The 52,091-nt window shown below is 42.5% G+C and overlaps 1 protein-coding gene and 1 long non-coding RNA gene across 8 annotated transcripts; one reads left to right on the top strand and one right to left on the bottom strand.

Annotated features, from left to right (window-relative positions):
* Nucleotides 1–2,202: 2,202 nt before the first annotated feature.
* ELOVL5 (ELOVL fatty acid elongase 5) lies at nt 2,203–41,679 on the bottom strand. Of its 7 annotated transcripts, none has more exons than XM_038132010.1 (8): nt 41,609–41,679; nt 18,850–18,918; nt 16,768–16,955; nt 9,914–9,991; nt 9,142–9,313; nt 7,488–7,612; nt 5,509–5,643; nt 2,203–4,102 (listed from the first exon to the last, which is right to left on the bottom strand). In XM_038132010.1, the coding sequence occupies exons 2-8, from the start codon at nt 18,905–18,907 to the stop codon at nt 3,971–3,973; spliced, it is 888 nt and encodes a 295-aa protein (XP_037987938.1). In that variant the 5' UTR covers nt 18,908–18,918; nt 41,609–41,679; the 3' UTR covers nt 2,203–3,970. The 7 variants fall into 7 exon arrangements, with proteins under 7 accessions (XP_037987938.1, XP_037987944.1, XP_037987943.1 ...); XM_038132016.1 differs by having other exon boundaries at nt 18,850–18,915; nt 41,609–41,629; XM_038132015.1 differs by lacking the exon at nt 41,609–41,679 and adding an exon at nt 40,395–40,413.
* A 26-nt stretch (nt 41,680–41,705) lies between these two features.
* Nucleotides 41,706–46,333, top strand: LOC119699040. The gene is made up of 5 exons (XR_005256335.1): nt 41,706–42,018; nt 42,284–42,460; nt 43,313–43,410; nt 44,323–44,467; nt 45,474–46,333. It is a non-coding gene; the product is annotated as an uncharacterized LOC119699040 (long non-coding RNA).
* Nucleotides 46,334–52,091: the final 5,758 nt, after the last annotated feature.

A 52,091-nucleotide genomic window follows, 5' to 3' on the forward strand; every position in this document is an offset into this window, starting at 1 on the left:
CAAATGCATCCTATGGAAAGTGAGAAACATATGGACCTTGTTTTGTATATCTATCTATTTAAAGTAAATGAATTAAAAATCGAAAATGGAATCAAAGTTTGCTTTATAAATCAGTTTGTGAGACATCCTGATGATCACAACTAATCACTTTTGCTGGTGCAGGAATTCTTGGCAAGAGGATGACAGTGACAATATAGGTTAATCCTCTGTACCAATACAGCTTGGAGGGGCATTTCTCTAACAGATCTCTACCTGTATTTCACCATTCCCTGCAGTGCCTCAAAGAGATTCCCTGCAGAACTCACACAGCTCAAGTAATTTGGCTTCTGATTTTATTTATACTTCTCTTTGGCATCCATCTTTTACATGTCTTTTTTTGAATAATGCATACGTTTTAACAACATACATTCCAGTCTCATACAAGGAACACACTATCAACTTAAACACAAGACAGCTACCAAATATCAAAGAGAGAGGCAACCTCCAGAATAGCTGAGGTTTGGGGCATTTGTTACCCCAGTTTTGGGGCTATAAGTCCTATAAGAAGCTCCAACACTTACTTAGTATCTCTCTTGCATCAAGTAAAATACACAGTCAACCACAAAGATTTCTGTAATTGTTCACTGCTTTTCTTCTTCCTGCCAACCTAAGAATCCCAGTTCCTGAGCGATCCCAATGCCACAGCTGGCTTGCACATCCAGGACGCAGCACTCAATGTCAACAGCAGGATCACCCTAAAAAAGCTGCTTTCTGACATTTGAGTTTACCTATCCCATTCACAGCTGAACAAAAGCTTAACATGTCATCACTGAGGCTGTAGAGCCTGAGTGCAGGGAGGGATTTGGTCAGCTCATGAACTGCACAAGATCTTAGCCTAATGCTTTGTAGCTTGGTCATTCTCTCTGCAAGTAACTGAACTGTGTCATTCTCCTCAGGCACCTTTACATGAAACCTCTCCCTCCTGTGGGCAGCAATTCATCTTTTTTCAACTCTCCTGCCCTCAGAAGAAGTCCTTTCTGAGGACTCTCTCATAGTCCCAGGCACCAATCCCAGCTATTAGGAAAACTACGTGTCATCAGGGAATTGAGGAAACCCAAAGGCTGTTACTTGGTCAGATGATGCCCTGGAAGCTGAGCCAGGTGGGCAGACGCAAGGGTCGTGCTTGGGTTCATCAGTTATGGCAAGATGATGTCTGATCTAACCCATCCAGCTCTCAGACACTATTCAGTTGCTGCTGAGACTGTAGAAGAGTATCCAGGAGCCACAGTTTTTGCCACACAGGTGTAGACATTGCTGATGTTCCCAAGGTCACATCTCCTGCCAGTTTTGGACAAAGTCACTGGGTTTTGTCACCATGTGCCATTAACTTTAAAGGAAAGGCTTGCAGTGCAGCAGCCCCATCTCTGCTGGCTCACACAGGGAGGCCAGGTTGGTGCTGTGGTTTCTGCCTTCCAGGTACTTCCTGGAGATTTGGCCTAACAGCCAAAGAACTGCATCTTATTGAGCAGTTAGAAACACACAATTCCATAGTTGAATTGGCATGTGAAAGAGAGGAAACTGTCTTAGCAACTACCTCAGGCATTCAAGAGAACCCTCCCAGAGGAGACCAAAAGAGCATGAAACCTCTGAGCCTTTCACACAAAGTGTAAACCCACTTCCCTGGTCTATGTTTTTTGTCTTTTCCCTTGCAGGCTCTTCAAACAGCCAGCCATGTAAGTAGCTCTCTGTTACGAAGTCCATCACCAGCCTGTCTGGGGTTGCTGCAATGTGTATAACACTCAGATCAGAGAGAGTTCTAAAACAATCACCTAGGGGCAAGGGGAGCTAAAAGGAAATTGCAAAAATGCTTCCATTCTGGAGAGAGGTATTATCCCCATTTTACAGGGAGGCAGGAAGTCCCTCTCAGTCACATTTGCTCCTGGCACTCATCATCCCAAGCTATTGGGGCTGCTCTGCATTCAGTGAGTCAGTAATCCCAGCGGGAGTTAAATCCATCACACGGACCAGATTTCTACAGCGAGGCAAGGGAATAGTGTTTAGTAACTGCCAAAGGTTTTTGTAAAGAATGTGTTGCCAAATCTCTGGTACACTAAATGTCCCTGAATATCTGCAGCTGTTCTTCCATCATGGTGGCTCCTCCTTGGCTTGACACAGGATGGGGCAATGCCTTAAATCTGTACAGACCCACAAAATTCAGGCAGAGGTCATCAAAAGTGTTTTAATGATTAAACCATGTCAAACATTAACAATGAAGGATATTCAGATGAGCCAAGAGTTTATTTCTAGCACATTTAGACAGCCTATTTTGAACATTACAGCTGCTGTACTGAGCTATGTAAAGACTCTGCAAACCAGTACCTAGAAATGAAGACACACGCACAAGCTTTGATAATGTAAACATAACAGACACTGTCTCCTTCGAAACGAGGAATGAAAACCCACAAGACTAGTAAGAGAACTTATTAATTCCTTAAGAGATGTGCAAAAAATTTAAAGAATATTTAAAAACAATTAAATGTGCTAAAACTGGCATTTATATAAGTATCAAAAAACCAAATAGTTAAACTTGAGCAATAACCAGCAGAATGTCTTGCACAATTCAGTTTTTCAGAGCTTAATGGACTCCACCATGGAAGATACCAGAATACCAACAACAGATACTGGCTCTGCAACTGACTCCTCGTATGTGCAAGACAGCATTTTACAAGAAGGAGTAACTTTAACCAGCACTCAAACCAAATCCTTAGATAACAAGCCAAAACATTACCAGTGATATACACAACTCACATTACAGAAACAGACACTTCCAGCAGATTTCAGTAACATTTAAAAAACATTAGCTATGACTTAAACTGTTTAAACTTGCTTATTTGGGAAAAAAAAGTCTTTGTGTTAGGCACATTTTGAAAGTGAATGTATGCTACATGAAGAACAGTTCAGATACCAACTTACATACAGACAATTCCATCAGAAAAGCATCTTTCTGGCTCCACTTTGAAATATACTTTTGGATATGTCACAGACTTAAACAGTAGCTCCTAAAATATGGATATGGCTATGGTAATAACACTTGAAACTGCCAGTTTCACATTAAAAACCACTCTTCATTTAGCATTTAAGAATTCTCAGAAATAAGAAAGAAAAAAAAAGAAAAAAAGTAAAAAGAATAGATGGGTCCACCCTGTATATGCTCTAAACTTTAGAGACAATATTTAAATCTTACTCGACTGTGTAAGCGCCAATTACTTTTATGTTAGTGATGTACTTCAAATAAAAAAATAAGATCTATTAAAAAGGCAAAATAACTTTTCCATCTGTTTTGTGACTGTTGAGTCAATTAAAGCCAAATATACAAAACTAAATGCGCCATTTCCAATTTCACTGTATCGAGTAAGAGATACGTAGCATCGTGTATCACATACAGAACAGTAAAATGATCAATGGGTTTCTCTAAGTGACTTTTTGATAAAAAGTCAATCAACTGAAAAGTTGAAACATACCCTAATTTTTAAACCAGTAATAAGCTTTGGGCCCTGCTTTTTAATTTAAGGCATGTGTGTTTATCTACTGAAACCAGCATCATACAAATTACCTCTACAATCACATGCATGATCTATAGTAAAAAAAATGGAGGTTTAGATTACAGTGTTTTCAAATTGTGAATCATAATTCAGCACCTATCGTATTGACTAGTAAGGCAACAGCAGTGTTGGATAATATGATAATACTCCCTTCCATAGTCTATAGCAGGGTCAGTGACAGCCCAGAATTATTTTTAAACTTTAACCTACTTTTATTTTCTGTATACAGTTTCTAGGGTGTTTGCACTGGTTAAGTCCTACATAAATCACACTATTCTAGGCAGGAATAGTTACAGTAGCCATTAGAGTATTAGTGCACAACTCTCATTGTGCTTACAATCAGATGATTTTGTTGTTGGGGTTATCAAAATGGTTTTTCAGTTTGGTCTTCAATCCTTCCTTTGTTTCCTTTGTTTCACATTGTTCTCAAGGAAAGAAAAGCTGTTTGTGTACCCGTTCGCAATGGCCATGGAGCCATTCTGATACTCTTTCCTCCTCGAGGATGCCTTCTTGTTGTAAGTCTAAAATACAAGGAAAGACACATGGTTTTGCTTAATTAGATATAAATAACCACTTCTTCACAGTAATTCTAGAAACACAAAAGTAAACTTGCATTCATCATTTTTAAAGACCTTGTGCCGGTGGTAAGAGTCTAACAAGCTCAACCACTTTTTGTCTATGAGACTACACTACGCCTTTCATTCATCACAGTGAGAGGAGTAGTTCACTGGAAAAGAAAAAGGCTTGGCAGTATGATGGCAGTGTTATACTAATAGTAAATCAGAAACAAGGGAAGCAATTTTATGAGCAGACTACGGGATAAGAATATACTCAAAATGACATGTGAGGAAGGAGGTTTGAGGCACTGCAGGTGACAGTACCTTGAACAAAGACAGAACAAGAGGTAGGTAAACAATACAAGTGAGGGAAGTTCAGAGATAGAAATGTGATGAGAATTTCCATTAGCTAACACAAGAATCAAAAACTAACAGGACTGGGGAGACTGTCAAAAAAATTACATATAGTAAAAAATACATAAATTTTTTTCAAAGGGGCTCAGGTGCCTGACAAAAGCACATTTCCCCAAATTTCTGTGTGAAAGGAATTTAAACAATTAAAAGTTAATATGTGAGCAAAATTGACAAAGAAAATCAAGTAATATCTGGAATATACTATAAAGTTTAATTAGCATGTTCAGATGCAGCAAGTGATAGAAATCATGGGACTGATTTTAAGAAGTACCAGAAAAACAGACAGGGAAGGCTGCTGTGTTTCCCCCCGTGAATCATTCTCACAGGAACCAAAATGCCCAAATCTCACAAATGACATTTGAAACATATAACAGAGTTTGCTTGTTTGGGGGCAGAAGGCTGTTGGTTTGATTTTCTGCAGACAGTAGTATATGATTTTCTGTAGACAGTAGTTGTACATCTTTGTACAGAGCCCAGTTATGAACTGCTCAGAATAACACATGCCAAGTCTGGATCTGTTCAAACATGAAATCAGATTTGTAGAAACACAACTAAATCCACTTATTTTCCATATGAAAATACAAAAAAGTGCCTGTAGAAGTGAACGAAAACTTTATTTCTGCATGTTGTGAAGGAAGTTCCCCTGGATAAAAACCAAGCATTTCCACTTGTAAAAGCAGAAATGAACAATTCCTTCGGGTGCTTCACAGGTTCACATGCTGCTGGTTTGTTTCAGACTGGAAAGCTTTGTCTTACATAAAGCTCCTCCTCTCCCTTACCTGCAGTTAAAATTGCAATAAGCCATTTTTTTAATAACTGGCTTATTGAAATTACTAAGCATTCTGAATGATGGGTACAAATCATCAGAAGATTTGAAAGTAGGTCTATCTGTCACAGCCTTCCAGTGAGATACAGCCAGCAGAATGCTAGAAAGAGTTGATGAATGTTACTTTTACCTGAATATAGAAATTTGTGAAGAGGATAATCAAAGAAATCATGTAAGAAATCTGAAAATACAGCCACCCCTGAGGAAATGCACATGGCCAAACAACACCACAGCTGGTCTGGAAGATTGTCAAGACAAACTGAATCTGGGGAGAGAAAACAAAAATAAGAGAAATGGAGCACATTAATGGAACAAGGAAAAAAAAACATGAGTGACCAAAACCTCAACAATAATTTCCAAAACAAGTAAAGAGTATGTAATACTGTGTGTTTGGCAAGTGTTTTCTCTGTAAACCTGAGTTAGCAGACATTCAGATTGTGGTATCCTGTTAAGTGTGTTTATTTGTATTTTTCCATTTTAGAACATTAGAGTAACTTACTTAGAACTGATATATATAAATGTCCCAAGGAATAAAGACCACCTTCTTCCTAGTGAGAGTTCAGTGGGATTTGACTTTACCATCCTAAGAGAGTAGATTTGCATCTCACTGCTTCAGCTGCAAAAGACCTGGGGTCACTTGGTCTACACACAGACCCCTGCAATCCCTTCCCACAGACAGGAACTGTCTGACATACGGCTCCAGTGGAAGAATTTTTGGGATAAAGGCTGCAGGGAAGCTGGGGTGCCAGGGTGGAGGATAAGGGTCCAATTATCTTTAATTATCTCTTTTGGAAAAACCGAATTTGGGTTTATGTGATGCAGAGGGCCTTAGGCAAAATTCATCCTCACACAGAGGCTACCAGATTAGGGAATGTTTATTTAAAAAGGGAAAGACTGTTTGTTCTGCTCTGCTATTTTGCTGCCCTAACAGCTATGCATGCAGAGCAGGCAAGGAAGTGAAAGCAGCTATGACAACAGCCAGGGGAGCAACTGAAGCACTGAGACACTGCACTCTGTAGCACTTGAACAGGATGAAGAATACAGCCTAAATCTGGAAAGAAAAACAGAAACAAACCTCAAACTAAAGCAACCCCTCCGTGCCTCCCATGAAAATAATGAGCCCTTAACTACAATACTTAGCCATCCTTCAGGAAGAACAGTGCTAAAAAAACCATGTTGAGAATCAACACTGTGAATTGCTGGCAGTAAATTTTATTAATCATCATCAGCAAACGTTATTAAAACTATTCACAGCTCTGAGAAGGGGTGGGGTGGGGTAGGGAAGAAGAATATAACAAAATAAATTATCTCTAGGTTTCAGTTCCCCCCCCTACAATATGGGGAAGAGAGAACACCCCTGCACATTTCCTTGTGGTGTTCTGACGTGTTGTACACACTGAAACCTGGTTCTCATGCAGTATCACTACAGCATGTGCTGTATTACTTAACTTCACTGCTCTTACCACCTCCAACACACAGTGGTCAGGCTTCATCACGGCACACACCAGAAACAATGCAAACTGATACAAGGAGTCCAACACAGAATTACATGAGAAAAATCTGCCCATTTAAAGTGCAGAAAGAGAGCAGAAATACGGAATAGTTTTTAATAAACCATTTGCAACTGCATGCAAAAGTAGGACAGAAAAGGCATTGTCCTGCAGGACTAGAATGGCCCTTGTTAGCTGTGGATGGCATTGCACTCGGTTTCTGGTCTGTCCCAGCCTGACCAACCATCACAGGGAAGAGCAGGCTAGCTCAAGAGGGCTTGTAAGAAAAGCCTCCTCCCTGGCTACTGAGTCCCAGAAATTCCAGTACTGCAACTCCCAAATGCATCTAGCCACACAACATGGTGTGGGGGAGAAAGATCCCACAGACCTCAGCATTGATTCGTGTACATCCCCAGTCCCCCATCGGCCTGAAAACAGAGCAAACAGACGTGCAGAAGCTGGATTTCTAAGGTGATGTAGGCACTACAAGATGTAGAAGGTACTAGCTCTCATTCTCTCTTCTTCTATCCCCTGCCAAAACTTCCTGACTTGGTAAAGACAAGAGGACCTCCTCACGAATACAAGAGCCTGCTGAAGCACTGAAGAGCAAGTCACTCACCAGCTGCCCCTGAGTGATGTACTTCTTCCACCACAGATAAGGACGCATTGCTGGAACAGCAGACAACCCGTAGTAGGAGTACATGAGGACATGGATAAAGCTGTTCAGTGTGGCACCAAAGTAAGCTAAAAAAAGGGGCAAGGGAAAAAGAAAGTACACTGCATTACCAGGAAGGAACATGCTGTTTCATGGAACCTTAAAAATAACAAGTTCAAAATGTTACTATTTAAAATATGATTTCTCTTAGAAGAAAAGCAAGAGGGTTCTTTTTTTACCCTATTTTTTATTCTGCCTGCCCAGTGGAGTAGCTGAGCTGCTTTGCAGCTTTGTGCTTTACACCAGCCTTCTGGTTTTGTTTCCTCAAGTTACTCTTTTTTACATCTACATTATGGTTTCTCAAGGGAACTGAGGAAACTGATAAAAAGGAGGAATGCTCATATACCAAACAATCAATAGCTCCACCCATCTACTTTTAGGCTGATTTCACTTCCTTCCAGGCAGGAGCCAATTTTGTCATTTGTAACCAAAAGCTTCAGATACCTTCAGAAACTGTAAGTTAGCTATTTTATTCGTCCTTTACAGCACCTTTAGTCATTAAAGAAACTTCTAGCTTAACACTGAACTGCATCGAGCTGTGATTACATAAAAGAACATAAAGCTTGGAAGAAGAAAAACACATGACTAGAAACAGTACAAAAGTGTTTTCAAGACCACATGAGCACAAGATAGATTCTACATACACGCAGTTTTGATTGCTGTATGAACAAGGACTGACTTCCTTGGAGGAGAATGTGTTTCCAGATGCAGACTTTTTCTAAGTTCAGTATTACTCACTGTTGTGCTGACAACACAAAACAAATACAAGTTTCTATGCTGTTCGGCTCAGAGACCAGACTCCTGAGGAATGCAGCCTCTTAGTCTGCATTGCCAGTAGCTCACATCCATGGGGTTTGAAAAGGTTTCTCTTGACTGGAGTGTTCAACAAAGGCAGTAGCTATAAGCTGCACATCTTAACCACAGCTAAGCCATGATAATGCAGTTAAGAAACTAGAAGCCAGCTAAATGCAGTAGATGTAAAGAACTGAACTCAGATTGCCAAAGGTTAGCAGGATTTAGACAAGAGAAACATGGAAATTTTCCACTTAAGATCCATTTGCTCATGTTCACTAGTGCTCAGAGGACAATATTTTATTTGAAATCATTTGTTATGGCCAGTGCTATGAGGTTAAATTAAGAAAGTCATATCTCAAGTGAATTTTACAGATAGAAGGACTAGAGTCACTTTTAGCCGTTTTACAGCTGAAACAAGCTTCTGGCTTGACTTGGAAAAGAGCATTATTTCATCAGGGGATCTGTAACTACAGCAAAAATAGAGAAAGCAAGGTTGATGGGTATCTGACCTGGGCTAATGCATCTGATAAATGTCACACTGCCACACAAGTTCTTCAATCTACATAGACATTCCTTTCCTAGAGGCTGTGCTGGCAGCTTAATTCCTGCAACCATCTACAATAGCTGCAATTCAGCAAAGCAGCTTAATATGGTACAGAACAAATCCTGCAGCTGAAGGTACCAGAGATGTTTGGTTTGATCAAAAGACCACCAAAACAAAGCCCCTGATACAGATGTTGCCCCACCATAACCCAGTACTTACAGTGACCACAAGGCACCCAGTTCATAACAAACCACCAGATGTTCAGCATTGTTGCATGGTGGTAGACATGCAGAACAGTGATCTGATGATTATTTTTCCTCAAAATGAAAAAGAAGGTATCCATGAACTCAATGAGTTTGGAGAAATAGTACCACCAGAGGACACGTATGATCTGGAAGGAGGAAACAAGTTTTAGAAGCATTGCACTTTGTGGGGGTTTTCAACTCTTTTGTTATCTAAGTGATTAAAATCCAGATTCTGTCCTGCACTACTAGGATTGAAGACACTTCTCCATAGCAGATCGAGGTACAAATCTACAGCTACAGCTGAAAACAGGATGACAAAGACTGCTTCATGAGGCTACTGCTGTGCACCTCGGTTGTCCTGGGAGAAATAAGAAAATATTTAACCAGAGCTGGTGCTGCAGTGCTCTCTGTAAAGGAGAGGTCAGAAGTGTGACCAGAAGAAATCACCACCACATCTCAGAAAGAGAAGGGTAGTCTCAAAACAGAGTGGTTGGATACAGTCTGAAGACCAGGTCTTCATCTGGGGACTCTTGAAAATTTGCACATAATTGCTCACAAAAATACCAACCATGAATATACCATAGATTAACTGTTATGTCTGACAGTGCATTGTATATTGTACTGCAAAAGGAGGAAAAAAGCTTGTAGTTTAACCAAAATGTGCATAATCAATACTGTTCTGCTCTCCACTTACACTCAAGTGGACAATTTGAAACATTTCCAGCTCTAAGTCTCGATTACGGTACCTTCATATCGGCCTCTCCTCCACTGTGTGTATCCTGACAGAAGAAATTGTATCCTCCTTCCAATACTCCCGTCACCAGCTGAACAAATAAAAAAATACAGCATTATTTGAAGAGAAGGCTGAATTCCATGACACCTGCAAACCTCCACAGTGGCTCTGCCCCGACATCTGGTGTCAAGAAAATCCTGGGCACCTGAGGGTGGCATTAGGTTGAATTTAAGTTCCAAGCAGTGACTGAATCATAGTGAAGGGTGAATTAATAAATTCTCCCAATTGGGGTATACCAGAATAAAAATAGGAGGAAACATTTTATCCCCACTTATCCCACACTGTGAGCATTTTCAGAGTGAAGTCTCCTTCTCTGCTGATGATCTCATTGTTAGAGAAAGTAAATAACCAAAGTTCAGTAAATACATTTTTCTTCTGATTACTTTTGGAAAGAGATACATCTTTGAAAAATTTTATACTCAAGAGATGCGACTACAATTTTTTCAACCATGTGACAGAGCACATTTTCAGCTTTGCTCTCCTTAACAGCTAACTACACATGCTTCACTGCATTGCCATTCTTCAAGAGATCTTTTTAAGCAATTCACTCATCCCAAGCATATTATATCCTTCCCAATATAAGTGACTTCCTCTGCAGGATATGCCACTGCCTGCCTGACTTCCTGGCATAACAAGTAACACCTCAAACATAACGGAGTCACTATAAAGAGTAATGACCAACTCTTAGTCATGCAGATGACAGGGTGTCTGCTGTGGAGGGGCAGGCTTTAATCTCTAGAGAAACAAGACCCATGCTGGATGTTCTCACCCTTTCACAGATGGTAGGAGATGGTAGGACGGGTTCAGAGTTGAATGGGAGAAAGGAGCATGGGCAAAGAGATGAACAAGATCCCCCTTAATATCTCAACAGAGGGGATCATTGAACATTGTTTATAAAGATGTTCTTCCTCTAGGGAATAGCATGAGGAGAGGAGGAACAACTTGAGGCAACTCTCAAGTGAAATAAAATTGTTAGGTATCTCATAAAACATCTGAAAGGCAGAAGCAAGTTGTATGTTTTTGGCCTTATCTATCTGCAGGATAAAAAATAGCTTTGCAAAGCCACAGTAGAAATTCCTTATACTAAAAGTCATTTTAAAAAATCACTTGAATAAAGGACTACAATAACAGGTGTGACTAAATGCTGCTCAGAACTGTGAACAGTAAGCTAATTTTAAGAGGTTCAATAAAGATTATCACTTAAATTATCTACCTTTCCCCAATGTTATTTCCTTCATGCTTCATTTTCCTCCTAAATTAGCTTTTAAAATACTCAGTCAGCCTAGGTCATTATTTTTGACTTTCTGAGATGGTATTATTGCTGCAATAAAGGGGAAAAAATGTACATCTAGTGATATCATAATATACAGATCTCAAAGTATCTCTTGTATTAGAGATAAATCAATAGCACCCTGCCACAGCAAGGGCAGGGCAGCCGTGCACATCAGCAGCAGAGCCAGGCACTTTCCCTACCCAAGCAACAAAGGGAAGGCAGCCATGGAAGGACTCCTCTGCTGGCTGCAGGGCTCTGCAGAGGACACCAGTTCAAAAGTGGTTCCTTGCTAAAGGACCAGCTGTGCCCCAGAGCAAGCTTTGCACCAAGCCACTTTCAGGCCACTGAGGGAAAGACTGCATGCCTTGCAGGCGCCCACCAGTGCCTCAGACAGAATGCCACACTGCACAGGGACCATGTTAAGAGCTTACAGATGTTTTCATACAGTTCTCATAGCTCAAGGAAGTGTTAGGAATAGAAGGATAATCACATTGTTTACATCGTAATTAATCCAAACAACATCCATCATTAATGCTGCACTGCATAAACTTCTCAGTAAAGGCTGGCATAGTAAATCCACAGCACTTTTCCTGCAAGCAGTACAGGCTCACCATCTAAAGTGTAATGCAACCAAAGGTGTCTCCATGGATCCCACCTCTCTAAAGGACAACGGCATCAGTGTGGCTATGAGCAGTGGCTTCACCTCAACCTGAGTACTCCCTTGTTTACAAAAGAACGTATTATTGTATGCTGGGAACTGTAATACTCTCACACCACAAATGACATATGAAAAGCAACATTTGTAGGAAATGTCAGCATGTTTTATCATATAAATAGCTAGCGTAGTTACAAAAATAATTTCATTCCCCACTTTCCAGAAGGAACTAATTGGTTAAAAGCTGCTACAGCTGCCCACAAACTGCTGTTGCTGCCCACAAACCTTACTCAGTGCAACATACAACATGTAAATAATCTTCTTCCCCATTTAGCCAGCTGCTCCTTTGCCCGGCATCATTATTTCTTGCACCCACAATGCTTTCATCCCATACTGGAAGGCTTCAGAAAACAAAACCGAGAGATGACTGTGAAACATGACCACAAATGGCTCCATTATGCACAGGTGTACAGTCCCAGGAAGCTGCTTCCTTGCCACCCCAAAAGTGGTAAGGAGGGGTCAGAAATTTCCAGCAGTGCATTTAAGTTGTGGTCTGCTCCCTGGATGGCCAGCGTTTCCAAGACCTCCTTACACCACTGTACAGTAGGTCTGAAACCTGCTCAGAAACAGACTGCTGGCTCCTCTGCCAACACAGCCTCAGACAACCTTTCCTTCCTTGCCTGCTCTCTCCAGAAGTCCTTCATCTTCAGGATGGCAGGAGTCCAGACCTGCTGATGGCACTGCTGATGGACAACCACAGGAAAATCTTCTCTTGAGAAATTAACAGGTCCAGAAAAGGCCAATTATAACCATTTGCACTTGAGCAAACCACTTCACATGGTTTCTAAGCAGCACAAAAAGACAGTTCATAAGCCAATTAAAATAGAACCCAAACTCAATGTTAAGCCACTCTGCTCAGGGGAAAAACCTGCAGCTCAAGATTCCATTTGTGCTGAAACAACCCACACTTTCTTCCCCTGCAATGAAGTTTTCATTTTTCCTATTGCTTTCATTTTGTAATTCTGTTGCTGAATTCTTTGAACTGCTGTGGCACATGTCTTTTTATCACCTCTGCTACCAAAATAGGCCAGGACACTTATACCGGTCTGACTGGGTGGAGGAGAGGTGTTACTGTGGAGGACTTTGTTTTTTTTCTCATGATAAAACTGAAGTCTGAGACTCACTGAAGAGGGGCAGATAAGGGACCTAGCACTGCATCACACTGTCAAGGCGTGACGGGTTTACAAGGCTCAAAACAGAGCTAGATTAGAATGAAGAGAAACAGAAGCTCATGTCTGATCAAAGCAAGCAAATGCCTGTACAGATACAGAACTTTATCTTTACATGAATGCAGTTACCCCATGGCAGAGATAAGAGCTTCAGGAGGAGGGTGGAGAAAGAAAGGGGAGAGGAAAGAGCAGCCTAGCTGCCACCCATGGCTCTCGTGACACAGCACCTCGGCTCAGGGTTCCCTACTTCCTAAGACTTTTCCTACACCATATGCAACACCTCACTCATCAGGAAAATCTAAGGCCTTCCTCAGGCAGATTCAGTAGGGAATTAATTTTTCAGATGAAGAAAAAAGACAGTAAAGAGATCACTTAAGAAAGCGAGCCTTCATCACTGACCAGTTTTCTCTAATGTAAGTCCAGGTGGTCCAGATCACTTGGCCAGTTTTGCTAACAAACTCCCCCAAAATAACACAGGTCTGTGTGCAGTGTTAACTGGGCACCTGGCACTCTCCCCTCTTAGCTAAGTTACCCAGCTGAGACTCAAGCAGAGAGGCATGGGCCCTTGCACGGGCACGGACCACAGCCTTGCGATCCCAGCAGGGATCCCACAGGGGAAGCAGTGCTGCCTCTGCTGTTCCAGCGGCTCCTGCAGCTCCAGACACAGGCTGCCAGCCAGCAGGTGATCAGCCCATATCCTGTAACCCCACTGCCAGTCCCTGTAGGCACCTTCTCCACCACGCAGGAAGGCATTCCTTGATGCCCCTGCCTGAGACATAAGAGTGTTATTTCTCCTTAAAGTCCAAGCGTTGTAGATTTTTACAGAATAAAGCATTGTTTGTCCCTAAAGAATATCCTGTCCTCCTGAAGTATGTGACAAATTAGCCTGGAAAAACCTCTCCAGCTCCCCTAGATCTGCCTTGTCTGTTATATTGTCTCTGACAAGAGCAGTCCACTTCTCTGCAAGTACCAAAACCCAGCCAAGTCATTAAATATCCTAATAAAAAAGGTACAGCAAGCACACATAGAAACTATTACGAATTCCACATAACAGGTCTAAAATTTCTAGTGATTTTAGACCAAAATACACAACACCTAAAGTTACACAAATCCAATGATGCCAAATTTCCCCATGTTATTGCTTAGAATCATTCAGACATAAAGGTCAGAAAACCAAGTAGGTCATCCTTTTCATTCCAGCTGGGAGGATACTTCACTTTAACATCTTGTTCTGGTCACATAATATGCAAACTGAGCTGTGATGCTTATGAATCATGACCTGAATCACCATAGCTGTAACTCAGGAAAAACTTCAAAGTAGGGTTTCAGGTGTACTGTACACAAGCTATTAAAGCAACTTCTTTTCAGACACGCTACTAAACAAGTTCATAAATGATGACATTTTATGATTTTCCTCACAGTAGGACTGAAAAATTTTAATCCAACTGAAACTCAAAATGGAGTTTTGAGAGTTCCTTACAACAAGGAGGAGAACAGGGAGTTACTCAAGTTTTCTGAATGCTGTTCCTCATCATTCTGTCTTAAAAGCAAATAAGTGTACTATAAAGTACTGATAAATGGCTAATCCTTCAAAGGAAAATTTGCAAGACTGATAAGATATGAGCAAGAGTATCACATGCCGTGCAGGTACTTCAGACAGAGAACATACTTAGAGGTGCAAGAACTCATTTTTTCCCTATGCCCTTTGGTTCTCTCCCTGCAAACATCAAGCAGTGTGGTGTTACATCAGCATGGCTCTCTGCTTTGCAGCATTTTTATGGGATCAGTTCCTTGTTGCAGAGCATCACTTACCCTCACATCCAGCTTGTAAGTGCTGCCAACCACATTTTATTGCCACTATAATCTCTGTTTAATAATCTCCATAATGCTCTAGCTTTGTGTATGCCCATTTACAAGGAGAAGGTATATTTACAATACTAACAAACAGTTCTGTATGGATAATACTAGATTAAGAGCAACACTTATTTTCACATGAAGTATTTCATTACATAGGAAAGGGGGGGTCTTAACATTCACTGTATTTTAGGTGTGTCATTGCTCCACAATATAAAAGCTATTTATCTGGTTACAAGTATGAGGACTTCTTCAGCACATAATGAACAGTCCTCCCTTGGTAACCAATTCATTGTTAGCAAGAGAAAGACATTTATAGGATCAACAGTTTGGGTATTTTCTCTTGTTTAAATTTACCAGCAGGTTTTGTAACACAGCAGAATGTTACAGTAATTTAGAAACTAGGAGTATTATTCCAAGTATTCACACTTGGTACAACTGAAGAAAAGTCTGCACTTCTAAACTCTCAATAACATTACTGAAGTTAAAACAACAGATCACTATATAACTGTAAATAATACCTGCATCAAATAATGCAGATGGACATTGAAGTCAACATCAACACTACATTTAGACAAACTGAACTGATCAACACACATTTTTTCTGGATTATAACACCCTGACAAGGAGTTTAGAAATATAAGCACATCAAGAACACAAGTAGTTCCAAGTACCTACTGAATCCAAAACTGCCCCCAACTGAACAATTAAGTATCAAATTACTTAATAAACCAACCCAATGAATTTTGAGTAGACAATTCACTACACAAGAGAAATAACATTGAATTTAAATCACTTCATCTCTAGACACTCACCTTGTAAAACACTATAGAATTAACTACAAACTTTAAGAAGAATTGCAGCTTATATACACTTCTAAGCTCATGAAAAAAAAAAAAGAGAGATTAGTAGTTTTTAGTCCTAGGCTGTATTTGAAAAGACTGTAGTGAAAGAATTGAAAAGAGGATGTTGAAAATGAAATATCTCCTTACAGAAAGAAGAAATACTTTGGTTAAGAGTGTGCCAGAATATTCTGTACATTAAAGCAAAAGAGTAATTTTCTGACCACATCATTATTTACACTACCATAGTTCTTAATTTGCACTTGAACAAAAACAGACAGTTCTGAGTAAAAGCAGCTAAAGAGCTCTCAGGGAAGTGGAGACTTTACACTGCCTAAATCTTTGGGTTTTTATGAAAGGAAATAAGTTCACAGAAAGTTCAATTCAGTCTGAAATCTATTTGTATGTTTAGATTTTAAGCTCAAATAAACAAATGAATCACAATGGCGTTGTTTCAGCAACGTTTCATTTCCCAGCAAAACTAAGAGGATGCAAAAGAACCTATTGCAAGCTTACAGAAATAGATGCAAGGAGTGTGTGCATGATTAAACACAAATAAATAAAACATTTTGCCCTCCAGATGAAGCCGCAGTTTTGCTACAAAGTACTATGTACAGTCCACCAGCACAATCACACTGAGCAAGGAGACGCTACTGAAGGAGTAGCCAAGTTCATGCTGAAAGATCAGGACCTCACTTCCACCAACTGAGCAAAGTGCATTTGTAACAATGCTAACCAAGGTCAGCAAAGATGTTAAAGTCAAGATTTGTTTCACGCCATCCTTAGAGGTAACATTACAGTTAGGGTTTTCTCCCCAGACAAGTGACATTGAAAATGGTTGCACACTTCTGCAGATGCTTCCCGAATTCAGAGGCACTGCTCTACTTTCAACATGAGCCAATGTAATTAAAACGGACACTGCAAAATAAGCATGAGCAACCCTTTTTGTCTTACCTCATAAAACATATACAGAGAAAGCAGTGTAAGTCCAAGGTTGTAGATCACTAGAATACCCCTGCATGAGAACGGCTGCTTATTCCGCATGTACTTTGGTCCTAGCCATACAATTAGTAAGTACAAGGCTGAGAAGATAAAGGTAGGTGTATAGTTCTCCAGAAGAAGCCATCCTTTTACTCTGGGGTCTGAAACAAACAAACAAAAACATACAAACACTTAAGATTTTGTAAGGAGAGAATTCAACACAACTAAAAATAGTTGTACCCAAAACTATTCCAGTGCTGAAATACCAAAGAAAGACAACGGAAGTGCAGCAAGCCCTTCTACTACTGGCCACATTGCTAATTACAAACAATATTTTATTTACGCATTTATGAAAGCAGAAATAATTATTTTCCTAAGGCAAAAATATTCTTAAGTTATTACCACTATTATTTTTAAATACTCATTACCATTCAGAACTGTCACCCACTTGAATACCACAGGTAATTATAAAGAAAACCTTCAACAAATCTCTCCCCCTTATTTTCTTCAACCAACCCTTTCTGATAGTACACATCTTATTTCCTAGAGTCAGCAAACCTAGGAGTGAAGCAGATTCCTCTGTAGTTATAGGTGGATGATCCTCATAATTATTTTCCAGTCAATCCTAACACAATTAGACTTATGTATGTGCTATTAGAAAGAATTAAATTTTGGAGTCCTTGAATGAGCAATGGAACACAGAGCAGTCAGTCCTCCCTGAGTAACCAGTCTGGCTAGCAATGCACCAGCTTCTCCGGAAAAGCACATAAACCACCCTCAATCAGAGAATTTTAGGGGACTACTTGGAACATGAGTGTGATCCTTTTGAACCACATCTGTGTTGTCCACATCAGCACAGTACCTCGCTCCTCTCACTGAAGTCAGCCCGAAGGACTGAGACCAAGTTAACCAAATTATAAACGAACAATTCAAGTACTGCTGTCATTCACAGTCTTGACTTAATTTTAAAAGAGTCGTACATGGATTCTGAATGTATGAAAGGAGGCCTTAAAACTGTAGGTTGGAAAGTAGGTAGGCAAGGCAGGGCATTGTTTGGATCTGCCACCTTTATGGTTGATGATTTTTCTCATACAGCAGAGACCATATGCCAGACCACATGCAATATGTTATATCAGAACGTCCAGGCTAATTTAAACAGGCTTAGTATGAAGAGAGAGACAACAAGGGCACCGAGACACTAATAAAAGCAAACAGAAAACACACTTAGAAGAATCAGAGGCTTGTTCCATCTCCTGCGGACTTTCTCCTGAGAAGAAGGGGCACCATCACTGGATCTTGAGTGGGACAGAGAAAAGGCATTACTGCAGCAGTCAGAAGAAGAAAGCACATGCCACTGAACAGCACTGCTCTGCACACACTGTGCAGGATGCAGTCATTTAATCCCCCTGGGCAGAACCAGGTGGAACTGGACCATCCTACCCAGGCCCGCAGCATGAGGCCACTGCTTGTCCTGGTTCCACAGTCTCTGGCTTCCTCACACTGACCAGGACTGCAGTTCTCCACCTGCAGAGTTTTTCCCAGGGCAAAACCTACCAAAACTATTGCTTCTTCAAAAAAGAATGGTTTCAAAGAAGCAGTATTTCCCAAAAACTATAGATATTTTTAGTGAAAAATTCCAGAGAAGATCTAGTTATGAAGGCAAGAGTATTTTTTATTTCATTAAATGCAAATTAAAGTGGCTGTTTTGGAATAAAAGCTATTACTAAATTTAAAAAAAAGCAGCAAAGATCTGAGTGATCCACCCACTAAGACAAACAACATGAGCTTAACTGATAGTAAGAAGAATGACCTCTTCAAGTCAAAAGATCAGGAGCATTGAATAGACTCTTATTTATTACACTGTCAGATATTTTGATGCTTAGGAGATCCTAAAGAAAGTAGTCACCTGTCAATGTCAAGTTAGAGGAAAAATGTTTCTTGTGTTCTAATAAGATCAGTTTGGTTTATATTATATTATATTATATTATATTATATTATATTATATTATATTATATTATATTATGCATTTATTTATTAACTTTTGAGAAATCTTACCTCTGGGTCCAAGCCAAACATCAAAGTAACTATTGATTGTTTTATCCATAAGCTCCATTATACAACCTACTGAAATGGAAAGAAAAGGAGAAAGTTAGTTTTTCTGCTCAGGAAAATAGTTTACTGTTCAGCATCTGAACACATTCTGTTAGGGTTAACAAAGAAAATTCTAGTATGCAAAAATTCCAGCAAATATAATGGATTTTCTCAGCATATATTAAGCACATAAAGCTTATTCTAGCCTCAGACAGTCATTGCTGTACGAGCTACATTTCCCAGTGAAGTACTTAATCACAGTTATAGATGCACAGAAGCTTAAAATAATGATTTCAGATTAACCTGAAGTTCCTTCTATTTCTGTATTTTGTACACACAAATAAAAGCTGGCATCTTGAAAGATCCTTTAATGAGGAGGAGGACGGGTCTTTGAGAAAGGCAGCAACATTGAAATTTTCACATAAAGACTATGAAGCTATTTTAACAAAGAGTCTCAAATCACTAGCAAGGCTAGCAAGGGAAGAGGAGGAAAGGAGGAAAAAAGTAAACATTGGCTCTGCTATCACCTGCAGATAGGTGACTGATTACAGCTCTGATTAACAGCCCATAAAACCAAGAGATCAACAGTCACCAAGTGACAGAGAGGGCTGCAGAGTCCGGGCAGAAAATACAGCATCTCCAGTTCCAGAACCTGCTTACTAATAAGACATTACCAGATAAAATTCATCCAACATCAGAAGAGTGAATTAAATCTCATCTGTCAGGTCCTCACACAGCCACTATTTATTGGTAGCACCCGGTCTGTACACCGAGGCACCCACCTTGTGGTACCTCACTACAATTAAAGCAGAAAAGAAGCAGAAACGCTGTCCACAAGCAGGGACAACTGTGCACAAAGCTGCTCTCAAGAGAAGAGAATGCAATTTTTTTTCTTGTTTAAGAAAAAACAAACAAAAAAACCCAAACAAACCAAACCCCCCCCAAAAAACCAAACAAACAAATAACCCACCAAAATAAACCAAACTGAAAAACCCCAACTCTTCCAATTTCCTCTTTTCTATCCAGAACTGCACTGTACTTTCACTAATAAAAATTTATCCACTTCTAATAGAATGGTTTTCACTTTGTGGTGTTTCTCCTTTCCTAAAGTACTAATATTAAGAACAATTTTTAGCTATGAGAAAATAACATAAGCAACAAAAGCTGTCAGTATACCCACAGCATCAACCAGTACAGTTACGCAAGCTCGTATGTATTTGCTAAGAAAAAAAAAGGCAGTATCTTCTTTTTTTTCCCTGGTTCTACCTAAAGAAATATCTCCCTTCCACCTGTGAAAATCCCATCTCTAGGGGATTTCTGATTTATGCAAGTTAAATTAATCACATATCCTCTGGTTTTAGTCATCTGAGACTGAAACCTCAACTTCATTCAGGTCAAACAAGAAAAGCCAAGCAGGATCCAAATTATGTTCTTTCCCCAGTCCCAAGTGGGACTGGGAGCCAGTGCTGGAAGGCCTGCAGGGGCTTTGACTTCCCATGGGACCAAGCAAACACAAGGGGCTTAGGTCATGCATTTCCACTCTGTGGTCTTCTTCCCTTCCTCTGCAGGGCCCCAGGCAGGAGGCCAAGAGGCTCCTGAGCGCTTCTGCCTGCACCACCACCCACTGTTCCCTGCGGGGCTCTCAGGGACACACAGAAGGGATTTTCACTTCATGTCACAGTGCTTGGGACTACAGAAAGCCACAGGAACGTCACTGGAATCTGGTCACCCCACACAAACAAAAAGGCTTGATTGAAATAACCAGAAGTGTTAGAATTATTTTTCAGCCATAATTCATACTGGTTTTATTTTCTGACTTAAGAAGCCCAGCCCAAGAAAGCAAACACCTCAGAATAAAGTGCATTTTTGGGATTATGTCACCTCACCAGCTGTGGTACTTGAGCACTTGTGTGAATGGCTACAGCACTAGCACACTGGTATCCTAGGAATAAGGAAATCTAACTTGTGTCACCAGAAGCACAAACATCAGAAAGGCTGTGAGAAATGAGTATATAATTACAAAGAGAAAAAAAGATATTTAGAGTAAGCACCTTTTTTGTCACCCCATTTTTCATTTCATTTTCATTTCATTTTTCATTAAATATTGCCACAAAACCCACTCCCTGCTGGACGATTCATTTTGTTGTTTGAGATCCCCACTTAAACAATTTGTTGCTCTTTTCATCCAGTACTAACTGGTCTAGTTATGCAGCACTGCATCAGCCAACAATCTGCATCTGACTTCAACCTTGCTTCTCACAGGCAAAGGCTTCAGAAAGCAGAGGCTGGTACAAAACCAAAGGTTTGTTATACTAAAATATACAAAAAAAGCCTGATGCAGAAGTGACTTGTTACATATATTGCTACATTTACTGGACATTAAAAATGCATATATGTAAATCAAACAAGTTAGAAACCAGAAACAAACTGCCTAGCTAGAGTAAAGACAGCGAGAAATGAGAGTCTACATTGAAGTTCTCCATAAAACGGGAAGAAAATCTCATTTCCCAGGAGGAGGAGGCTCTCTGCAGAGGTGTCAGCTTTTTTGGGCTGGTACTCCAAAGAAGCTTTCTGTGCCAGCATTATCCAACAGCAGATTGTAAAAGACTTAGCAAAGGAAAAACTACTCCTGGTGTCGATTTCCAGAATTTGCAGAAAAAGAAATTGTTTCAAAAGGAACTCATTTGTGTAACAGAAAAACAGAAGGAAACAATCTGCTTTTGTTCCAGAGGGGGTCATGTGAAAATGCATCAAGTCTCCTGCCAACAGCCACACAACATTAAACACTGCTTCAACAGCAGCAACTACAAGGGTCCTTTTTAAATCAGAATAGTTTCCCAATTCAGAGAAACATCGACTCCCAGAAAAATTCAACCAGTGGTCATTTAAAACACTACGATTGACCTATTTCCTAATACTGAAAGTACGGTAAGCAAATTATGCAGCTGACCACATACATGAGCAGATCAGCAGCAATGCTCCTTTACCCACAAGTCATCCCACAACAAGGCACACGATTCACAGAATCATGGAACAGTTTGTTTTGGAAGAGACCTTTGAAGCTTACCTAGTCCAACTACCTCACCATCTTCCACTCAAGGTGCTCAGAGCCTCATCCAATCTTGAAAGTTTTTTGTGCATGAGGCATCTACCACCTCTACGAGCAACCTGTTCCGGTGTTTCAATGCCCTCACTGAAAAACTTCTCCCTTATGTCTACTCTAAATCTGCCTTCTTTTAGTTCAAAACCATTGCCCCTTGTCCCAACACTACAGTCCCTATTAAAAAGTTTGTAACATTTTCCTTGTAGGCTCCTTTTAGGTACTTGAAGGCCACAATAAGATCTCCCTGGAGCCTTCTCTTTTCTGGGCTGAGCAGCTCCAGCTTGCTCAGCCTGTCTCCATAGGAAGAGGTGCTCCAGCTCCCTAATCTCCTCTGGATCCACTTTAATATGTCCACATCTTTCCTGTGCTGAGGATCCCAGAGCTGGATGCAGCACTTCAGGTAGGGTCTCACCAGAGTGGAGGGGCAGAATCCCCTCCCTCATCCTACTGGCCATGCTGCTTCTGATGCAGCCCAGGACACAACTGGCTTTCTGGGTTGCAAGTACATGTTGCCAGCTCTCTTCTACCAGTACCCCCAAGACCTTCTCAGCAGGGCTGCTCTCAATCCCTTCATCCCCCAAGGTTGTGGACTTCCCCAGCCCAAGTACGGGACCTCGCACTTGGCCTTGCTGAACCTCATGTGGCTCCTAAAACTCACTTCTTCAGCCTGTTCAGGTCCCTTTGGATGGCACCCCAGGCATGTAAACCACACCACTCAGCATGGTTGCTGCCAAACTTGCTGAGGGTGCACTTGATCCCACTGTCCATGTCACTGATGGGGACACTGAACAGTACTGGTCATTCTATGGACCCCTGAGGGACACCATTTCGTCCACCAGGACTCTGAGTCGCTGAGTGGTCATCCAACCAATTCCTTTTCCAGTAAACAATCCACCCATCAAATCCATATGTCTCCAATTTAGAGAGAAGGATGTTGTGGGGCACTGTGTCAAGGCCTTGCAGAAAATGACTGATTACATCCATAGCCTTATTCAGTACCTACAGTCAGGGAAAAAAGACCCAACTGGGTCACATAATGCTTTTTAAAACACGTACCTCTATATACACCAGGTTTTTTTTCCTAACCTGACTTTCTACAATGGAAAAAGAAATCATCCTCTCTCCCACCAGTTTTTACTAGCACAGTAAGGCACTTGACCAGGGCAAATTGGATCAGAGTCTGGAAGCAGTCAGGCTTACAACCTGGAAGACATTTCACTCCTTCAAGTCCAAATATCTAATCCAGAAAAAAAAACCTATCTGATGCTTTTAACAAACAAAATTACTGAACTTTAATTCTGCAACACAAACATAACAAAGGGTAAACTTGTACCTTGCCCCAACAAGACTGAGCAACATCATTATAATACCACATTTTCAATAATCCTCTGGATTTTGACAGACAGGGTTTTTTGGATCTTTTGGCGTCCTGGGCTCATTTCTGGCACTATGAGCTGAGACAGCCACCATGCTCCAGCAGCCACCCAAATATTTGGGCAGAAGATGTAAAGCTCTGCCCTACTGCTCAGTCCAGGCATTGTTACACCAAGAAGTCCTGGCGCTTCTTGTTGTAACAATCAAAAATACAGTTTAAAGCCTACACACAAACATGCTTTTCTTGTAGAATATGTTTTAAAAATTTATTTCTAGAAAGTGTTTCAAACAGGCTGCCAGCACTGACAGCCTGCTTTTCTAATGCATGTAAACTACTCTCTGAGGAAATGGCTACTACATACTGGAGGATTTCAACCAGCTTCTGCCCTTCAGAGGAAATTCTCTCCTATGCTTTCCACAAAAATGCATTCTAGAGGGTTTATGCCATTAAGTAATTTAATAATTCTTCATCACACTTTGATGGTGTTTCTTGAGTTTCTTCTTGGAGTAACTTTCCGGGTGTAAAGATGATGCACAAAAACATAAAGGTTTGCTTTCTATCCCATGGCACCCTTTTTGAGCAAATCAAACAGCAGCAAAAAAAACATTTTAAGCTGAAAGCTCAAAGCACTGGGAGCCTGATCCCTTTCAGAAGGATCCTGCAGCTCTCACCCAGCTGCTCAAGAACTCCCTGAAACAGATCCCAGTTTTCACAGCTAAGTGCCTGAACTCGAGTTCTAATAAAATCCCCAAAATAGGCATCTAAATAATTGTTCTGGCTTCTGAGAGAAATGTGCTGTCAGGCCTGGCTGCTCAGCCTTTTTGGAAAACAGCCACTTTCTCTGTTCTTAAATTAGGACTTGGAAGCCTAAATTTAGGCACTTGCTTTTGCTTTTGGAAATCTTGATTTGTGTTTTCTCTTTAAAGTAATGTTTCCCAGTCCCTGCCACTGCAGAGGTGACTCCTCTTTTTCCTCCAAAAGTACAAACTATCCCTCCTCCAAAAACCCAACGATCACACTGCTGTTTGCTTTTGTACATGTACTGGAAATGAAAGCAGTCAGCTGCTTGAGAACTGGAAGACAGCACTGATAATCAAAGCTGTCATCGTTTTCTGTCCATTTGCCAAAGCTGCCCAGTTTCTCCTTTCAATTCCCCAAGCCTTAACCGCCCCTCGAATGCGTTCCCTTTGCCTTTCAACTTCCTGCCAGCTCCAGATTACCCTTTTCTTCCCTTTCTGAACACCCTCATAGGGCCCAATCTTGCTTATATTAGCAATAGAAAGGACTTCAGAATAAGCTCTTGTCCACATTGATCTGAAAGTGTAGGTATATTTAATTGATGGGAAACCAGGTGAAGCATGAGGGCTGCAGATTTTGCGCTTCAGTTTTGTTAAAATACAAGAAGATATTTTTAAACTTTATTTTGAATTCTCTATCTTTAGCAATGTGATTCAGGTTTTTGGCCCCTTGGCATCAGCAAACCCTGCAGCCTGCTGTTGACACATCAGGACCCACAGTGCTGAGCTTTCACATTCACCAGCAGCACCAGCATAACAAAGTTTAGAAATAAATAATTTGTATAAAATTCAGAGAAGTGCAACAAATGTGGGACAAAGGAGAGAAGTTAGTTTCAAACAGTTTAACCTCAGTGGGATTTCAAACCATTTGAAAATGCATGGTCTAAAGAAAGACTTTGGGCAGGGGTGTGTATAGGGGGTAATATATAGGAGAAGTAATGTCATTAAATTACATATATATATGTATTACATATATATATATATATGTAATTTCATGACATTACTTCTTCTGTCATTCTATTCCCCCAAATCCCTCAGTAATGGTTACCTTATTACATAAACAGAGATGTGGTAGGAAAGTATTTTACAGAATAGAAATAAATACAAGAAACGATACTTCAAAACTGAGTAACTAATTGCACTCAGTACACAATACCTCATGAAATCACGATCTAATGATCTTCAGATAGGTAAGTTAAGAGAAATAATAGGTTCCTGCAATTTTATTTACACCTTCAGCAGATCTAAAATAGCTCAAATTAGGATTTGACTGTCCTAGGATTAGAACACTCACACGAAATTCATCCCCTTGCACTCAACAGCTCTTGATATGGCATGGGATGACTTCAGACAGAGGGAAAACACCAAGAGTGATGGCCAAGTAGGAAGAGAAAATTAGAAGCAAGCACACAAACACTCTAATGGAAGTATTAAGAATCAGAGGAAAATGGTTCATGAATGCCTCTACATGCCAGAAGGATGCATCCAGCATCCATCTACAGACAAGGACATTTCATGCTGCAGAGCCCCCCTGAGCAGCAGCAGATCTGTCATCACTCAGCACTATGGTTTTCACAAGAGCACACATTCTCCTGCAATGAGGTGTCCAGGGGGGTATATCCTGTGCCTGAGCACTGTGCCCGTACACCAGCACTGCGATACTGCAAACCTCCTCACCGCTGCCACCTTACAGCCCTGCGCTGTGAGAGCAATACCATCAAGACTGAAGGAGTATTTACAGAAATAAAATGTGGAGGAAGAAACGGCAAAGCATGCAGGGTTATTTCAACTGCTGTAATTGTAATATACAGCAATGACACTGCAGAGAACTTCTGCCTAGGGTTTAAGAACTGCTTCCTTTTTTTTTTTTTTAATTGAAACAGAATAGAGTGTCTGTAACAAACTAGGTTAGATGGAAACAGGGGGAATATGTACATGGCACAAGAGCAACAAGTTGACTTTTTGTAAGGAAAGCCAAAGCACAGCATTTGCTAGATAGCTTTGCTCAAAGCCCCCCTCCCAAAGCACTATGGGCATATTAACAGCTACTTTTTGAATCTGAAGCTCCATCTTTTTACAAAAGCTGTGCTGGTATTGTAACTAGGAAAACAAGGGAACTTGGGGGTCCTGGTCGATGACAAGTTGAGTCTCAATCAGCAGTGCCCTCGCAGCCAGGAGGGCCAACCCTGTCCTGGCCCAGCATGGCCAGCCGGGCAAGGGAGGGGATTGTCCCGCTCTGCTCTGAGCTGGGGGGGCCTCACCTCAAGTGCTGGGGGCAGTTTTGAGTGCCACACTATATAAAAGATATTTTAACTATTAGAGAACATCCAAAGGAGGGCAACCAAGATGGTGACAGACCTTGAGGGGAAGCTGCATGAGAAGCAGCTGAGGTCACTTGGTCTGTTCAGCCTGGAGGAGACTGAGGGGAGACCTCACTGCAGTTACAGCTTCTTGTGAGGGGAGGAGAAGCAGACACTCATCTCTTCTCTGTGGTGACAGGACCTGATGAAGTGGCCTGAAGTTGTGCCAAGGGAGGTGTAGGTTGGATATTAGGAAAAGGTTCTTCACCCAGAGGGTGGTTGGACACTGGGACAGCATCCCCAGGGCAGTGGTGACAGCACCAGCCTGACAGAGTTTGGGAAGTGTTTGGACAATGCTCTCAGGCCCATGGTGTGACTCTTGGGGATGGTCCTTTACAGGGTCCAGGAGCTGGACTTGATGATCCTTGTGGGTGCCTTTCACCTCAGCTTATTCTGTGATAACAGTGTTAGCTGCAGCTCACAATTTAAAATTACCTCAGGAGGCCTGGGAAGCTAAAGAGACTTGAGAAGATGAAGGGGGAAAAGCTAAGTTCAGGCTGCCATAAGGATTTTACCTTTCATTTCTGGTCTCATATCTTTTATTCAAAAGCCACCGGCAAGGAAGTCTGAAAATTTTTTCTCCCCTTTAATAATGGGATTCCTGTAATCTCTGTGATTACAGAGGAGAAAAATAAAATTACATTCCCCAAAGCCTATTTTAATGAGCCTTTTTGGTCAAAACATTACATTTTCTAACAAGAGAACCAATGAGACTACAGTCAGTAGGACCAAGAATGGAGAAGCCCAGCCTTGCACGACCATTACATTCCAGAGCACTGTGTACTCAAGACAGTAAGCTTCAACTTACCTTTTCTTTAAATGCCCATGCCTCATAATTGCATAATAAAATTTAAGAATAAGTAGGGAAAAAAAAGAGTGACAAGTGGGACTTTCCCTCCACATGTCCCTCATTTCCTTCAACACTTGAAGCTACATCACCAAATCTGAACACCAAGAACATTTGTCATCCACCTGCCCACTTCCTCCTGCCAAAATCCTGCACTGAGCTCTGAACCCCGGGGACATCTCAAGAATAAAACTCAAAGCATGGAGATATATAACTCTTGGTTACCTCCTTTGCATTTAGTAGCTTGACACATGGAAGTTTGCCATCTAATTTATAAAAGTACTTAAAATTCTCCTGCACATGTGAAACACTGTACAAAGCAAAAAATGGCTGTGTGCAGTTATCCTGTAAACAAGGCTTAGCTATAAAAAGGTTATCTCAGGTTCACATGCTGACTAGATAGAGCAATCCAATAAAAAGTGGAGGAATTAGAAGACCATGAAAGCTGAGCATGACAGTCACAAAGGTAATGCTACACCATGCAAATCTGACTTGTACAGGGATAAGAGTGCACATAAAACCTGAATTAAGATGCCCTGCTAAGATGTGAAACTACAACCCCTGTGTTTAGGTGGGTAACTGACACCTTTCAGAGGACCACTTGTGTTTTGGAAACCAGATCACACTGAAAAAGCACACAAACAAGCCATCCTCAGGCAAGCTACAGTATGTTAAGTATTTATTCATGTACTTACTCTATTTCCAATGCTTGTGGGGTTGTACCTGGAGTGCTGTGGGAGAAATTCTCTGGAGAGCTCCAGCACACAAAATTACATGCACTGAATACACTGAAGCAGTTACATTCCTCAATACAAATTAATTTCTGTAGTTTTACCTACAATAAGAAAGGATGCATACTGGCACTATAAACGCACCCCACTTCTTTATACAGTCAGCCATGCTATGAGAAGTCAATCTTAAAACTCTTCTATGTTCTGGCTGTACACCTGTGAGACCCTGTGTGGCTGCAGCTGTACCAATACTTGGTGCCTTCATTTTAAGATGCTAAACATCATGCCAGATTGTACCATCATACATAAGTAAACAGAGTACTAACAGAGTACTCTGTACTAACAGAGGTCAGGCAAGTATGAACGACAGCTGGCTTTAAATAGAAGAAGGTACAAAAATATCCTCCTTTTCCCACCATTCTGAGAAGTAGAAGAAGAAAAAAAAAATTACTTTAGGTACAAAGTGTTATGCCATGGCATTGTACTGCTCAGGACAGAATCCTAACCATTATAAGCTCTGTTAAAACCCCTGCCTTCAAAACAACAACAACAAAAAAAAGAACCCAAACAAACAAACAAAAAAAAACCCCAACAACAACAACAAAAAAAAACCAAGGCTAATTATTTAGAAAATCAACTGCCTTTTAATACCTAACTGCCTTTCTAGAGGAAAAAGGTGCTAACACTATAGATAGCAAGTTTTTGACCTTGTTCCTGCCCAGGATGCAGAAGGAGTACTGAAAGTGAAGATGACATGTCCTGGCATACAGACAGAAAACAAAGAGACAGGAGATTTCTTACAGATGCATTTGTCAGATCATTCCCCCACACCTTTCCCTTCTGGTACAACACTTTGCACATCTGTAAATTGCTGTTGTTGCCAAAACCACGCAGCCAGCTGATGGCATTTCTGTTACAGAAGCTCAGGACTGCAAAGCCTGGTCAGTCCTGAGGAGCTGAACATCCTTGCCTGCACCAGACCCATGTCAAACCAACTACTGCTGAGAATTTTTGGGGTACCAAATCATTGCTGTAACACAGGCCCATAAAAGAGGACTGCCTCCTGGAGTAGTTAGAAAACAAAGCACTGGTACCTGCACATTTCCTTTGTTTGATTTTGGCAGCACTTTCTGAAATGTTACTTCATCAAAAGACCTGGATCCAGGAGGCAAGTACTGCAGTTTCTTATATTTTATTATTTGTTTTAAGGGTAGAAAGACCAGCCAACCAATTAAAAGGAAATTCTGTAATGGTACAGCTGTGTGTGATCTTATCACTTGCTCTTTCTATGAACTTTAAATAGACTACTGGAGGAAAAAAACTCCACATATCTGGCAACTTCCAAGCAAGCTCATAATATAAAGGCTTCAATTACTTGCAGAAGTCAGGCAGTGAATTCTAGGAAAACAGGTATCTTTCCTCCAAAGTTTAGCCACTCTTTTCTTTCAATAAGAGGTATCAAATTCTTGGTGCAGTGAGAACCCTGCTGCCATTAAAATCTGTTCCAAGGAAGAACACAGCTAAACTGAGCCCCCAGCTCCAGCACCAAGATGCAGAAGAATTTTGCTACATTTGCTTCCTACTTTCACAAGCGCTGGAACAACAGCAGGGTCAGCACTGTGACTTGATGTAATATATCTGCTTTAAATACAGGGACAAAGCAATATCCAGCCAAACAGCAGGCGACAGGCTTCCTTGCCAACCCTGCAGCTATCCCATTCTCTGCAGAGCAGCAGTCCCCTGGAAAAGGGGGCATCAGACATGCCTCCTCTGCCTCACAATGTGTGCAAAGCCTCTTAAACAACATCTTCAGCAACTTACTCTCCTAAAGATAAGCACCTCCATCCACCCACTTGTGATGCCAGCTCATGCCTATCAGCAGCCCTCAGGCTCAGAGTCACCACATCACCTGATCCTTGCTCTAGCTTCTCCATTCAGCCTGCTCCATCTATAACCATAACCACACAACCACCTATACCGCCATACCCAGGGCACAGGCAGTAACAAGGAACAGACAAGAACCGATTTGACACAGCTGCAAGGCTGCTTTCATCCTTCCCTACTCTCCACCATGCTTTGGTGGAAGGAACCTGGAAAAACTGAGGTAGCCCCAAGGAAACCAACCAAGCAAGAAGATCAGCTTTCAGCTGGGTCCATCCCACTGCTGATTTACTGCAGGAGAAGCAGCAGCACGACGCAGACATGTGGATGACAAACAGGTCTTACATGGCTGAAGATGAGCAAAGCCATCACACCACACCCAGCAAGGAACCACAGCAAAAAGAAAGGCAAATGAAACAGATAGACAATGGAAGATGTAGAATGTCTAATGCAGAACTCTAAAATGCTATTAAGAGGAGGCCAAAATAAAATGCATTGCACAATCAACATTTTACATACAAGAATGCTTCTAGTGAAAAGCACAAAATTTGCAGAAAAAAGAAAGCACGAAGTAACAAAAGGTCATACAGGATATGTCAGGCAGAGCTAGCTTAGAAGATTTCCTAATTATAATTGTAGTAGCATGAACTGACAGATTATTGCACTGTAAAAAGCAAACAACAACAAAAACCCCAACCTTCATATGTTCAAACTATGAAAGAGACGGATTTTAGGATGTGTTAGCCTGTTTCTGCCTTGAAAACTGCAGGACTAAGGATGGTCTCAAGGCAGGTTAGGTAGGGGAAGGGGGAAAAGGTAACCATCAAACACATGACGTACCAACAAAATATTTCTTTCAAGAAAAGGCAACTTGAATGTTTTATTCAATCTAAATACAGAGTATTCCAACAAAAATGGTGCTAATGAAAATAAATACACAGAAAAAGATGGAAATAATAAGCTAAGCAGACAGTGAATATGACCAAAACCTCTTGCTACACCCTGGCCTGAGGGGCTTGAGGACAGAGGGGAAGAATCTCTTTTATTTCTCAGCTTTATATGTTATACCGTAAGAAACATGTTATGCTGTAAGAAACAACAAACAACAACCTTACTAGTGATTTGAGATGTATCTTGAACACAGTAACCCAAGACTAAATTTCAGTGGGAAGTTTGACTTTCTGATAATACCAAGTATTTTTCACTTGATGCCCAAAGCTTATTATTAAATTTTTTAGATGACAAAAACACATTGCTGTGCAATTTGTGATTTACACATAGGAAACAATGCTGACTGAAGCAAAGTGAAAACCTAACTTACAGTGTATAAGTGCTCATGTTCTGCCAGGAGTGAAAGGACAGAATCAAGTAGTGTTTCATCAGCAACACTTGTAAAACAACTCTTTAAACTCTGGGCAAAAGATGTGCTTTTCAGCCTCTATATTAAGACTCTGCACATTAATTATAAAAATGTCAACATATTAGAAGTTGCTCAGCAAGTAAGCCCTGAGTACATTCTGAGTACTATTCTGAGTGCACCTATTTCATACGTGTTTTGTACAGACTGTGTAGGATACAGAATAATGCTTCAGGCAATTAAATTGCTTACTCACGTCAGCAGCTCTCTCAAAGTCTTCCCCTCTGGAATCTCACCAAGACAATATCTTTATTTTTACTGTATGCCAAAGGCAAAACATGTTTTTGTGCAAAAACCTCTTTCATTAAGCAATTTTTCAAGTATCAAAACACCATTCCTATAGTTGCAGGTTATTTTTCCACAATGTTTTTATCTCTGTGTAATACAAGCCCTTCACACATATGTGTCACCTCTAAACCAAACAGCAGCGAAAGGACCCTTCAATAAACAGACCTGTTATTCTCGACCAGGGAGTCAAATGTTCAAGCTCATATCCCCACACTGGAACTGGTATGTAATGGAGGAATAAGGGTAGGGGAAAAAACAAAAATTAAAAACTACCAAAAAACCTTTGTTAATATTCTACTCTCATGTTAATGACTCATGTTAGGTGGGAATTTGGTAAGAATCTTAGAAGAGCAATGATGCTGTAAAGTGAGGATGTGCCAGAACCACCAATGGCTGATCAGAGCTTTTTCAGCGGTTCAGTGCAAAACCCAGCCCTGCTCCTCCATTCTGCAAAACAACCTTTCAGGGTGCTGGGTGAGTTAGAGTTTAAAAAGCAAAGGCTGAAAAATAGATACAGACAGACATACACAAGTGCGAAAAGGTGCAGCAACAACAAATTAAGTAAGGAGAGGGGTGGAAAACCACATCACTTCTCTGATAGGCTTCCTCACACGTGCAGTTGGCCACTTAGTCACTACAGGTTCAAAGATGGTCATCTCCTTCCAAGGCCATGCATCTCTGCTTTGAGGGCAACACAACACTAAAGGATGTAAATAAAACACTCCAAGAGGATTGTTTTTCATACACTGTAAAGTGAAGTTAAAATCTGGCAACATTACTGTGTTCTGACAGAGAAACATCTCTGTTTCTCATCCTTCAGGATGCAAAACTGTACTTTAACAGCTGCACTGTGCTATATGCAGCCGATACCTGAGCTGATGCATCGTTTGAGCCTGACGTGTTTTGTGAAACCCAGAAGCATTCATCTGCAAAACTGGAAATTCATCATAGTTCTGCAATTGTTCAACTAGAGTTTAGATTTGAGTCTCTGATCTAAACAAGTCCAGCACTGAATTTAGAAAGTATGAGCCAATTAAGACAGAATTTAAAAAAAAGAGAAGCATTTCAAAACAACATTAGCAGCCCCTTCCTGCACCATAATGCAACCACTTAGCAATGGTGATAGAGCAAGAAATCAATACAAAGAAGTACCAAAGGATATTATTTTTATTCTGCAAGGCATGACCAGACTTGCAGCCTGCTTTTGTGTGCTTCAAAGGGAGATGATGAGAGTTTTGAAAGGGCTAAAAAAAGAATAAACAAGCCTCTAGAAAAAATTACCTGGGAACCTAATGAAGCCTGCAAAACCAGAGGACAGAATGTCATGGTTTGACCCTACCTGGTAAATAACACCCCACAGCTGCTTGCTCACCCCTCAGCAGACCTGATGGAATAGGGGAGAAAATCAGAAAAAGATAAAGCCTGTGTGTTAAGAACAGTTTAATAAATGAACTAAAATTAACAATTACAGTAACAACAACAATAATAATAATAATGAAAAAGGAGATCAAGAGAGAGAAGGAGGAATAAAACCCAAGAAAGACAAGTGATGCACATTACAGCTGCTCGCTACTCATTGACCGATGTCCAGACCATCCCTGAACAGCAATTGGAGCCTCCAGCCAACTCCCCTCAGTTTACACAGTGACTATGACATCCTGCAGTATGGAATATCCCTTTGGCCAGTTGGGTCAGCTGTCCCCATTGTGCTTCCTCCCAGGTTCTTATGCACCTGCTCACTGGCAGAGCATGGAACACTGAAAAGTCCTTGATTTAGAGCACACTCTGCTCAGCAACAATTGAAACATCACTGTGTCATCAACATTATTCTCATACTAAACCCAAAACACAGCACTGTACCAGCTACTAAGAAGAAAATTATTCCAGATGAAACTAGGACACAGAGCTCTTACTATTTAAACTCACATGACAAGAGGTCTGACACCGTCAACTCTAAAAATGACTTATAGCCATGCACAATTTTTACCTATAAGAAAGTAGAAGCAGCAGCAACAATTCATGCATTAGCAGGGCAATGATCCACACTGAAACACAGTGGCCTTTCTGTGATTACCTTGATTACTATTAATCCTTTTTAACTGAACAAACAAATGCAGTACTCCTTACTGACTTGCTCAGTGCTAACTCTCTCAATCTCTGTGTAAGGATTTGCCACCCTATATTGCTGGTGTTCCCTCGTACTTGTGTCCTCCTCTAGTCCTTACACTGTGTTTTAAGCTCTTGCAGATGAGAGCCCAGCCCATGGCTGAGTCTAGTGGCTGAGGCCTGGCAAACTCACTCACCGTCCTACAGCCAGAGCAAACAAGCAGCTGCAGATGCAACCATGGTCTAAGCTGTGCCTTCTGGGTGGCAAACAAGTCAGAATTCAAAAAAATATGAAAAAATGTGCTCAAATCTTTTGAAAGAGGCTTTTCTGCTTAGGCATGTTGCAGACCTAGAGAAAAAATCCGTAACTAACAAGGCCTACTGGACTGGCAGCTTACTTTCTGTCACTATATCATATATGTTGATAAAAAAAGAACATTCTGCACCATGCTGTACAAACACAGGTATTTTCCCTATTAATGAGGCTTTATGCATGCACAAAGTCATGCTTACAAGATTAATGCAAACCTTAACAACATGTCAAAATGCCACGGTACACCAAGTGAATCAAGGGATAAAGATAAGATGCAAGGGATAAATGCATGACCCTAATTTAGGACAACCAGGTGAGTTTGCACCAGTTCACAGGGTCTGTGATCAGCTAAGAGCAAACTCTGCACATCAGGACATCAAAACAAAAATGAACCACCAAACCACAATCAGACATTCACCATAAGCATCTGCTGCCCTGAAGCACGTCCATAATCCACAGAAGCACATACATAAAATGCAAGCACAACTTTCACTGTGTCCTTCAAAGCCAAATCCAGATTTGTGTGCCTTTCCCAACAGCAGCACTTCCTCACAGTGGCCCTTCCTCACGAGCATGCGAGCTGCCCTGTGGATGAACTGACCCCACAGATGGTTTCCACCAAGCACACAGGCCGTGCCTCCAAAGTAACATGACATTTGAACTTCAACATGCAAAAAGGTTTCTCAAGTTTCTTTTTCTAAAGGGCAGGACGATGTTAAACATTGAAGAATGTCATCCTCCTAACTGGTTAAAGGTTTAATTATTGTTATTTAAGTCAAAAGTTCTCCCTACTGTTTGGCAAGGAGATGATTCTCAAAATAATGATTCAAAACATGAGTATTTTTAAAAGTAACTCAAGAGCAAGAAATATTCCTTCAGGAAAAGGTTAACTGAAGGTTTCTAATTCAATTATGTGCATAGAAATAGCATATCAAAAGGGAAGCCTACATAGATTAAGGTATAAAGGCTTATAGTTTCCCAAATCTTCATTGTCTTAAGTGAACCCAAACCCGAGGACACAGAATCAGCTCAAGGACTAGACCTCTACTTCCAGACCACTATGGTGACAATGACACAGTAGTGGCAAATATAAATTTCTTTTATTCATTTCTAAGAGCTGGTTTTAACTCAGCAGAGGAGCTGCTCCTCCACAAAGTTGTGGTCTGCTCCAAACCTTAACAGTATGGAGTCTAAGGGAAGAAGGCATTTTTCCGCAATTAGCACTTGCTAAGGGCTCTTTAGTCAACATGGGCACAGCAAAAATACTGCTTTAACCCAAAATGCTTCCCAGCAAACTTTTAACAGCAAAAAGTGAGAGAGAAAAAAAAAAAAAGAATTGCAAACTTGCCTCCTCATGAATTAACTAGCTAAACATATGAGATATATGTGTATTGGTGTATTTGGTTTAATAAACTAAACTACATTATTCTGCAAAATAATACTTGTTAGTTATTGTCTAACCCTGATAACATCCTTAAGATGACACCAACAAAAACTCCCATTGGCATACAGAAAAGCTGGAGCCTTACCTGAAATCAAGAGTACCTCCTTTTTTAAATCAAGTGTTTTAAAGCAGAGAGCCTGAACATGCGCATAGAAAGAAAGCAACTACCCTCCAATCACTGCAAAGACAGCTGGCAAGAAGAGAAACAGTTTTCTCAAGGTCAAAAGGGAGAGGAGCTCTTCCAAGTGATAACAGAAGAACAGTCACTTTGCTCAAATCACTGACCAGAGTCTCAAAGAGGAGGGTTATGTAGGGACCAAAGTGCAGGGCACAATTTGAAAATGCACGAAGAAAGGTTTATTCCACATTTGCTGTATTGCACAAGCAAATGTTATCTCCTGCAAATTCTAGGGCAACTCAGCATATTTAGTCACTGCCCAAAGCATATCAGTTGGCAGGCATACGTTTGATACAAGGTTTTGACACAGAGGTCAATTAAACACAGACAACTTTAGCTTAAATACAAGTTCATTACATGTCTGTATATTTCTACCTGCCCAATATGCCATTGGTCATTAACAAAACTATCATTAATGAAGCACAAACTCTACAATTAAAAAAGTTTTAATAAGGACATGAAAAATACTCAGTTGCAATGGGATGGCAAGGCCAGCTCAACTCACAGCACTGAGCTCAGCATAAGTAGGATGATTCATTTCTTCATGGAGAAGTGACAATTGCACTTAGCAGCACGCATTTTTTGTAAAATCTCTACACCTGGTAAGGAGGTTTACTCCTGTTTCACGCAAGTCAACTATTTCACCAAGAAAATGAAATAATTCTCCAATGCATCCAATATAGCAGGAAAGCATTTACCAGCCACATACTTCAGACAAGTTTGCTCTTGCGCTCTTATTTGCCCTGTAAGATAATATGTTCTAAATGCCAAAACACAAACAGAGAAACCAAGGCAATAAATTTCAGGAGATTAATTTTATTAAATAGATAAAAGGACACCCAATGCATACACAGTCAACAGCAACTCTACAAGTTATTTCCATAATAATACTGAAGGCAGCATTTATTTGATTTGTCAATCAAAAAATCAATTCATGTCACTGTTTGCATTACCCTCATCAAACAAAGATCTAACTGCTGTTCTGTTGGATGATGGGGATAGGTTTCGGTGCCCTCAGAAACCCAGCTAGAAATCAGTTTTACCAATCAGCATTCAGGAACTGCAGGGATGTCAGCCTAAGCAATGCTCTCTTAACCATATTGCTGCAATACCGAATTTAAACAGCCTTAGGAAAGGTTGTAGCAAAGCAACCTGACCTGGAAAAAAGTTTTTAAACAGACCAACTTCTATGTAATTAATTGATTATCCTTTTCATTTGTCCTTGTGTGTTCTTCCATTTAAGGGAAAAAGCATTTTCATGCTAGTGTGCATTCCTGCACTGCAGGAATCTCTGCATTTTAACACATTTAATAATCACAGAACAAATTAGCAACTACATTACAAAGATTATTGTCAGCTTTTTGAAGTCATGTCATCATGTCTGGATGCACAGGGAGAAGTGTACTCTGACTATCATGCAGAAAGCATTAATTTCTTCAACCTATTATATAGCAAAACAGCTTTGAAAAGCTTATGCTGCAGCCTGGAAGAATGTAATTTTGTACACTGTAAAAACAGAAAAACAAAAACTGCAAGAGCTGAGGCCAACAGCCCTCCTGGTATTCCTGTGTCTAAACAGTTTTATAGATCTCACCCCCACACAACCAATTCAGGACATGGTAATGACAGAAGGTAACAAAAGAGGATGGACATTAAGAAGACAAAATGAATAAGCTGTTATGCAGGGGAGGTTACAGTAAATAGCATAATTACCTATACATGCCTTCTCGCCCTAAAGGAAGAGCTGCCAAATCTAAGTGGAGCTTTAGAAGAGCCAACATTTTGCTAGTGACCACTTTAAGACAGCAGGAGTAAAACAACATGCCAAGAAGAATAAGTAGAGGTATTGGTGGCTCTTCTCTTCAGCAATGAAAGAGCACCCCTGCCTCTCCTAGTTCAAAGTCAGAGAACAAAACCTCCGTGTCCTAAAAAAAAAAAAAAACCAAAAAAAACCAAAACAAACCCAAAAAACCAAAACCACACCACCAAGAGCCCATTCACTCCAAAGGACTTCCTCAGTCCTGAAGAGCCTTCCTGGCATGAGCTGTCACAGGGAAAAACTATGCACAGCACAGGCACTCTGGCTTCCTGCCCTTGCGGTGGGAACCCAGACCCAGAGAGCTAAGCCCCCTACCATGTGGGTAGCAGGGTGACACCTGTCGTGGCACTGAGCCCACCCTCCCATCCAGCCACTGCTCCACACCACCCACACTGCTCCTGCCCTGCCTACGGGGCAGGCGGCAGCAAGAATGAATGAATGCACACTGATGACATCCTTTCAGCACTAGGTCCAAGAGGGTCAGAGGGGACAACAGTACGCAGAGGCATGACACTCTTTTAACAGGGCACTGTAGGCAACTGCTGTTTCTCTCCCAAAATTTTTTCTCAGGTGGGATGCAGACAGCATTAACTGGGAGATTTGCTTTGTCTGCCACCGAGTGAGGGTTGCTGAGACCACCAGAAGAAGGCAGAAGACAAGTATTTTAACCTTGTGCTTTGTCTGGGTGTCTTTTTTTTCCACCGAGCTCAGCAGAAACAGAAGCTTTTGATGTTGCAATGTTTACTGCCCCAAAAACGAGGAAGGTAAAGGAATGAGGTCAGCTCAGTACTTGAGAGCATTTAACCAATTAGCAACTGAATGTCCCTTACAAGGAACACACTTGCACAGGGGCAGCTCTAGATCACTTAGCGCTGGGCTCACCATCTGTGGCTGCTGGACTTGTGCACCAGATCAGGTTGAAATCCTAAAACATTGTCAATTCCACCATCACTCCCAAAAATCGGAATCTTCAAACATATTTTCAAAAATCTGCTCCTAGCAAGTTGCAAAAAGAAAGTGCAAATAAAGGAACTGTCCAGAGGCCTGATGGATCTACAGTACTATTTCAAATTTACTTTTTTTTTTGTTCTGTTAACTTATCTTCTCCCAGTTAATTCCTCTTATAAACAACATAAAATGAAAGTCAGCAGGGAAAGAAGAGATTAGACTAGAGAATTCAAAATATTTTATTTCAATTCTGGCTGTACTAAAGATAAAGAATGTAACAAGAAGAATTCATGCTGAGAAATTTAAGAACAACATCAACTTACTAAAAATACTGCAATAAGTAAACCCAGAGACTGGTCAGACAGCACATAAACTAAGTATTATTAATGATACTATATTTAAGTACCAAATATGCATGAGTTTTAATCAAAGACAGTCCATCTGATCAGCTGCTGCTAGGTAAAAGGCACTAACTCACAAAGTGCATCTGTCTTTTAAAAACCAGCATGAGGCACAGAGACCATCAGGCAGACCTTTGCCAGCTTGCAAGACAAAGCCACATTGCATATTCATTTCACTGCTGCTCTCCCTGGTTGCATTTGAATGCTAAAATACAGGAGACTTAAGTCAGAACACATGACAAATTCATTTAGCTACTTATGAATAAAAACCACAAAAAGCTTCCAGCATGCATTACATATGTAATGTGTGCTTTGTACGAAATTCAGTAAAGTCAAGCAAAATTCTGGCATCTCTTCCAGTGCTCTTGACCTGGCAACAGCATCACTGAGGGCAAACGCAAGCTTAATTTCAGCAAACTCAGCACAGTGGTCCTTTTCATTTGCTCCTAAGTTCACATAAAGTTGGGAAGGGATCTCCACCCAGGTGATCCCAGCTATCTCCAGGTACCACAAGTTTCAGGTAAACTCCTCTCTCTGTGTGCAAGAACAGCTACCTGCAGCCAGAGTACACGCGCTGGCTACTTGCTGCTCGGGAAGCAGACTATGTCTAGAGCACCACAAATACATGAATACTTATATTAAAAACTCCAGCTTTTATTGCTAAACAGCATCAGACGATCACGTGTGCCACAGGCTGACTCTCCCTGACACAGCTTCAGCTGCTGTTAGCAGCGGTGAGCCTGCACCAGGACTTATCTCTAGCTATGGAGTATTTCAACAGCAGAGGAAGATCTCGGGCTGTGACTGCACCAAAGGAGCAAGAAGGGCTTAGAGTAGGATACATCGCAAAACTCTTTAGCGTTATTCACAAGCTCTTATTTAAACCAAATAAATCCCCTCCCTCTACGCTAGCAGCTTAAAACTGATGCAGCAGCACCATTCGCCGGCATCTACAAAACCTCGGCAGCCGCCAGCCCTCCCTCCGCCCAGCCGCGGCCCGCGGCGATAACTTCAGCCGGTTAACTTCCCGGCAGGGAGCTGCTCTGGCAGAGATAACCTCACCCTGGAAGCAACCTGGCCCAAAACTCCGGCGAAAGGAGACGCCTGCACGCTCATCATCCTCTAGTTTCCCCTGCAGGGCGTGTTTCCATGTGCACAGGGCGGTTTTAGAGACTTCCTGATGGGAAGCATCCCAACTGCAGCCATGCCCCTGCCTTGTTTTCCCTCGCCATCGCTAGGAGCCGGCGGAGCTCTTGGCTGGAGTTTTCTGTCACAGCCACCAGAACTCGGCCATGGCACTGAATCCCACAGCATGAGAGAGCACCCGAAGCACTGAGAATACAAATGAGCCGTACGGGGCACCGCCGCTCAGCCGCGGCTGGGGCACGCGGCGGGCAGTGCACCCAGCTGCCGGAGGGAGAGACGCCTCTTGTCTGCCAGGAGCCCTCCGTGCTGAGCAAGCCAAGGTGCTACTGCTCCTGCCCAGGTCTGCAAAACTGACCTCTTGTCTGCAGACTCACAGCACAGATCGATACTGGAAAGCTCTCTGGAGAGGGATCCTCAGATGCTGCATCCCTGGGGATCAGGGGAAAGGAATGAGGGCAGAAAAGCAAAAAAGCGCATGCAGAGAAGGAGAAAACACACTGCCCAAGCCAACACCTCACATAACCCCAGGCACTGCTCCTAACGCTGCTGGTGCCCGAGGGCTTCCAGGAGACGAAGAGATAAAAGCAAAGTCATAAAGTTTTTAAGAAAGTCCCTGCACAGGCATCTGACACACTGACACATTTCTGTCGTCTGCCCTTCCTTTTCTGCCCATTTCCTAAGGCATGTACGCTTTAAGCACCTAGGTTTTAGAACGAGCGGGCCCCTTTCAGCAGCACTGCACATCTCCAGGGCTCTGGTTTAACGCGGCGTCTGCCCTGTCCCACACTCACACCCGCGAACTACCGTGCCAGCGGCTCCAGTTCTAAACCAGTAAGGCGGTCAGGGGCGCTGGGCAAGAGCTCCGGGAAGAAGGAGAAGTAACAGCCTTCCCTTCCGAGGCCGACGAGCCCTTCCGCTGACACCCTGCCTCTCCGCCGGGCTGCTCCCCCGGCCGGCAGCAGCCGCCTCGGCGGGGCCGGGCAGGCGGGACGCACACCCCACACACCCGCCACGGCGGAAAAAGCCGGATCAGGATTTCTGTCCGGCAGCGCTCAGCCCTCCGCGAGCGCCCCGGGAAGGCAGCTACGGCCGAGGACGGGGGCTGAGGTGCGGGATCTCCTCCCTTCCTGCCCCTGTTATTTCACCCCACCCCGTGCCCCGCACGGCGGAAAGCGCTGCCGCCGCCGCCCGGGATGCAGTATCCATGGCAATGCGGGATTGCATCATGCTCTTGACTAAACTGCACCGGAGAAAAGACGCTCCCGGCGAGAGCCCCGTCCCTTCCGCCGCCCCGTCCCCTCCCTTCGCCGGCCGGCCTGCCCGCCACTGCCGGCCCCGTCCCCGGCCGCGGCCCCGTCGGGCACCAAGCCCCCCCCCTCCGCTCCGCGCACGACCAGCGCTGCCGCCGCACTTGTTGCGCGCCCCGCGGAGCGGCGCCCCCCGCCCGCCGTGCCCCCCGCCCCCCTCGTCCTCGCATCCCCCTCCGGGCCCGGGAGGCCGCGCCGCATCCCGTCTCCGGGCGGGGATCTCCGGCGCTGCGCTCCCTCCCGGCCGGGGTCGCGGCCCTACCTGGCGGCGGCGGCGGCGGCGGCGCGGGGGGCGGCGGGCGGCACCGGCCGGTCTGTCCCGCTGCGAGCCGCGGGGGCGGGGCCGAGGGGCGGGCGCGGGGCGGCGGGCCCCGCCCCCCCGCCGGCCGTGGGCTGACTGTGACGTCAGAGTGGTGCGGGGGGCTCACGGGCGGCGGCGGAGGGGCGCTATGACGTCACGGCGGCAGAGAGCCAATCGGGCGGCGGGGGCGGCTCGGGAGCGGCTCGTGCCGCCCGGGGCCCGGGGCCGGCGCGTCCAACAGGTCCCGGCGGGAAGGGCAGCGGGGAGCGGGGAGCGCCCTCGGGCCCTGAGGGCTCTCCGCCCGGCCATGGCAGCGGGGGGCCCTGTGAAAAACAATATGGGACCGTGTAATTAAAGACTCTCATAAGGAGGTGAGCCGCGCGCCTGCATTAAAGGTCCCGGGAAGATGCGGTTGGTGTTTCCTGTGTTTTGAAGTAACGGGCTTTGCAACGTGACAGCATTTTTGAGTGTAAGCTCTGGCTGCAATTAAGTAGATGGTATTTTTAACTCAATCATATCATAAAACTGCTGGTTTTGCTCTGTAGTTTGCATGCATATGCTGAGCTGGTCCCCACAGTGTCAGATGTCTGAGGAAGGAATCTCAAAGCACCCTCTTTGGCTCCTTTCCAATGGCAGGGATGCTCAGCAGAGGAAGAAAAGTTCTGTCCATGCTCTCCAGACACTTCTTTACCTTCCCGAGGTCCTGACGGGGCAGATGTTCGTATGGCCAACGGGAAGAAACCAGTTTGTTTCTTTCCCTCTCTCACGTATTCCCTCGTGATGGAAGATGACCTTTTAATTTTTTCCCCCTTGGTAAGAGTTTGTTCTGTCTCTTTGTTAATTAAATGAAAATGCTACATGAATAAAGAGCAGCTTTGCTTTGCAAAGGAGAGGAGTCAAGCAGCAATTTGCATGGGGTTTATTCAGGATCAACTATCTCCACTCTATGGGAAGCAGTCAGCAATTACCACATTTGGTCACCACGATATAAAAAGGACATTAAGCTATTTGAGAGCGTTAAAAGGAGAGCCACAAGGATGTGAAGGGCCTTGAGGGGAAGCCACATGAGGAGTGGCTGAGGGCACTCGCTCTGTTCAGCCTGGAGGAGACCGAGGGGAGACCTCACTGTGCTGCTTTTCAACATCGGCATGAGGGATAAGGGAGGAGCAGGCACTCAGCTCTTCACTCTTGTGACCAGAGGCAGGACTTGAGGAAATGTCATGGAGCTGAGTCAGGGGAGGTGTAGGTTGGGTATTAGAAAAAGGTTCTTCACCCAGAGAGTGGCTGGGCACTGGAACAGCTGCCCAGGGCAGTGGTCACAGCACCAGCCTGACAGAGTTCAAGAAGCATTTGGACAATGCTCTCAGGCACATGGTGTGACTCTTGGGGTTCCCTATGCAGGGTCGGGAGTTGGACTTGATGATCCTGGGGAGTCCCTCTGACCCAGGATATACTTTCATTCTATGAGTACAATAATGCAGAGTGTTTCCCAGTGAGATCAGAAATTATGTTCCTTAAGCTCTTTCTGGGATAAGACAACATCTCTCACTAAAGTAAGTATTGAGGCTATGCCACTGTTCTTTAATCTTATTTCTTTTATTAGAGTAAGATGTTAGGAATATTTGGTTGATGTTGCAGGGTTTTTTTCCTCTTTTTGTTTTAAAGCTCAAATCTTTACTTCTCTGAAGGACCAAACCCTTGCCTATGTGTTTTAACACTTTGGAAAAAAACCCAAACCCTATGAAAACCAGCACAACTGTCAGGTGAGTGTGCCTTTCTGAAGGCCCTTCGCACAAGTTTGTATTTCGGATGTTTCTGAGGCATCCCTTCCTATTTGTGAGAAGTCAAGCCATCTTAATTGTATAAGGCACAAGTCCCATTTTTTCCTCACTGGAGCCAAAATGTGCTGAGCTTACTGAAACATGACCAGCATTAGGTCTTTTCACATCTTTCACACTTTATTTAAAGCCCTTTTCAGTGTGCTTTAAATAAAATTCCTTCCCAACAGGCATACACATTTGTTTCCATGATTTATTGATGAGAGATGATTGCACTGAGTGTTACTTTCACAGCCAAAACAGCTTTCTAAATCTGGAAGGTGCTTAAATAATTAAGACTCAATCTGGCTGTTTAAAAATAAAAAATAAGAACTTGAGATGCAGAAAGAGATGGAGCAGGGCATAGAGAGTGTAGCTGAGCAGTGAGCAGCGAGCAGCAGCCTGTGCAGGAAGGGGATGTGCTGCTTCCTGGTCCCCATGCTGCATCCCACAGGCAGGGAAGCGTGCCCCAGGCCCACCAGAGGCTGGCACGTACCTGCTGTGCCTCCCTTTGCTGTGGAGCTTGCCTTTCTTGTTTGGTGTGGGGTTTTAATGAGACTCTGTATGCCCAGGGTGCCAAGTAAGTGGCACTGGAGAGGGATGACACAACAGCTGATGGAGGAAACAATGAAGCTGGGGGGTGAGATTTTGGTTTTGCCAGGCCGGCTCCAGTGTGAGACTCCCAGACTGCCAGCTGGTCTGCTGGTTCATCCCTCTCCAGGTCTCTCCAAAGTGCTCATGCTGTCAGAGAACAAGAGCAATGTTCAAGCATGGGAAATGTCATTTCCGAATTACCCATTTGGGAGAACTAAGCAAACAATGCCAAATGTTTTGGGACTAATGTTTGGCATTTAATAGGGGTAGGAGCTGGCCAGTATCATTCTGGGCTGCAGATGTACTGAGTCCCAGCATCATCCTCATCCTCCTGGAGCATCTGCGGGTTTGTCAGGAGTGAAGACATTACCATTGACCTTACCACTGAGCACTGATGAAATTGCTGCTGGTATGTTTGCTCAGGAAGGGCTTCAGAGTTTAAAGAAGGGCAAATGAAACACTATTCAGGATTTAGACAGAAGGATTGCTAGGGCTTACGTAAAATAAGTCACACCTTGCATATAATTTTAACCTGTATCTCATTGTATTGCACTCCTGCCTTTTGAGAGAGAAGAGGCAAAATCTGGGCACTGTGGAAAGCCAAGTCCTAGGTGAGCCAGCCTAGGCAGCAGCAGCAGAGGTGACAAAGAGGCCTCAGCAGATAGGGCTATCCTCACTGAATCAATGGTACACAAAGAGAAGAGGTTAAATAGATACTACTGTTTGAGAGTATGGGTAGGAAGAGAACAGCTGGAACATTTGGAAGTAGAGTGAAAAGTCAGTGAGAGCTGCAGCACTGAGAGGACAAAAGAGCTTGGAATGGAAGGCCCACAAGCATGGTGTTTGAAATTAGCCTGGATAAAAGGTTGGAAGTATTAGTTCCAGGGAAACAAGCCCAAATGGCCTTCTTCTGGGGGGTGAGTTACCAAATCTGTCTTCTTGTTTTAAAAAAAGATTGTTAGAAATCCTTGCTATGCCTACGAAGTAGTGGTTCATCATACACACTGTAATGAATAGGTTCTTGTTTTGATTAGAAACAAATTAATCCAGATTTTCCAGAAGTAAATGAACAAATTGATTGGAATAAATAACCATCATTTGCCACTCAGTCATCTTAACGGGATTTTTCAGTTCTGCCTGAGTTTGCCTTGGCATCCATCCAAACTGACTGTGGCAGCTCCGTGCTCTTTATCAGCACAGCAAATGGGATGTGATTACTGTTCCTAGATCAAACACTGGACTAAAGGATCAGGCTTGAAACTGCAGCATCTATTTCTTCTGAACGTGTTTTTTTCTTCTGTTGTGCAGATGACAAATGCCTCATGCTGTATGTACAGCTTTGTCTAACTTTTAAGTACTTGACTGTTGCAGAAAAGCTTCCAAGGAAGTCTTTCTTCACAATTTTGCATTTTTAGGACACATAAGCAAGTGACTGGATGAAGCTGCTGCTCTGAGATTCCAACACAGAACTGGTGTGAACACACTCACTTTCTGTTCTGAGGCATGATCACGTTACAAACTGGTGTTAGCTTTTGAGGGTGCTTTTGGCAAAATTCTTATAGGCTAGAGTGGAAAAAAATTCTTGGTCCTATATGCTATATATTATTATGCCCTATATTGGGCATAATAATATATAGCAAGCAGCTTCTGCTGGAGGACAGTGATTTTATATGAGCTAATGCTAATCACAGTAGGGTGAACAAAGTATAAACTGCATTATTTTGCATTAGTAACTGGATGCCTTGCTCCTTGTCTGTTCCTACTATGGTGTGTTTTTGTTGACTTGCTGTACAGATCACAACATCTAATCCTTCAAAACAATGTGTGGTTTTCCAAAGAATCATAAATCCATCCTTGTCAATTGCAGTCTGACAACAATTTTATTCTTAATCTCAGAGCTAGTGGGACTGGGATTTGGACCTGTCATATTACTCAGTATAAGGGAGCTGGTAGGAGTACAACATTCTAATTCCATGAAGAGTATTAGGTGTTTTGATTTAGAGAATCAGTTAAGGGCAGCAGTTGCAATCCCTCTTCAGGCTCCATGCTGCCTATGCCATTCTCTTCAATCACAACCAGTGTAAACTGTTTGAGATAATCCTGTTGTTGAGAAAAAACACTGTCTTACTGCTTAGAGCAAACAGTGAATCATGTTTTAAAAAAAGAGATGAGGGAAAGTATTTTTGTAAATGCTCTGGTTTGTCTGAAAACATGTAATGAATCTGAATGGTTGTCATTACGTGTTGGAATTTTTTAAGTATTAAATCTATTCAAACTGCTTTGTTGGTGGACCTCATGGTGCCAACTCCTGATAGTCAGGATAGTTATTAAGTGATCACTGTCGTCATGTTTTTGAGGAGACTGTTTCCCCACAGAACACTCTGATCCTAATATAAATCCTTTCCTCTTTCAGCTTTAAGTATGCATAAAAAATCTATTGTGCATTTTGAGAAAACCATTATACCTGGACATTTGTCTTGAGTTAAAACTATTGTATAGTGTTTCAATAGTCTGTTTTATTGAATTACCAGTATCTGTGCAGACCAGCCTGCAACCTGCCTTCCTGGCTGCAGGATACTAAAGCCTCAGTGCACAGCACTGAGCCCTCCCCTGCCCATCTTCCCAGCAGAACCTGCAAATCCAATGTGCTGTCTCTGCTGTTCGCTCAGCTAAAGTGTTCAGATATCCTTTCCCACTTTTAAGGATTATTCCAGCTCTCACCTGGGAAGGCAGAACCTGCCTTTGCCCTGTGGTCTTTGCAGCCTTCTTAGGACCTCCACTCACGCTGCCTGGGAAAAAGGAAGGTTGAGAATGTATTTTATGGGCAGTTGGAAAAAAAAAAAAAAACAAAAAAAAAAAACAAGATAAAAATTAAACATATAAAATAACTGGTGTTTGGGAGTTTTTCCCATTCTCACTGACCATCTTCAGAGAGCTCTCTGGAGATGTGCAGCTGAAGAGTGAGCCACTCAAAGCAGTGGCTGCTGTTGATGTTTCTAGCCCTGCTGCTGACCTAGGAGGACTGTGATGGGGCCCTGGGGGGCTCCTCAGCTGTAAGCCATCAGCAGCAACCTGCCAGCTATTGGGAGTAATCTTTGGTGAATGATACAGCAACCAATCCTGGTCAGGTTTTGTGTGGGAGGTATTTTACTTCTTGTCAGATGAAAAGTATTTTGGCTTTCCCTGGGAAGGATGGGTGGTTTGGTTTTTATTCTCCTAGGAATGCAGTTTTTTCCCAGCTGTGAACAATACAAGATATGGGTAGATAATGAGATAAAAAATAGTGAATATTCCTCTCTTCCTCCCTCACTTTTATCTTGTTTTGACCACTCACACTGTAAACTCAGGGCAGGGACTCTTTCCCACTATGTGCTTGCATAGTAAACTTCAAATACTTACATGGGAGAAGGGTATAGAAATGTCACATCCCCTGGAGCAATTTTGATAATGACCCAAGGAGCTCTAGGGAAAAGCTGGGTACACTCCTGGTTGCTATCCAGAGCAGCCTCATGGGCTTATCATGAGGCTGTAAGTAAGCAAAAGTCTTAGAGATGGCCTAATCCATTCACTCACCCTTAGGCAGACTGAGATTTTCCTCTGCATATCCAAAGATACTGAAGCGTTCCTGCTGTGCAAGGTCAGGAGCCAAAAAGAACATCCCCATCCCCACAGATCATCTCGTCCCAAGTGTGTAGGTTGAGACTGTGCCTGCCAACCAAAGCCATGCTGAAGTAGACAGAAGGTCGTGATGGGGTCCTGGGAAAGAAGAGTTCTTGCTTTGAGCAGAGGCTGCAGTCTCTGGGGACTGGTCTTCAAAGAAGCAAGCCTGATTTACACTTTTGAAAATAAATTATATTTAAAACAATGCTCTGGTCAGTCTCATTAATTTCTTGTGTCTTGCCTTCCTCACAACTCTTTTTAAACAGTGTCTACTTACTTCAGCATGAAAATAGTATTAAAAATACTTGGGTTTGCTTCCAAAACTTTTTTTCTTTTTAAATGCTGCTGAGGTAACATTTCTCCAGACTTGCCTGTTACGTATAAATACATTTGAGCTTACAGTCCTGTCTTTTAGTTTTATGCTTTTTTTCATTAGGCCTTACACCTATTCTGATGACACCTAACATTTCTTCTGTGCCTCTGGTACATAATTTGGTCTAGTCTTCTTTACAACTTCCTGCCTTCATAATTTATTGCATTTTTAGCATTTTCAAGCTGCAGTCTGCTAAAACCTGTTTATTTGTCTGCTGTAATTTTTGTTTCCAATCCTTTGACACAAATTTTCTTTTCAGTACTTGAGCAGCAATATCTGACTAACAATTATTAGGGTTGCTTATGTCTATTGGTCTGTTTAAAAAGGAGGATGGCATGGTTACACTATTGTCAGAATCTACAGAGTGACCTTTCACATCCGTATCCATCCTACTTAGCTTCATGGCACTGATGATGTGATGGATGTGGGTCATGTTGACTGCTTCCCTGAGTAGAAGGTTAATGCATCCACATCTCAAAGCAGCCACCTGTATGAAAGTATTGGAATTATGAGATCCAGTCCTTGTTTTTTGTCTGTCCTTATTTCTCCCACATAACTCCATTTTAAATGAGGCAAGTCCTGCTTTTTGATTCCTACCACAGTTTCGTCTCTTGCATTTAAGGTTTATCTTTTCTGTGATTTCTGTGACAAAGTATTTTGTTTCTGAACTTGATCTAATTTTCTGCTTTGACTGTATCACTGTCTAATTGCTGTACTCTTATGATTTGATACCTTTAAATACCAAATTTGTATCTAATCAAATTTGGAGGCATTCTGTGTTCTTGTAATTGTGTTTTTCTCATTTAAAAGGAAGTACTTTAGTATAGTTGGACTAAAGGCCACTTTCATTTTATTGTTGGAGTAATTTTATTCACTGAATTATTCTAAAATTGGAAGTTGCTGTGGCTTGTTCATTGCTGCCCCCACCCTCTGCATGGGAATGGCTGTTGTGGGATGTCCCTGGACCCTTTCATCTCCAGGATGGCTTCTCTGTGTCAGGACAAAACAGCTGGAACTCAGAAATGCCAAATTACTGGTCTTTAATGAATTACCACATCAAGCCACAGAATTAAGTCGTTTGTGCTCTTACTTTCTGTTGGAAATGAGAAATGAAGCGCATGAGTCTAAACATTGCAGATCAAAGGTACCATGCTATGCTTTTGCTGGGGACTCAGAGTTTTTAGTTCCTGCTTCTGCATGGGCACTTGGTTAGCTGCAGGAACCTGAGCCCTTAGGTATATTTTAACAAGAGCTAAAGTAGTTCAGTGTATGCTGAGGACATTTACTGCTGCTACCAGCTCTCCTCAGCACCAGCAACTCTTCTAGGCATGTATATGAGAGTGCCTCTGTTCTCATAATTATAGTATCACTACCAACATGCTAAAATTGGACAAGTTAAAAATGAGCTGAAATGCACTCAACTCCAGATGCAGTTATCACTGAGAAAAACTGCTTTGAAGCTTTACCTCCAGATAGGTGATATCCTGACACCCCCCTCACCTTTCACTTGAACGAAGCTTTTTGCATGGACTTAACACACATGGATAGTCTTTGTAAACAGCTCTTCTTGTCTTTTTATTGTTTACTAGTAGAAGAATTAGAGGCTCAATGGAGTGTATTTTTTACATAATTCCTTTATGCCACCTGCAAGCCAGGGAGTTGTTATTTTCTTACAGTAGTTTCTCATTAAAAATTATGTGCGTTTTCTGTGTAGGGGGCTGCATAAAACATCCTCTGAAACTTGGAAGAATAATCAGTTCACTCCTTTATTCTGTGTGAGGTGTCCATGCTCCTTGTTTCTTACCTCTTGCAGATGGTGGGTGTGAGCCCTGCACAGCATGGACAAGACATTCTACCTTTGAACTGCTGCCAAATACAATGAACTGTCAGCTTTGATGTATCCCGGTTTTTTCAACCTACTTTTACGAAGAAAAAAAACCATCACTGAATCTATTTGCTTTTTTGCTATAGCCGCTCCTCATATCATTTTGACAAGGTAGTTTCCTTGTTATATCCCTTGTATGGATCATTGATCGTGTCACTTTTTATAATCATTGCATTTTTGTTCCAGCCCTGCAGTGAGAGCACTGTCAGCAGAGAAAAGGTAGTGCAGAGCTCAGACTTCTGCCCTGTTCTCACAAATGCAGTAGCAGGAGATTCATCATCAGAGGCTCTTATCAGAAACCCCCATTCTTCACATAGTTTTGGAGCTCTTGGCAGACTCTGTTTCCACCCACACTGTAAAGACTCGTCTAATAATGCCAACAGCGTGAAGCCCATTAAGATCAGAATGGCAGAAAAACTGAGTCCATCTTTGCCTTTTGATAGTGGAGAGTTGTCTTTTTTAAAGGAAGGCAGATAAGTCTGTTTCAGCTCATAAAGCTGGCAGATTTCTGACACTGAAGCAGCAATGTATGTTTGCCCCATGAGTGCCTGGATGCCAGGGTGGGTTTAGGCAGCACATCTCTTCCTCAACTGTGTTTGTATTGTGCCTGCTGCAGAGAGGTCCTGCCCCATCCACAAGGAGCTCCGTGGGATGTGACCTGTGGGCAAGACTACTTACCTCTCCTCCTGCTTCCAACACATAGCTTTGTTATACTTGGATCCCGTGTTTTATTTCAAGGTGCTTGCTGTTCCCCTGCCCTTTCCTCAACCCTAGCCTTTGCCAGACTGACTTTAAAAGCTGCAGTCATCTGATTTCTTCTGGAACATTGCTCTGACAAGGAGGCTTAGTGTTCCCAGCGCTGCGGCTTTAAAGGATGACTATCCCCAGGGGTGGCAGGATGGGCCACACAGGCACTGGGGTCTTTGAACTCCACTCTGTGTGTATTAACACCACAGACTAGTGCCTCTGCTTAATACATTTATCAGTGTTTCTTACTGCACCATTGTACTCTCCAGTATGTAGAATTGATTTGACATGAATCAGCAGGGGAAGCTTGCAAATCCCAAATGAATGATGTGCAATGTTGGCTTTATAAAATGCTCATCCCTAGTTGATGCTTGCAGCACAACATTGCACACCTAATTGCCCACATGTAGAACTGTGTCAGCAACCTGCCTGGGTAGGGTGCAGTAAACTAACATAGCTAAGGTGTGATGGGTTTCTTTTTTTAAAAAGATCATGGCAAAGAGGGAAAGATCTGGTTTACATTTTTACAGAACCAGGATCCAGCTTCTTCTTAAACTCAAATTGCCATTGATTCTAAGAGTAGAAGGAATGAGCCTCATATTGATTTTAGACAACTAAAAATTGGATTTTGTGTGGAAAACTGATCTTGGATCATGACTATTTACATCACTTTGGGTAAAAGCTATTTAAAACCCCCATAGTTATCATATTTCCTTTAAAATGCTATTTTATCTGAAAAAAAAAAATTCCCCATCTCTTGTGAAGGGGAAAAAACCCAAATTCTGTACTCAGTTCAGTTTCATGTACCAGACAACATTCTGTAAGAGCTGTAAGTGGAGGAGTGCAGACTCCGGGAGCGAGGGCTGGGAGCAGGGTGCCCCCGGCCCTGGGGCTCGGCCCTGGGGCTCGGCGCTGGAGATCAGCCCTGTGGCTCGGCCCTGGGGCTCGGCGCTGGGGATCAGCCCTGTGGCTCGGCCCTGGGGCTCGGTGCTGGGGATCAGCCCTGTGGCTCGGCCCTGGGGATCAGCCCTGTGGCTCGGCGCTGGGGATCAGCCCTGTGGCTCGGCCCTGGGGCTCGGCGCTGGGCTCGGCGCTGCTCCCGCGCTGCGGGGACAGCGCTCCCACGGCGTCCCCCGAGGGCAGCCGCGCTGACTCAGGTGCGGGCTATGGCCCAGCCCTTGCCGGGAAGCTCGTGTTTTATTTTCCACAGTCAGTTCTGCCTCAGGATGTGCTGCTGCGGGCCACTCCCTGAGGTACTTGAAGGCATGGGGTTTTTTTGTTGCTGGCGAGGCCAAGGAGCTTTGGCTAGAGGCATGAACAGGTACTGCTTGGCTCGATTCGTGCTCACTCCTCTTTTGGGAGTGCCTG

The sequence above is a fragment of the Motacilla alba genome, chromosome 3 (genome assembly GCF_015832195.1).
Source record: "Motacilla alba alba isolate MOTALB_02 chromosome 3, Motacilla_alba_V1.0_pri, whole genome shotgun sequence".
In the NCBI taxonomy this organism is placed as follows: Eukaryota; Metazoa; Chordata; class Aves; order Passeriformes; family Motacillidae; genus Motacilla; species Motacilla alba.

Coding starts and splice junctions, on each gene's coding strand:
- ELOVL5 (XM_038132010.1), bottom strand. CDS start 18,907: ATGGAGCTTATGGATAAAACAATCAATAGTTACTTTGATGTTTGGCTT. Junction 9,992..16,767: donor CTCTGTATATGTTTTATGAG/GTAAGACAAAAA, acceptor TTATTTGTTCAG/CTGGTGACGGGAGTATTGGA. Junction 5,644..7,487: donor ACATCACTCAGGGGCAGCTG/GTGAGTGACTTG, acceptor TTCTCTCCCCAG/ATTCAGTTTGTCTTGACAAT.